General features: G+C 45.1%; 6 protein-coding genes, 1 long non-coding RNA gene and 1 pseudogene across 11 annotated transcripts in view; 5 read left to right on the top strand and 3 right to left on the bottom strand.

The window, feature by feature from the left end:
* Positions 1-6,874: 6,874 nt before the first annotated feature.
* On the bottom strand, positions 6,875-9,097 carry LOC134092131 (PAK4-inhibitor INKA2-like; annotated as a pseudogene).
* A 24,292-nt stretch (positions 9,098-33,389) lies between these two features.
* On the bottom strand, positions 33,390-36,623 carry LOC134092515 (uncharacterized). The gene is made up of 12 exons (XM_062545414.1): positions 36,415-36,623; positions 36,131-36,321; positions 35,913-36,026; positions 35,619-35,672; positions 35,440-35,505; positions 34,847-34,905; positions 34,693-34,743; positions 34,478-34,522; positions 34,276-34,398; positions 34,158-34,196; positions 33,895-33,954; positions 33,390-33,672 (listed from the first exon to the last, which is right to left on the bottom strand). Exons 6-12 carry the CDS (start codon positions 34,877-34,879, stop codon positions 33,403-33,405), a joined length of 621 nt encoding a protein of 206 aa, XP_062401398.1. The 5' UTR covers positions 34,880-34,905; positions 35,440-35,505; positions 35,619-35,672; positions 35,913-36,026; positions 36,131-36,321; positions 36,415-36,623; the 3' UTR covers positions 33,390-33,402.
* Positions 36,624-37,176: 553 nt separating this feature from the next.
* LOC134092514 (uncharacterized) lies at positions 37,177-44,474 on the bottom strand. The gene is made up of 4 exons (XR_009940241.1): positions 43,574-44,474; positions 38,002-38,203; positions 37,817-37,888; positions 37,177-37,598 (listed from the first exon to the last, which is right to left on the bottom strand). It is a non-coding gene; the product is annotated as an uncharacterized LOC134092514 (long non-coding RNA).
* Positions 43,155-47,382, top strand: LOC134092513 (uncharacterized). 3 transcript variants are annotated; one of them, XM_062545412.1, is made up of 8 exons: positions 43,155-43,386; positions 43,563-44,495; positions 44,605-44,900; positions 45,151-45,260; positions 45,496-45,639; positions 45,912-46,043; positions 46,203-46,472; positions 46,606-47,382. In XM_062545412.1, exons 1-8 carry the CDS (start codon positions 43,232-43,234, stop codon positions 46,819-46,821), a joined length of 2,256 nt encoding a protein of 751 aa, XP_062401396.1. In that variant the 5' UTR covers positions 43,155-43,231; the 3' UTR covers positions 46,822-47,382. The 3 variants fall into 3 exon arrangements, with proteins under 3 accessions (XP_062401396.1, XP_062401395.1, XP_062401394.1); XM_062545411.1 differs by having other exon boundaries at positions 43,156-43,386; positions 44,605-44,909; XM_062545410.1 differs by having other exon boundaries at positions 43,157-43,386; positions 44,605-44,921.
* A 2,229-nt stretch (positions 47,383-49,611) lies between these two features.
* On the top strand, positions 49,612-51,433 carry LOC134092546 (uncharacterized). The gene is made up of 3 exons (XM_062545466.1): positions 49,612-49,836; positions 50,013-50,945; positions 51,055-51,433. The coding sequence occupies exons 1-3, from the start codon at positions 49,682-49,684 to the stop codon at positions 51,431-51,433; spliced, it is 1,467 nt and encodes a 488-aa protein (XP_062401450.1). The 5' UTR covers positions 49,612-49,681.
* Positions 51,434-51,470: 37 nt separating this feature from the next.
* On the top strand, positions 51,471-53,831 carry LOC134092130 (ubiquitin thioesterase otulin-like). Its single transcript, XM_062544927.1, has 6 exons — positions 51,471-51,477; positions 51,601-51,710; positions 51,946-52,089; positions 52,362-52,493; positions 52,653-52,922; positions 53,056-53,831. The coding sequence occupies exons 1-6, from the start codon at positions 51,471-51,473 to the stop codon at positions 53,269-53,271; spliced, it is 879 nt and encodes a 292-aa protein (XP_062400911.1). The 3' UTR covers positions 53,272-53,831.
* A 2,247-nt stretch (positions 53,832-56,078) lies between these two features.
* On the top strand, positions 56,079-60,282 carry LOC134092511 (uncharacterized). 3 transcript variants are annotated; one of them, XM_062545409.1, is made up of 8 exons: positions 56,079-56,286; positions 56,463-57,395; positions 57,505-57,800; positions 58,051-58,160; positions 58,396-58,539; positions 58,812-58,943; positions 59,103-59,372; positions 59,506-60,282. In XM_062545409.1, exons 1-8 carry the CDS (start codon positions 56,132-56,134, stop codon positions 59,719-59,721), a joined length of 2,256 nt encoding a protein of 751 aa, XP_062401393.1. In that variant the 5' UTR covers positions 56,079-56,131; the 3' UTR covers positions 59,722-60,282. The 3 variants fall into 3 exon arrangements, with proteins under 3 accessions (XP_062401393.1, XP_062401392.1, XP_062401391.1); XM_062545408.1 differs by having other exon boundaries at positions 57,505-57,809; XM_062545407.1 differs by having other exon boundaries at positions 56,080-56,286; positions 57,505-57,821.
* Positions 60,283-63,660: 3,378 nt separating this feature from the next.
* Positions 63,661-70,067, top strand: part of dnajc16l (DnaJ (Hsp40) homolog, subfamily C, member 16 like) — a 25,644-nt gene continuing 19,237 nt past the window's right edge. Inside the window, exons 1-5 of the mRNA XM_062545405.1 lie at positions 63,661-63,804; positions 64,818-65,017; positions 65,151-65,217; positions 65,504-65,828; positions 68,853-69,037. Coding sequence (XP_062401389.1) covers positions 64,833-65,017; positions 65,151-65,217; positions 65,504-65,828; positions 68,853-69,037 — 762 coding nt within the window. The 5' untranslated portion in view covers positions 63,661-63,804; positions 64,818-64,832. The remainder of the gene's footprint in view (positions 63,805-64,817; positions 65,018-65,150; positions 65,218-65,503; positions 65,829-68,852; positions 69,038-70,067) is intronic.

The raw sequence follows: 70,067 nt of genomic DNA, 5'->3' as shown, positions 1-70,067 counted from the left end.
GTTTTGGCTGACTCTTTCCAGTTCTGTGTAACATCACCGACTATTTTAGTGATATACAGTACAGTATCGTACCGTATCAGCTTATTTTCATAACCCTGGTTGCATGTATGTGTATGTACTGTATGTATGCACAGTTAAGCCTAAATTATTCATCCCCGTGCCAAATGTTGATTTATAGTGCCTTTTGTAATTGAGCGGTATATACTGTATATATATATGTGTGTGTGTGTGTGTGTGTGTGTGTGTATGTGTGTGTGTGTACATGCTATGTAAACCAGAGGGGCTGTAAGAGCCTAATGTCTTGGCTTCCCAGAGATGGGAGTCTGGCCATGTGTTAAAGAGCAGCTCTGGCTGTTGAGTAATCACAGGGTGTGAGCTCATCTGAGAGCAGCGTATGTTAATCAGGATTAATGAGAGTTTGGCCACTTCTGATTAAATAAATAAACAGCTCTAGGGGGGCACAGAAAGAAATAGAGATAAGCAAAGGAGAGAGCTTCACAGTTCTCTCCGAAATATCTTGTACGTATATGTCTCTCTCCATATGCTTTGGCATTATTGTGCAATGTTATGATCAGCTTCAAATCAATGTTAATGTTAAAGAGAGACCAAGACATAGAGAGAGAGAGAGAGGTAAAGAAATAGAGAGAGAGATAAAGATAGAGGGAAAGGGGGAGAATGGGGAAAGGGAGGAGGATGAGGATGAGGGGTGATTTTGGGTGAGAAGTGCTGGTTTAGAGCACAGAGACTCCCTGCTGAGATAAGACTCTTAATGTTGGGCTCAATTATCCCACAATAAGGCGTGAGGGAGGGGGGTGAAGGTCTGGCGGAGCGGGAGTTGTCCTTTGTTACAAGAACAGCCACGGCTGACTTCACTGCTGGCCATTACCAGGGAATAGAGGTCACTAGAAAGACAATAACTTTCCTTCTGCCTTTTGTTCATAATTATTACTATATCTACCTGATTGTATTGTAATTAAGTACAATAGGGATGTTCTATTAAGTACAGTACCTTGTTGTAGCTATTTTACAGTAACAGTCCTGTATACTGTTTACAATTTACGGCAACTACAGTATTAGCCAGGAATTTCCTGTAAAATGACAACCTTTTATTCATAATTATTTTTACTTTACTTCTGTAAACTGATGCTTGCCCTCTCTCATTCCTCTCTCTTATGGCAGACCTAACAATGCATCAGCAAACCAGCTACATGAAAAGGAAGGCTGCAAGCACACACACACATACAGAGCATACACACACACACACACACACACACACACACACACACATGTATACAGAACACCCGTGTACTGTGTGGTCAGCTGATTTTATGTACTGATTTTCTAATGTCCAAATGGCCTTACTACACACCGCCGCCGACTTGAGCTTCCAAGAAGCTCTGGACGCCCTGCCAAGGACGCCGTGGGAAGCTCTGGACGCCCTGCCAAGGACGCCGTGGGAAGCTTTGGACACTTTGGCCACTCTGACGTGCGTGGCAGCATTCTATGTTCGCTCTTGTTCGTTGCTGGTCGTTTGCCGCTAAACCGTGTCATAGCTCATTACCATAAAGTTGAGCCAATTTCAACTTTCTGCTTGACGCTCAAGTCGCTCAAGACGCCCAAAACCCGACGCCGACGGATTTGCCGCTGCTTGCTGACTTCCTGAATCTTTGGAAGCTCAAGTCGGCGGCAGTGTGAATGTACAGTTGCCTCTCATAGTTCTTATGAACAAAATGTGGGAGCAAAACAACTAAACTGAACATACACATTCTCCCTAAACAAACTGCTTGGGAAATCATTGTGAACAATGACATACTTATCTAAGATCTATTATCTTTAATACATTTTGAAGAGACAACTGGCATTCAACTGACAGGGTCTTTTTTTCTGCCGTGGATAATATGACTGATTTTCAGACTGATCGTTTTTCTAGGCTATAGGGCTAGTTTTTTCAGCTGTTCAAAACCAATCAATTACACAAATAGAAATGTTGAGCCAGAAACTAGTCATCACAGTAAGAGGCATCATCTGCACATTCCCAATTTTTTCCCTCCAACACCTGTTCCTCCCCTGACCCAACAATCCTGTTGCCTGACAAACACTCACACACACACACACAGAGAGAAAGAGAGAGGGAGAGAGAGAGAGAGAGAGAGACAGAGACAGAGAGAGAGAGAGAGAGAGAGAGAGAGAGAGGGAGAGGGAGAGGGAGAGAGAGAGATGAGTGGAACTGAATAGTGTCTTAATTTATAGTCAAGAAAAAGTTAAATCCAAATTTTCAGACTTGAATTGAGCTGAGTTCAATGTGTGTGTGTGTGTGTGTGTGTGTGTGTGTGTGTGTGTGTGTGTGTGTGTGTGTGTGTGTGTGTGTGTGTTTGCAGCATTCCAACTGAAAGAAATAAAGCACTGACTTACTATCAGAGGTTAACCATTTCGTGTTTAGCCATGCACTGTCTTTTCACTGTATGTGTGTGTGTGTGTGTGTGTGTGTGTGTGTGTGTGTGTGTGTGTGTGTGTGTGTGTGTGTGTACCTCTTGGTCTGCAGACTCTGTGGTGCAGAGGTTCATGAGAGCTGTCTGTGTTCGCTAAGCCCATCTTTCTCTGCTGTGGAAGAGGAATTATCCCACAAGAAGCATTTTACAATAGCAGCTGCCAGCTGCCAAATCCTGCCTGAATATCCCCCGCAAACCAGTGAACCTCCCAGCCCCGGGAGAGTGAGCGAGGTCGCTAGCGCCCGTGCTAATCTACCCCAGTGCTCCATGAGAGTTTTGTTTTGCTGTACGTGCCATATCAAATGAAGTATGCGCTCCCTGTGCCAGCAAGTCTGTGTCACGTTTCATTTAGGAAACTTTCACTTTGAGCCACAGTCACTGAACCATTCTAACCTCTTTCTTTTCTCTCTCTCTCTCTTTCTCCCTCTCACTCATTCTCTCTCTTAACTCCCTCTCACATTCTCTCTTCCGCTGTTCTCAGTCCTCTGTTCTCGTGTTCTCTCCATCACTGAGGGCTGATAAATATAAAATGTGAAACGTGAGCACATTCGCGGAGTGTAGTTCTTGGTTCGTGTCGCAGCAGCTGAGGCTCTGCTGATGAAGTGAGAGTGTGGGATCAAGAACCAAACCAGAGCACTCCTGTTCACTCACACAGAACACCCTCAAAACGCTCTCACATACAGGCGCAAGCAGGCACGCACGCACTCGCACGCACACACACACACACATACACACACACACACACACATACACACACACATACACACACACACTCCGACTGAGTTATATAGAATTTTAATGTTTTCCTAGCCTGCGAGGCTGAGCAGACGAGCTTGATGGAGTGGGAAGTTTGTGGGTTGGAGCCAGTCAAAGCCAAGGACTGGGCTGAGTGTCCTAGATCTGGCCTGAGAGAGTGACAGCTGCCTGAATGAGAAATCTCTCTCTCTCTCTCTCTCTCTCTCTCTGTATGTGTGTGTGTGTGTGGTCTTATTCCCGGGGGAATCTTTGTACAGAGGGGGTCTGTGAGGTAGACAACAGCTGCAGCTCACCCCAATTCTCTCTCTCTCTCTCTCTCTCTCTCTCTCTCTCTCTCTCTCTCTCTCTCTCTCTCTCTCTCTCACTCACAAACACACACACACACACACACACACACACACACACTGATGCCCATCCAGTATTGCACCTGGGTGTAGTCAGTTCTAACCCCGAGCAGTGTGTACTCCCTGTCTGCTGTCACTGAGCTGTGAGCAGGAGGTGGCCATTTGGGCAAGAAAACACACACATCCAGGAGGATTGCGTAATCTTTCAACACACTGTCCCTAGCTCCATAAATAATGCCATTATGATCTGTTTATGCACTTTATGCTTCAGTTTTTCACTCATAATTACTGTATTATGGATTTACAATGTCCATAAATGCAGTGATTATCCTGACTCTTACCAGTGTTAATGCATGTATTTATGTTAGATTTTGTTTTATTTAAGTCCAATTACAGTGAGGGGATTTGAGATGGGCAGAGATAAATGGAAATCCGATCCTGTATTTAGACTTAAGGTTTGAAGTAAACACACTGACCAGTACGATGATACGCGTGACAGATGAATGAAGGCTTTACTGTAAACACACTGTCTGGTGATATGAGAGGAGACAGATGACCATAACTGTCATCAGTTGACCCAAATCCTTCCTTCTGCAATCCCCCTCCGAAACCCTGTAACTGACTAGAAGTAGGTGGATGTGTGTATATGTGTGAGTATATGTGCATGTGCGTGTGTGTGTGTGTGTGTGTGTGTGTGTGTGTGTGTGTGTGTGTGTGTGTGCATGCTCTGAGAGACAGAGAGGTACTGTAGGATCAGAAATGAGAGAGGGACAGAGTGTGTGTTTTGTGTGTGTGTGTGTGTGTGTGTGTGTGTGTGTGTGTGTGTGTGTGTGTGTGTGTGTGTGTGTGTGTGTAAATAATAGTTATGTTAAACTGCAGGCTCTGTAATGCCATCTCATCTTTGGAAATCTTTCAGCCCACCAGCAAGTTGCACTGTGTGAGAGCTCCCTGTCAACAAACCAGAACACGTTCTTTCATGTCTTCTCTTTCATCTCCTCTTGTTCTCTCTCCTCTCTTTCTCTCATCCTCCTTGTGCTCCATGAGTGCTGTTTCGGGTGCTCATGAATCACAGACTCCCTTACAGTTATATATGAAAGTTTCCTGCGAAAACCCCCCCCCCCCAGCTCTTTCTTTCTCTCACTTTTCCTTTCTCTCTTTCTCTCTCTCCCTCCCTCTCTCCTTGAGAGTGTGTTTTGGGGTATTTGTAAATCACTTAGCCCATCAGTGTTGCGTGTATATGTGTGTGTTTATTTATTTATGTAGCCATCTGATTCCTCCTCTTCCTCCTCCTCCTCTTCCTCCGACGATGTGGCTGACCTAAAGCATTTGCCAGGTCTCTTGTGAAATCTGCCCTCAGTGACCTGTCCGGTTCATGGAGACGCCCCAGGGCGAGGGAGATGGAACGGGAGGGAGGCGAAGTCGGGCGTGACACACTGCACCCATATCGCCTTCTCAGATTAGGCAAGGCGAGTCGAGCGCCAAGCGCTTTTAATGCCCCTCGCAGCTCGAAAACAAGCGAAAGGGCCAACAAATGCTGCCAGAGGCGGGGATGGCGTCCTGGCGTGGGGAAACAGATCGGCTGATGAAGCTGGGCTGTGCCCTTATCTGAGACAAAATGAGAATGTGGTGATGCAGAAGGGTGTTTGGCTGGAAGGGCAGATTTGTATTTTTGCTTGGTAGTAATTGGTGTGAATGTGTGGTGGATGAAGAAAATGCAACCGCAAACAGACACAAATTGAAAAACAGACACCCAAAAGCAGTCGATTTGTTTGAAACATGTTCATTTAAAAGTGTAAATATATACTCGCAGGAGACACTTTTACACCCACAGTATAGGCGTGTTGTGGACGCCAGTGCTAAAAGTCATGGCAATAAGACAAGAACAACAGACACATCAAAATAAAATATCGCTTTTTTCCCCCCTCTTCATTATTTACAGTCGTAATGATGCCCTCTCAGAGAGCTCTCTCAGAATAACAGTCTGTAGGTTTGGCTGGTCTAACTCCCCTCTAAAATAGACAATGGGATAAGTAGGATGAAAAGACTCAAACCATGCGGTTGAAAAATAGCTGATGTGACCCAAATCTTCACCATCTTGGCGTACCGGAAAGCAAGTTTAGCTGACATGGAGCTGTATTATATTTTGATAGTGTGGTCTTGGATACAAGTCTCCCTGATTGATAGTTATTCATGTGACAGACATAATTATAACTTGAGAATGGAAAGCCACCATATGTTCCTCAACATCGTGGCCCAAATGCTCTTTCCTGTGTAATAAATCAGTTTGCTTCAGTTGACATCAAATCCGCATGGAAGGACAGAGGATCACAACAGGGATTATTGGTTTGTAAGAGGCTGACCTCACCAAACATTTTACTTTTGGTGCAAAACAAAAAACCATATCATATTTCTGAACACATGATTACAGGCCAACTAAACTGAAGTATGGACATGATGACATGATTTTGTGTTGCAACATTGAGCAGGCTCTGCTCTTCTGCATGCTGTCTGGCTGAAACACACACACACACACACACACACACACACATACACACACACACACATACACACACACACACACACACACACACACACAGGACTGCTCTTTCACAAAATATGCTCAAGGTGAAGCCATCAGATAGGATGGACGCAATGATCCCGCTGACCGCACCTTTTGATTGACACTTGCGACACTACCACTGCTCTTGGCTGCTGTCAAGATGGATCGACCCATCATTCCCTCATACGCGGTGAAAAAGGAGTATTGACCGGCTGACACATTGTCGTGACCATGGTTTCTGAATGGGATTGGTCTGAGTGCTGTGGTCCAGCTACAGACTGCAGAAGGCCAGAGTGCAGAGCTAGATGCCCAGCAGGGCCGTGTACTGTACTGTAAGTGGGATGCTGCTCTGTGGGTTTACATGCTGTTGGCTCTCTGGACATATGAAATGGCGAGTGTCATGCATTTGTGTTTTAATCCCTAAAGCCAGCGGTTTACGCTTCTGAACCCTGATACACACACAAACACACACACACACACATACTGTACACTCACAAACACGACAGCTTACACACACACATGCAAAAACATGCCTGTGTGCTCTGCCATACACACATAATGTACCATGTTCCCCAAACGCACACACACCCTTTCAAACAGGCGTCAGTCAGAGAGCTTTAAGATGATTAAATCAGCCTCGGCTGCTCTCTGATCATCTCCTGTGTGCACCAGTCTAACACTTACATAAGTGTAGCCATCCAGATGGCACCATCTCTCTCTCCCACTCTCCTCCTCTGTGGCACACACAAAGCAGCAGACTTTGTGCGCAGGAACTGCCAGGCCAACTGAAATGAACTGCAGCCTGCTCTGTCTGGCGCTGCGCTTTCCTAACAATGAGGGATAACATGTGGGTACAAACAGAGGAGTTCTCTCTTTCTCTCTCTCTCTCTCTCTCTCTCACACACACACACACACACACATACACACACAACACACTCACACAGAGTCTGTCTGCCTGTTACTATTATAACTGTCCTTTTTTTGGTGAGCAGGTGGCTGGACTAGTACAGGAAGAATTTGAAAAGCTAATAGAGCTGCATTACGCAAGACCAAAACGAAATGTGCTTTCATGAAATGCAACAAAAAAAAAAACCTGACACAGGGGTTTATCAGGAATTTGAATGTGGATGACAAGATTACTGTACTAAGAGCACCATTCACATATAAAAAGGTCTGGAGCATTGACACTTTCACTGAGAGTACGATGAGTATAGTGCAACCACTGGGATTCATCTATAAGACCTACTGGAGGCAGATTGTCAGCAATGCATTTACCAAAGGTGCTGTAAGCGACATTAGCCTTCACTGGCTAATTTTTGGAAGACTTTAGCCACATTAGTCCCTACTGCCAGTGTGCTATGAGCACTCAAAACAAATGGCAGCAGGGATGCCTGTCTCTATGGAAGTTTCCGGATTGGTTAATTCACCATGTGTATCTTTAGGCTCAGATTACGGGGCCTCAGATACAGTAGATGTTTCATGGTAGCTGTCCATTCGCAGAGACAGTTTAGCTGTAGTATTCCAAACAGTTATCGCTAACAGCAGCTTTGAGTCAGGTCCAATAATCAACCATGAATTCTGGAGTCCAGAGGTTTTTTTGTTTCTTTGTTTCTTTTTTTAAAAAAAACTCCTCCTGCTCTCATTCATTAGGAAGGTTCCAGAAGTCTGCGCGGCCGTGCTCCACTATGCTACACCCACACGGCCGTGTTGTGGTCAAACAGAGGCTGGAGCCTCTCCACGGCCTCGGGCTGCCTGCGGTCCAGGTAGACCCTGGGGTAAGGAGCCTGAGACTGGAGCGGCTTGTCCAGGCACTCGGCCTGTCTCCTGTCTATGAAGATCCCTGAGTGCGGGGGCTCCCGGAGGCCCTGCTCCTCTGCGGCGGGGGCGGCCGGTCGGCCCTTGCCCTGCGGCGAGGAGGCCCAGAAGGGCAGGTAGAAGCTGGCCTTGGGCTTGGCCGCCTTGCGCGGCCGCTTGAGGAGCTCGGCGTCGGGCGCGTCGGCCGCGGGCAGCGTCCAGCCGGGCTTCTCCTTGAGCAGCTTGTCGCGGTCGGGCCGCACGCTGCGCAGGAACTTCTTGAAGATGTTGGTGGTGAGCGAGAAGCGCCGGCAGATATCCTGCGAGCGGCTCAGGCGCAGAGGGTGGGCCGGCGAGTCTGGCCTCTCCCCTCCTCCTCCTCCTCCTCCTCCTCCTCCTCGCCGCTCCTCCTCGAACAAGTCCTCCACGCCGGCCTCCTCCCGCTCCAGCTCGGGCAGGTCCAGCCAGTTGCCCACGAGGTCGGCGAAGACGTTGTCGCCGAGCACCAGCGGCTGGCGGTTGCGCGAGCGGCTCATCAGCGACGACGTCCAGTCGCCGGACTCGTCCATGCTGTCCTGCGAGTACTCGCTGTCCAGGGACGGGCCTTCGCGGGACAGGCTGTAGAGGATGCCCGGCAGGTCCAGCGAGGGCCGCGAGTGCCGCGGGGTGTGCTTCAGCGGCTGGCGCTGGTGTTGGTACTGTGGCAGGGGGCACTCGGAGGGCAGGTAGCCCAAGCGTGGGCCGCAGTAGTCCACCTGCGGGGCAGTGTAGCCGGACACCCGCCACGCGGGGAGCCCCTCGCTCTCCAGGCTGGAGGAGGACGGCGAGGTCCCCAGGCTGCTGCGATGGCCGGCCCGCCACGGATGCTCCTGCGGAGGGGGGCGCAGCGCGGGAGGGCTGGGGTCCTCCTGGAGGTCCTGGTGGCGCGGCTGAGGCTGAGGTTCGGGTGCGAGCGGGGCGGCAGATGTTTCGGTGGTGACGGTGGCGGCGGCGGCGGCGGGGGTCGGTCTGGCCGCGGGTCTGCCGGAGATCTCCAGGCGCTCGAGGGCGGTCTGCACCTGGAGGAGTTTGAGCTCCTGTAGCGCCCCCATCATGGAGTTCATCTGCGCATGGAGGCCATCGCCAGCCTCACGCATGGACAACTACATGGACAAAAAGGGACAGACAGAGAGAGAGAGGGAGGGAGAGGGAGAGATGGAGAGCGAGAGAGAGAGAGAGAGAGCGAGGGAGGGAGAAAGAGAAGGAACAGATTGGAGAAAAGAGAGAAAGATCAATAGAGAATCATGATAGAGTAGTAGGAACAAAAAGAGAGAGAGAGAGGAAATAAACAAGGTGAAAGAGAAGACAAAGAGGTGGACAGACAAAAAAAGGAAGGGAAGGAAAAGAAAACAAGCAGGTTAGTTTCCATGGCAAATACGCCCTGCACACAACAACACAGGACTCCTCCTGACTTTTTTCCCCCCTAACTCTCCATCTTCCTGTTAGTGTGTCTGTATCCTGCGCAGGCCGCAGATTTATGAGTGTTTCCTCTCTGCCCTCCCCCACGGCTGACCTGAGTGACAGTTATGAGGTGGATCTGCCTGGCGGGCACGAGAGAAACGAGCATGTGGCCGTTAGTCGTCACATTTTAACGAGCGACAGACGCTGTCACTAAACACACACACATACACACACACACACACACACACACACACACACACACAGCACTAAGCTCCTCTGGGGACACCGGGGTGTGTCTGCATTGTTGCCCTCTGTTCGGATTTCTCTGTTTGCATCACGTGACCTGGTTATGAGTGACAGCCCTTCCATATGGGCCGGGTCCCACCGAGACCAAAGGAGAGAGAGAGCCAAAGAAGGAGAGGAGAGAGAGAGAGTGTGTGTGTGTGTGTGGGGGGGGGGGGGTTAGAAGGAAGGAGTGTAATAGAGACAAGAAAGGGGGTATTAGAGAAGAAAGAAGACAGAGAGGATGGAGAGAAGAAAGACAGGGAGACAGAGGAAGAAAAAGGGGGACAGGCAAAAGGAAGACAGATATCATGACAAGTTGACAGAGACAGAGAGAAGGAGAGAGAAAGGGAAAGAGTGAGACAGAGACCATGAAGGAAGGAGGAGAGGGAAAGTGGGAGGACAAGAGAGATGGTGCGGACAGATGGAGTGTCCTGATGTGGCAGTTTAGCCTGCAGGGCCCCAATCGCCTGCAGCAGTGGAGCAACCACCAGGATCATGCCCAGACATGAACTACAGCAACACACACACACACACACACACACACACACACACACACACACACGCACACACACACATACTGTACACACACTCAAACAATAACAGATACAACTGTTCCACAAAACTGGTTGGCCATGACCAACAACTAAAAACCTAAATGACAGTGTGACAGCCAACCCAACCTAACTAGCCAGCACTCACAACAAACAACTCTGAGACAACAAATGTGTCACATTGTGACACCCATACACATCTATAAAACAAAAAAACAGGCTACAGTCTATTCAGTCAAATTGCTAAACGAGGCAAGTAGTAATCTCATTTGTATAAAATACAGTACAACTTAAAACACAATAAATATCGCATGACACACTTCATTTACAACATATACAGAAAAGGACTGACAGTTTATCTGAACTCTGGATAGGTGTTGTCTTTGTATTAGAATTCAGCAGTAGCTTGATCTCTGCTACAACTACAAAATGAATTAAGTATAAGATAACACTATTCAACAGAGATGGATGTCAACAGCCCAGACCTACTGTAGAAGACTATCATCTTACCTTATTACAACTCACACAGAGGGGGTCCTCCTCTCTCTATCTTCTTCTCTTTCCTTCTTTCCCTCTCTCTCTCTCTCTCTTTCACTCTTTCTTCTGTCTGCTCAGTGTCAGTCCTCTCACCTTTCAAAAGTTCACTGAGCCAGTCCTGTACTTGAACACTTCTCAGCTGATTGGTCAGCAGCCCGCTCCTCAGCGCAGCCTGGCACCTGATAGGCCGACATCTAGACACTAATCCCTAACAGGGGGCGGGACCAGTCGAGCATGACTGATTAACAAAGAGCGGGTGAGAGTAATAACAGCAGGAGGGATGGACGGGGTGTGGGTGGGTGTGTGTGTCTGTCTATGTGTGTGTGTGTGTGTGTGTGTGTGTGTGTGTGTGTGTGTGTGTGTGTGTGAGGGATGCCATATGTTTGGACGGCTGAGTTTGTACCCAATTCTGGATTGAATTTTGAGAATAGTATGGGGGAGGGGAGTTATGTGTGTACATGACACTGTGTTATTGTGTGTGTGTGTGTGTGTGTGTGTGTGTGAGTGTGTGTGTGTGTGTGTAAGGGGGGGGGGGGGCTATGTGTACATGTGAGTGTGGGTTTTTTTTGGGGGGGGGGTGGTATGCGTGTGTTTGGGGGACACTGGTCTACTGGCAGAGAGTAGTGAGTATCGGATGAGGACTCTCACATGACAGAGACCTGACCATCAGACACCATGGGGACACCACAGATTGAACCAGCTGCACCAAGCCTAGTCCAAAATGGTTGACAGGACATATGGTGTACCAATATATACAGTATATGTATTCTGTAATCTGGATGCTCTGGTACTGGTAGTGATTTAGTCATTTGCTGCAGTGCATTATCTTCCCATCAGGATATCCCATCAGCATAAAGAAATAATTCTTTAAATCATTCTTGCTGTCTGCTCTCACAATGAAGAAAAATATGATCTGAACTTTTAGCCTGCCTGATAACTCCCCCCAGCCACCCCCCCCCCCACCAGACAGAAATCTGAGAAAGTGATCGTAAATCTTTTATCCCTTTTACCACAGACACTGAACTCTGGGGGCAGGGGACTCTGGATGTGAGTTAAATACAGTATGCTATCACACACACACACACACACACACACACACACACACACACACGCATGAACAAAAGGGGAGTCACCACCAGTCATCTCATTATCATTCCACGGGCCTATCTAAGCATATGCTGGGGACAAAAGTGCTTTGTGTCAGCGTCTCCGCCGGCTCTCCTCTAGGTGGAATAATTACAGCCATCAGGTCCCGGGCCCCAGCTCCTCCGCTCGGCTCCTCATCGCACATATGCTCGCCTTCATTAAGCTTAATTAGACATCTTTAGGAGCCCGGCGACCAGGGGGTAATTACTGTTTACCTCCGAGGTTCAGGCGTCCCAAAGGCACAGGCACATGTTAGGCTCAGAAGTGCTCGCTCTTGATCTGCTCGGCTCGGCTCTGCGCCTGCACAAATGACTGGTGTGTGATTCTCTCACGATCGCGATGATTGCAGCTAAATTATTCATAACAGCCCTTCACAGAGAGAATCACACATACACACAGATGCACATACACACAGAGGAGAGAGAGAGAGAGAGAGAAAGTAATAGAGACGCACACCCGCATGCAGTTAAAAAAAACACACACACACACACACACACACAGGAAGTAAAGCCCTGGGCAGGAGGCTCATTTCCTGACCTTCAGATGTCCTGCCTAAGATCCTGTTTTTCTGTTTGTTTTCAAAACACACAAATAAACAACTCAAGGCTCAAAGAGAAAATCTTTCTCCATCACTGGCTCCCAGGTCAAAGAGTCAGAGTTTCCAACCAACCAATTGCAATGGCTTTTTGACCTGGTGAGTCAACACACATACACACCGTCAAACCATAGACACAGTCACACACACACTGTACCAAAACAGCCATCGGCAAGATGGTGCCCCTGTCCCAAATAAGTCATCTCATCCTTCCTTGCATCTGAGTGTGTGTATTTGTTTGCACATTTGTTTGTGTGTGTGCGCGTGTGTGTGTGTGTGTGTGTGTGTGTGTGTCTGCTGCGTTGTTCTAGGCAGTGTTTTGTATGTTGCGCATTCTGGAGTGTTGCGTGTTTTTGTTTCGTCCAGCTACATAGCTATTGGTAATGTGTGTGTGTGTGTGTGTGTGTGTGTGTGTGTGTGTGTGTGTGTGTGTGTGCGTGCGTGTGTGTGCGTGCGTGCGTGTGTGTACAGTCCTCCCCCTTCCCTAATTAGGCCCTCTCCCAGTGGCTCTCCGTGGCCTGTCAGACTCAGTTCTGCCCACTGGGTAGGAACAGCCTTTAGAGCCTTCAGAGCCCCACATATCACTAAAACACAAAGACCAGAGAGAGGGGAGGACAGGAGAGGAGGAGAGAGGAGAAGAGCAGAGGAAAGAGGAGAGAAGAGAAGAGCAGAGGAGAAAAGAGAAGAGGAGAGGAAAGGAATGGAATGGAAAGGCGAGGAAAGGAGAGCAGAGGAGAGGAGCAGAGGATACAAGAGAAGAGAAGAGAAGAAGAGAGGAGAGGGGAGGGGAGGAGAGGAGAGGAGAGGAGAGGGGAGGAGAGGAGAGGAGAGGAGAGGAGAGGAGAGGAGAGGAGAGGAGAGGAGAGGAGAGGAGAGGAGAGGAGAGGAGAGGAGAGGAGATGAGAGGGGAGGAGAGCTAAGGCCAGAGCAGACAGCCTCCAGATATCCCAACACACAGAGCAGAGGGGAGAGCAGACCCGGGCTTGTGGTTCCAGTGCGTCAGTCACAGCAGCCATGGCTCAAGAGTCGAACCCCACTGAGAGACACTGATCCTGGGCTAGACGTGGGCCAGACCAGAGCCGCATCAGGGCCAGACCAGGACCAGACTCATTCATGACCCGAGGGATTATTTCAACAAACTACACTCTCTCCCCTGACTCCCCCGTTGTGCTCCATACGAGCGGGTGATCCTGGAGGAGATCTAGGCCAGATCAAGACTCAGTCAGGTTCAGGTCACCCTACACATACAGAGCCCCAGATAGCATTTCAATGCTGACTCCAGACCAGAGACGGCCCTGTAATTCCAGCATGCCAGTGTCCCATTACACTGATGACTACCCTCCATAAGTCACAATACAAATACTGAAACGCTGAAGAAAGCCCCTGACCACAGATCAGATCCGTGCCAATCAGGTCAAGGCCGGGACAGAGACATGATCTTTTCCGAGCCTTGCGTCATTTCCGTTTGAAGACACAGACAGGGCTGACATCACTCTGACAGTAATTTCAGAGCTTTAATCAAAGCCACCCACCACCAGTCACTTCTCAAGGAGAGGAAAAGAGACACTGGCACCCCAGAATGGCCAAATCCGTTTAGTGTCTCGCATATGCTTTCATAACGGAGACAAAGACAGAGCTAAATTTGCACCTGTAATTCCAGAGCTTTAGTCACAGTGGTGCTTCTGAAATCCCATCACAGAGGAGATAAGAGCAGCTGCTTCTCTGGCGGATCTGCGTAGGCTATGGGCTCTATCATCGCTCCACATATCATTTCAACACAGAGGCAGGCAGCGATGACTAGATATGGCTCTGTGATTCCAAAGCTTCAGTCACGACTCAAACACCCCTCACCCCCACCCCCGCCCGTGAATGGCTGCGTTAGGAACGCACGCATGCCAGATCTGGGCCACAAGTGTATCTGTGGCGGGGGCTAAACAGCAACGGTTTAATCCCCCAGCAGTGCTCATATAAACCCACAGAAAGATGGAATCTGCGCAGACCAGGGGAGTGGAGGATTGATAACGTGAAGAACAGACAGGGGGAGGAGAGTTGGGAAGAGAGAGGAGTGGAGAGGAGGAGATGAGAAGGAGGAGAGGAGGGCAGAGGACATGGGGGAGAGAGGGGAGAGAGGAGAGAGAAGGGGAGAGGGGATTAGTCCAGAGAGGACTGGAGGAGAGATAACCTGGAGAACAGATCTAATGGTGTATGAGGGGAGGAGAGAGAATTCAGAGAAGAGAGAGAGAGTACAGGAGAGTCAGAGAGATAGGGAAAGATAGGCAGAGACGGGGGAACGGAGAGAGGAGGGAGAGAATGGATGGAGGAAGAGGGTTAGAGAGATCAGAGAGAATGGAAAGAGGAAGAGGGGGAAGAGAGATGGACAAAGAATGGAGGGAAGAAAAGGGGGAAGAGAGATGAGAGAGAATGGAAGGAGGAAGCGAGGACAGAGAGATGAAGAGAGAGTGGAGGGGCTTGTGGGGGGCAGAGAGGATGGAAAGAGGAACACGGAGGGTGATGGTGAACCATGACTGGACCAGGGGGTTGAAACAGAGCATGGCGAGGAAATGACAGCAAACGCACCGAAGCAGAGCGCAGAGGGGATTGGCTCACTGACAAACACACACACACACACACACACACACACACACACACACACACACACACACACACACACTAACACACTGGCACAGCAACAATACCAGACAGAACAAGGCCACAGAGAGCGAAGACCACAGCTAAATGTTAAGACATTAAGCACTTCCATCACTTGAGCAACACCAACATGTATAGTAATAACACCACCATTGAAACAATGGCCGACCTAAAACCCTTTGAGCCATGTCCCTATACTAAAACAATGCCTAACTTTTAATTATGTCACCATTACTGTAAAACAATGCCAATGTGTAAGTGATACCGCCATTAAGAACAATGGCACTACTAACACAATGCCACAGACAAATCAATAGCAGAGTTTATAAGCTGGACTGAGTCAGCTCTAACGGACTCTTGAAGACTAGAAGTGTAGCTCTGCTACAGGACGGCTCAGATTTACCTAAGCTGTGCGCTGTGATGATGTTAGTGGTCACACGAGATGAGGGAAGCCATTCAACTCATCTGGCTGTATAAACATGGGTTAATAGTTTGCATGAATGGTGTGCATTATTTTAGTGGGTGTGAAAGGATAAATACATTTACTTAATAAGAGATGTTTATGTAAGTGTTTGGTTGTGTGTGTGTGTGTGTGTGTGTGTGTGTGTGTGTGTGTGTGTGTGTGTTTGTGCATGTCACACCTGCATATATCTTATATGAATGCCTGTTTGTTGACAGAAAAACAAACAGGCAACTGAGTGAATTAATTAAAGAAAACAAAACAAACACCAGCACCCTTCTCTTTCCAAACTAGGCAGTAGAAGTGTATGTGTGTGCATGTGTGATGATGAGGAGAAAACTAGCTGAATTAATTAATTGACCATGCACGCACGCACACGCACACACACATACACACACACACACACACACACACACACACACACACACACACACACACACACACACACACACACACACACACACACACACACACACACACACACACACACACAATAAAAACAAGAGTTGATCTGTGAGATCTGAGCCAAACAAGAGTGCTTTAGAGTAAGGCATAGAGCGCACACACACATCCTTGAATGCCAGTAACCTCCTTTCCCTGTTACATACACACACACACACACACACACACACACACACACACACACATAAAAACATTTACTAAAGGCCAGTGTGAGCACTGTGCCAAACGGGAGAGAGTCTAGAGACCAGAGGAGGCAAAATGCACACATACACACACACATATACAAAAATAAAATAAACACATCAGACAAGACTGTCTCACAGCCTTGGAAAGTGGGTGCAGTGTTGAATTGCTGCCAGGCAGGTTAATGGGTTAGTGCACAAGGAACCAGGATATGAGCGGGGTCGACCTTATCAGCCCACACAGCCAGCATGCTTATTTCATGCAACCGCTACCAAGACGTCAATGTTACACTGTGCTGTGTGTGCTATGTACTGTATATGTGTGTGTGTGTGTGTGTGTGTGTGTGTGTGTGATAGTAGATGTGTTGGGTATGCACCTCAGCTCTGTGTGTGTGAGAGGGATACGTGTGTGTGTGTGTGTGTGTGTGTGTGTGTGTGTGTGTGTGTTTGCTTTTGTGTGTGCTTCTGTTTTGAGTGTTATAATTTGTCGATAGCATGCCTGATGCTCCAATTTCATCCCCTGGCAACATGAACTAAGCATTGGCTCTTTGTACTGAGAATTAGATAATGGACACGGGAAGCTCGGCACCGGACATTGGTGCTAGGGACTGGACATTGGGCTCCGGTGCTGGACACCATACATCAGGCGTTGGGCACTGGTGCTGGGCATTGGGGAGCACTGTAGGCACTGGGCATGAGGGAGATGGCAGAGGGAACAGGGTGGTGTTCTAATGGGCTGTTTCCTGCCAGGTCCCAGTAGGCTGTTGATAGCACAAAACCAGCTTCAGGCAATCAGTGGCTTAACACTCCTACAGAAAAGAGAGGGCTATATGGCTCTACCTCTACCTCTCATTCAGCCGATAGGAATGTCTCCGCAGAGTCCTTTTAGCCATTAGCTTTACAGAGGCTTACTATTTCAGGGGCATCCTGAAAAAACAGCATGTGTGAGCATCAGTATCGGGATATGAAATAGCTTCCATACCAACATCTTTTCAGCTCTTTGGATTTGCAGGATTTGCACCTTTTTTCCAGTTACAGTGTACGATGGGCTGTGTGTGTGTGTGTGTGTGTGTGTGTGTGTGTGTGTGTGTGTGTGTGTGTGTGTGTGTGTGTGTGTGTGTGTGTGTCTGTAGGGCATCTTACACTAATGTCCTTATTCTCCTGGCTCCCAACATGGATGGTCAGAGTGGGCACCTAACTGTTTTCAGTCACGTTGATGGATGGTGCACCACAGTGATAAACGCCTTCTGGCAGTCTCCAAGCAAGGCCTGATTCATCATGGCTAGGGGATTACATGCGAGGAGGCTTCCACTGAAAGAGATCTTATACCTCCACGTTCAGGCGACACTGTGCCCAATCTGTTATCATCTCCTGGAGCTGTATACGTGTGACTGCTTCTAACAAGGAACACACCCCATGTTGAATTCTAATACAAAGCTGACTCGGGTTCAGTGCAGTGTTTTTTTTCCTACTTTGAGGAAGAAAAAAAAACAACATGGAAAACAAAAAAAAGATCTATTCCTGGAGAAAAGACTTTGACTAAAAGCCTCGACCTCTGTGCACTCATGAATTATGTATGAAGATAAAGTTCCAGCGATGGCAAACTGGAATGGAAACAAGGGAAAGCAGCAAGGCGGCCGACCTTATCGCAGCGGCCAGGGTTTATGATGGTCATTTCCCTCTCTAGCCTCCTCTGAGATGCAGGAGGTCATTAGAGCCATCAGATAGCCCACACTGGACAGGGCAGACAGCAGACACACAGCCCTGGGCTGTTCCGCCAGGTTGCACTCAATGATTTGGTGATTTGACTGCCCTACCATAGGCAAGGGCAAGTTTAGAAAAATATGGCAACTCTCATCTACAATATATATATATATATATATATATATATATATTAGAAACACGGTATAACATTAATGAGGACATCATACACACTCACACACTGCACATACAACCCACACAAATATATAATATATGCATCAATGCATCACCCTGACATACCCCCCCCCACCCCTAAAAAAACACCAAAAAGAACAAGACACATACATACAGAAGTCGTCCACACCACACCCCTGAGGCTCCACTAAATGATGTTGTGACTTGCATTCCTTGCGTCTGAAGAGAGCTGATTCAGAGAGCCCAGGCCAAGTCCTATATCTATGGGTCTTTATGCAAACAGGCACACAAGGAAGGCCTTTACATCTGTGTTCTACAAACAACTCAGTATACCATCCTTACACATTCAACACACCACACAGCTAACATATAACCACACCACCCAACATATCACACACACACACTTGCACACGCACACACAGGCACGAACACACACACACACACACACACACACACACACACACACACACACATACACACACACACACACACACACACGCATGCACACACACACACACACACACACACACAGCTGGCAGCAACGTCTGGGCTTTATTTCAGCAGAGGGGAAGGAAAGAGTCAGAATAGAATCAAGGCGAGAGCAGCTGAAAGGAGAGAGGGAATGACATTTCTCAACACTGCTCCAGTCCACTGTAAAACAACACTGGAGCACATCACACACGACCATACACACACACACACACACACACACACACACACACACACACACACACACACACACACACACACCACAAACACATAACACATACCACTGACTCACACTGCACATATCTCGCCATATTTGTCATCCTCACATGTAGTACATCTCACCACATCACACACGCACGCACGCACGCACGCACACACACACACACACACACACACACACACACACACACACACACACACCAAACACACTCTTTAACCACTGCCAGCCCTGCCTGTAGGCACATAAAGACACAGGATATGGAATAAGAGTGATATCCTGGGTGGCATGGCATGCATATTTTTTTTTTTTTTTTTTTTTTTTTTTTTTTTTGGCATGGCATGCATATCAAAGTGGCGGCTTGTTCAAAGTGATGTCATCACACAGGTGTGTCTCAGTCACAGAGCCCAAGGGTATCGCACCTGTAAATATATCTGATGACGCTAAGGAATGCATGGGAACACTTCCATTGCTGTTTAACCCAAAACTCAAAATACAAAAATCCATCACTGAAATGCTCTCTGTATGAGAGGCCTTTCACAGAACTCTTTGATTTCTCAATTACATCGTTAACCCAAACCAAAGAAATGTGTCCACTGAATCTGTCTGGAATGATAACATTACATAGCCCAGTGAAAATTAAGTTTTTAACCTTGTTAACATGCCTGTATGATGTCTGTTATGTTTTACAAGACATATCATGTAGAAGGAATTCTGCTTTGGATCTATGTTTCAACCAATCACAGCCCAGTTCTGCCAATTTAAGTGGTAATTCATCAGTGCGTCATAAGGGTACATAACCAGTTGAGTCAGTCTTTATCCTTTAAAATACCTGCAGTTACACCATCTATGCTATTTTGTGATACTCCAATAAACTTAGCATTTACAGTTCAACCACTAGCATTTTTCCGTAAGAGTACAGTAAAAGCAAAACTTGAGGAGAAAACAGTCTTACACCAAACTTTGCATAGCTGTACATTTGGATATGTGAGTTCTGGCAGACATTCTTGTGCATCGGCTTGAAGCCCGTGCTCAGTCATTAGTATATCTTGTGGCTTCAGCTGTGGTCAGCAAGGATAAAAATGGCTGTAAGGTCAAGGGTCACGGGTCGGGTTGACCTCTCTTTCCACCACACACATGCTGACCCCTCTGACCCGACAAGTGTTTGTGTTCTAACGTGACACATTTTTCAATTAGAGCCATGGGAGCCTGTGGTGGTGGGCCACAGAGGAGGGCCAGGCCACAGCAGGTGAATGAAAGCGCATCGTACGCACCTAACTGGACACTCCACACTGGAGTCCGGGAACTCCAAGAAGACACTCCCGAGAACAGCTCAAATTGATTTTGGTCGATTTGGTTTAAGATAGACTTTGGACCCGATTAGGACCAGATCAGGGTGGGATTGGAGCCAAGTTAGGACTGTCTAAAGACGGACTGACTATGGAACAGACTTGACACTGGCTTAGGCTCCTTTTAACTGATGTGCACTGTTTATGAACATCCCTGATATTACAACACCTGGGAAAATAGAATTGGAGAATATCCCCCCTGGTCTTGAACAGAAAAGGGTCATGAGTTTGCAGTGCCAGGGCAGAAGGCATTACAAAAAGAAAATATCTGTTGTACCTGTTGTGTCTGTTGTGCCAGACACCAATTAAATATTAAAGCCACTCTGTCTTTGTTTTCTTTCCTTTTTTATGTATTCCAAGTAAAATATCTTTACTCCCTTAATAACTTCTTAATATAAACTCTTGCACTGTACATTGGGTTCCCTACATGACACTTTGCTGGGGCCTAACACGACTTCTGTGTGCGCCAGCCAATGCTTCTCCTCCATGCATGGATGGATCTCATTCCCAGAGTGGATTGAATTGTCATGGAATGATTGAACATCAATAAAGACAGCCTGATTCATATCCTCCTCTTTCCTCTTTTTAAAGCATATAATCACCAGCATGGTTGGGGAGTAAAATATCTGTTCTGCACTATTCTATTTCTGTGAGCTGAGCTCATCCACACAGCCAGTCATTTGTGCCTTGGCCCATCTCTGGCAGGGCACAGCTCTTATGTTCTCAAGATGCTACCCTGGCATAGAGCTTGGCATCATGATAGAGTAGGGTAGAATGACTAAACGAATACCTATCCTGCTCTTTAAAAATGTCTGTATAACTGAAAATCCAGCAGTTCTCTAGGGTTTAGAGCGTAGGTTATGTGTATTTACACCCAATAACCTCTGTTAGTAATTCAAATACATGTTCAGCACTGTTCTATTTCTGTGGTCCTGCCTGTCCCCAGCTTCAGCTGCATGGTCAGTCATGTGTGCCCTCGTCCAGTCCTGGCAGCAGTGTCCAGTTCTGTGTTCCTGAGACGCTCCCCCTGGTGCGGAGAGGTTGGCACCGTTGTAGAGTGTCAGACAGACATGTGGCACCTTTGGCAAAGGAGATCACCTACAGATGCCACACGCCAACAGCTTGTGCTCCATGGGGAGTGGGGGGGAGAGACAGAGAGAAAGAGAGAGAGAGGGAAAGACATAGAGAGACAGAGAGAGAGAGAGCTTTTCTCGCCTTTCTAACCATAATCTGCATCCTCTGCGACGGGTGCATGGGGGTGGGGTTGAGGAGGGTAGGGATGGGGGGGGGAAGCCCTGAAGATCCTGGGAACTCAGGCACAGAGACCCAGGGACATGGGATTTACACTACAGAGGTGAAGATGATTGTTCAGGGGGAAACACAACCAAACTGGCAGCAGCACCGGCGCCTGTGATCCACTCAAGTGACTGCGTGCTTGTGTCAGCGCTGGGGAGCTCTGCTCCGCTCCGCTCTGTGTTGTTAGCCTTTAAAAGGGTGGGTTTTGAACATTCTAACCCAAGATTCCATTCCGCAACAATTCAACGTTCTAAAATTCTATGTAGAATTCAATGAACCCAGACATTCTTTAGAATGTTCATTTTCCAACATTCCAAACACACCGGTGTGAAGGTACACTCTTAAGGGTTAGTGAACAGCAGCAGGGGCCGGCCGAACACAGCGTGCCCCTCTGTCGCCACATCTGGGCAGCCAAAGAGCCGCCGTCTCTCGCTGGAGCCCAGTGGAGCATCTTCTCTTCTTTTTCTCTTCCTCTCTTTCTACGTATCCTTTGTCTTTCACTTTTTCTCTTTCTCTCTGTTTTTTTTTGGACACCCCCCACCACTCTCTGTCCCTCTCTCTCTCTCTCTTCCTCTCCTCCCTCGTTTTCTGAGTTGAGTTGAGCACTGCTGTGGGCTCGTGGCTTTGATATCTGCTCCTTTTGAAGAAGGTTCCAGAGAGTGTCTGCACTGGTTAATGCTCCGCTGAAGGAAAACTCTTTATGCGGCTGCCAAGAGGATCTGTGGTGCATGCTAGCGCTAGAGCTGCCCACTTCTCTGGCTTTCAGCGTGCCAGGCGCCCGGGGAGCGCTGCTCTTTCTCAGCTTCACCTTATCAAACCAGACAGACGCGCACAGCACACACACACACACACACACACACACACAAACACACACACATGCACGCAAACAGCGTATGCACAGGCTTCACTCCTCTTCAAGCCATCCCCACAGAGGTGTATGAGACACACAAATGTGCACACAAACACACACACACACACACACACACACACGTGCTGCACGCCAGTGTGGAGAAACAGAGTCTCTCCCTCATTTTATCACCTCAGTGTGCACTGACAGGAAGATGTGTTACAGTGAGATGGAATCAGCAGAGAACAGATGATGTCTCTGTTTGAAGTATTCCTCCTCCACTCACCAGAACATGAACATCAGACAAACATCACTGACAAAAAACTCACATACAGTAACACACCAACTACGACACATAACGGCCAGGTGAAATCTGCACGGTGTGTGAAGGTCCCAGGTTGGCTGAAGCTGTGGCTGAGCCGCAAGCATACTGTACTGTGCTCAACCTCACCGTACTGTAGACCTCTACAGAGGTCCTCTGGGTTCATTCCTTCCTTCAAAGGCTTCCAGAGGAATGTGCCTGAGTCAGACCAGAGCTGAGAACGACCCAGTTACACACTGGGGAAAATACCTTTGGAAAGAGAGGGAGGGAGAGAGAGAGGACCAGTTGAAGAGAGAACCAGAAGAAAAGAGGAGGAAACAGACGAGTAAGGCAAATAGATGGGAGAGATGGATAGATAGAGAGAAAGAGAGAGAGAAAAGAAGTAAAAGGATGGTGAAAGAATGACAGAGAACTACACAGAAAGAGAGAGGGAATCTGAGCTGGTACCAAACAACCAAACCAAACAACACCAGCTCTGGCGTCCACTGACAGGACAGAGAGCTCACATGTATTTTTCAAAACAATGTCTTTGTGCTTCAGCGCCGACGGACTCCCACTACCCTATAGCGCCACAGACGATATCAGCTAATTATTTCAAAAAATATTTCACACAAATAAATTCTGTCATAACCCGCCATGGTTACGATGTTGTTTTTAATTAAGCAAGTCTAATTCCACAAGCTACACGTTGAATGTTTTTCAAAGTAAAATCGATATAGCCTCTATAGAAGAAATCTTAAGTACAACGACGTAAAAGCGATGTACAGCACTGATTTCGAACACTGTTCTCCCGTAATTTGAAAGGATTGCATGGATCGACAGGGTGACGCGAGGAGAGAGGCCATTGTGTGAACATGCCCCGCGCTCTCAGCTCGGATTCAACGCTCGGGATTTACGTCATTAAACCCCCACCAACATCTGTGACAGCTGCGCGTGTGGAGTGGAGAGAGACGTGCTTGTCCATTCCTCCGTCCGTGCGCTGGAATGTGCATTACCATGATATTTCATCGTGTTTCCGTTTGAATTATGAACAAAAACACTGCCAGCAACTATGCAACACTTTAAACTTTGCATGACTTAAATATGTAAGAAAAATGTATCAGACACAAGGCTACTAATGCAAAACACTGATCAATGTAGCCTATAGGATCTTGGGTAATTCTTATGGTGCTTCAATCGTGAAATGTCGGATAAAAATAGCAGCTATGTTGGAATATTATGAAGCCACGTGCTGACTCAAGTTTATAGTAGGCTTTTGTACAATGCTGCTGTATATAGGATAACAGTTTACCTACAATGCTCATCAATAAGCAATGCAATTGAGAAAGGGGGGTTTAACCTTAAGATAACAACAACATGCAGACATGAAGTCTTTGACAAAAACATAATTTGTAATTGTGGTATAATATATTGAACATACCAATTCTTGCTTCAGTCGCCTCAAGCAAGCATCCATATTCTTTCGCTCATTTTTGGAGAGATGCCGATCCATTTCTTAAAATAAGATGCTTCAAAACAAGTCCGGATGATTACTTCTCCATGTCTTGGTTCCTCAAGGGCTGCAGGTTTTTTTCTTTTTCAAATGTTCTCCATTAAATAATAAAACTCTCTCTTGTGTCTTGGCTAATGATCTAAAAAGAGTTGGACGAGCGTGGGTATTTCGTCAGGGTCTTTGTCGTGTGATACGAATCTAGTCGTTCATGCGTTCGGAGCAGGGATCCCTTTGCTGGACAAGAAGGTTTCTGAGCACTTGTGATACCAGAGCGACTGACAGAGCGGATCTTTGTCTCGTCGTCCGCTCTCTGCGATGCGCGTCAGCTGCGCTGGTTTTCATTGAGCGAAGAGCACACGTTCAGCAAATAACTCGGGCCAGTGGGCTGTCTCTAGTGTTTCCGTTTGGTTACAAGCAAGACCATTTCCGATCTGGGTGCATGCTGTGTTTACTGTAACAGATATTGATCCGGTCTCTGAATGCTTTATTGAACAAAAAAAATCTTGGGGAAGATTGCATGGATCGAGTGTGTGTCTGTCTGTGTTGTGCTCCTGCTGCTCAACTGGTAGAACAGGGTACCATTAAAACCATTGATATACGGCAATGATAATGGAGTATTTGAACTTTGAACTAATGACAGGTATATCGGGTAATTTTTCAATCACACAGGCTGATACACACAAATTAATGTAGCAACTGTTTATTATCTAGAGTCATTTGAACTGGATGAAAGTATCACAACGAGTTGAGAATCCAGTAAAAAGTCTGTGAAGTTTGGGGGAAGTAGCCTGTGTGTTTTGTGTCTGCGCTCTCCAAAGGAAGTGAGGGTGGAAATGATGCTATCTGTCAGAAAAGCCCTCTCTCGGGGGAGCTGACTGGTCCGCAATAGAAGGAAGCACCTGAGAACCAGAGCTTTGTTACCAGAACTGCACACAGCCTACAAGACCAGTCTGTTGTTCTGGGCCCCCTTCCTCATTGAAGCTCAGATTCAACGTGCTGCTGTTGCTTGACTTGTTTGTCTGTTTTTCCTGCAGAAAGTGGCAACAGGGAATAGCACAGGGATCAGGGGGCTGACAGAGGCTTCCGCTCCACAGTCAGATTGGACTTGGTCTCTCAGAACTTCGCTTAAGCAGTCGACCCAGTTTGGATTGTTGGCCTGCGCTGGAACATTTGGACCGGGGGAGGCCCGGGGGGGCGGGGGGGGAGAGAAGGGGTCGGACAGGAAGCCACAGAACTCTGCGCTGAGTCAGGAGAAAGACCCACAGACCCAGAAGCCTGTGGTCGCCATAATCACAGGCCTCCACCCTGGAGCCCAATGGCCTGCAATCCTGCCGCCGCATACCTCCCATTCTCATCGCAGCCCCCATGCCCACAGCCAGCACACATCAATAGCTGTGTGTGAATGGTCTCTTAGAGGTCACACACTGATTTCGAAAGAGATCTGCTCTCTGTACTATTTCAGTCTGTGTTTATGCCAAGTTACTGAAAACTATTCACACTATACTTACATGTCGATTCTGACCTTTAGAGTCTGTGCTCTAGGTAGGGCTCATCGAAATCAGCTTTACTGTTAAAGCATAGGCCAAACCATAACACAGAGAGATGAGCATTTTGCAGAAAACATGTAGGTTTTTATACAGAGATCCCACAGCAGTCACCTACAGTATAGAGGTAGGGGAATTACCACCAAGCATGCAAACAGATAGCCTTCCAGCACTGTAGAAATGGATATACTGTATGTATCGTAAGCAAATGCACCTTTCGTTAGCTTTCGTCTGAGGAAAACATTATTGAACATTTACGTTTGGCGTAGCGAGATATTTCATCAGCAGCCACTTCCGGGAACCCGGGCCTCTTTATGTAGACAGGGCTTGATCCCCACTTTGTGCCCACTGACATGAACTACGACGAGCTATAATGCTCCGCCTATGTATAATCTTTGGTTTGACCTAAATCCTTGCAAATAGCCAGAGTTTCAAAAGTCAGTCAGTTTTGACTGTCAAGTTGGCTATAGCAATCATTTCATAGAAGCAACAGTACAGTACTTTAGTCAGAGTACTAAGGAGAGAGGAGCTTTAAAAAAAAACACTGTGAAGTTTGAGAAACACACACTGACTAAGTTCTAAACATCAGTGAGTGTGACAAAAATGACAGCAGAAATACTCCGAAAAGCTCCACAGGTAAAACTGCATCAGTCTAGTCACAGATATGTTTTAATGCAGCAGTTGCATTACAAACCTTTATAACTGCAATTGCAGAATAACTATCTATGAATTAATTAGGGTTTATAGCATGCTTATATGCTATATAACTCCCTCTGAGCTTAGTCCTCTTTGAAAATGCTTGATTACAGTGCAGCACAGTTTCAAATAAAGTTCTCCTTGTACTAATTTACTTTCCATCAAGAATGTGTTCTTATCAAACTCTATATGTTTGCCCATTGTCCTGGTTCTTAAATGGCAAACAATGTGGCTCTTACCAGCCAAAGCATTATTCCAGCCAATCAACACGTTGCATCTGGAGCACTGAGAGTGGCGTTGAAATGTGATTGCTAAATTGAGCTCAAATCATTGAGCTCAAATCTCAACTACCTTAAACAAAATGTTGCCTTTAAAGCTGTCTCTCGCTTCTTCCTAAGGCTGTGATCTTGAGACAGGGGGATCTAATGAGAGGAGTCTGCTCTCTGCACAGAGATCTGGAGGAGAAAGACACACTCCCTGTGTGTGAGGGACAAAGAGCTCTCCAACATATGACACTGCAAAACACAAGACAAACGCACAGAACAGCACAGCATTGGGACATAGCACAGGGACACAGCACAGTACAGCACAGTTTTGGGACACAGCACAGAACAGCACAGCATTGGGACACAGCACAGCAGAGGGACACAGCACAGTACAGCACGGCATTGGGACACAGCACAGTACAGCACGGCATTGGGACACAGCACAGTACAGCACGGCATTGGGACACAGCACGGCATTGGGACACAGCACAGCACAGCATTGAGACACAGCACAGTACAGCACAGCACAGGGACACAGCACAGTACAGCACAGTTTTGGGACACATCACAGAACAGCACAGCATTGAGACACAGCACAGTACAGCACAGCACAGGGACACAGCACAGTACAGCACAGTTTTGGGACACATCACAGAACAGCACAGCATTGAGACACAGCACGGCATTGGGACACAGCACAGTACAGCACGGCATTGGGACACAGCACAGTACAGCACGGCATTGGGACACAGCACGGCATTGGGACACAGCACAGCACAGCATTGGGACACAGCACAGTACAGCACAGCACAGGGACACAGCACGGTACAGCACAGTTTTGGAACACAGCACAGAACAGCACAGCATTGGGACACAGCACAGCATTGGGACACAGCACAGTACAGCACAGCATTGGGACACAGCACGGCATTGGGACACAGCACAGCACAGGGACACAGCACAGCACAACATTGGGACGCAGTACAGCACAGCATTGGGAGACAGCACAGCACAGCATTGTGACACAGCACAGCACAACATTGGGACACAGCACAGCATTGGAACACAGTACTGCACAGCACAACATTGGGACACAGCGCAGTGAGTACTGCGCTGCGCTGTGCGCCTCCAAGATCCAGGATGGGACGGACAGGAAGTCCCCGAGCCCCGCTGGCGCGCTGACCTGCTTCCATGTAAATGAGCGCTATTATCATCTCCGAGCGTCTGCCCGCGCCACATGCTGGGCCATCCCAAACGGCGGCGGGCGGGGCGGGCGGACGGGCAGGCCGGCGGGCCGGGGATGTGGCACTGTTTCAGACGCCAAGCGCTGGAGGAGGATGATGGAGACATGAATAAATCATCTGAGAGCCAACGCAGCACAGCAGAGCGCGGCACAACTCAGAGCAGCGCACTGCGCTTTTGGGGGAAAGGAACGGGGGAAGAGAGGAGTGGGGAAAGAGAGGAAAGGATGGGGGAAGAGGAGAAGAAAGAAGTGAGGATAAAGGGGGAGAGAATTGGGGGAAGAGAGGAGTGGAGTGGGACAGAGGCGTAGAGGGAAGCTGGGAAGTTTGGAAGTTGCCTGCCACTCGCTGCGTTTTCATTCCGTTGCTGTTTCTGATGCTTGAGTATTCCTGGAGTGGTGTTGAAGGTTTCTGCTGATTCCAGCAGCAGTGTTTAGAAGGAGACTTTATGGACCACTGAAGCTAAGAGAGGGGAACCAAGTTGGTTTAAAATTTCATGAGTTTGTTTTACATATTGCTGAAAGACTCTTTTTTCAGTGTCAGATCCCATGTAACTAATGCATGTTTCCTTATTGGAAACTTTCCTTAGCAATGAAGAATTCCACACTGCTGGCTTGGACCAGTTAAATCATCATTGGCGGGTTAAGCACTGTGGAGTAGTTTTGACAGAATCAGACTCAGAATCAGTTGGTCTTAGAGAAAAAGTGTGTACGTGCGTGTGTGTGTGAGAGAGTGAGTGAGTGAGTGAGTGAGTGAGTGAGTGAGTGAGTGAGTGAGTGAGAGAGAGAGAGAGAGAGAGAGAGAGAGAGAGAGAGAGGAGAGGAGAGAGCAGGAAGTCTCAGAGTGGTTGCATTGCAATCCCATTCAGATCCTGCAGCTGCCCAGATACTTCCCCTCCTAACTCCAACTGTCACCATGACGACTGAACCATCGTCTGCGGAAGCGTCTGCAGACCACACAGCTCTGGGCACATGCCGTGGCAACCTGCCATGACAACTGTCCCCCATCCATCACCTTTCCCTGCACCCTAGGGCTGTATGGGCATGGGGGCCGAGTAGACCATGAGTAGAGGGCCAAGACTGTGGACCGACTGAGAGCCCTACAGGCCTTGATGCTCAGGTATGGGAATGTTTCCATCATGTTCAATCAGTTCTTACAGGACTTAGACTCTCAGTAGGCAATAATTCACATTGTAAGTCAAATACGTGTATTTTGATTTGTGGTTGTGTTTATGTGTAATTTCAAAACTGTGAGAAAATAAACAAGATGTTGGGTAGGAGGACTAGATATTTACTCATCAGTGTGTCAGGCATCATCTCACATACACAGGTGAAAGGTCAAGATAAGGGTTCCAGTCAGTCAGTCCTCCTTCATGACCTCTGCCATGGAATCAAGGGCAGGGCAGTAACCTTGGCCTATCCTACTGGGTCTCAGCCAGGACTCCACTGGAATACCAGGAGAAGTATTTTCACCCATCATTCTCTGAGCAGTGTCGGACTTTAAGTTTAATTTTTACCAGGCACATATGAGGGTTTGAGTTCATTTACAAGACTGGTGCCGAATGAAGGGAAAATGCTCAGTCAGTCAGTTAGTCTCTGCTGTAGCCTCTGGGGGAATCTGAGTGGGCTGGGATGGGGTGGGGGACAGGGCTGCCTTCAGGTTCACCCCCTGCTGCTGACGCGGAGACGGAGACGGAGAGGGGGAGCAAGGGCTGGGGGGCAGCAAATGGGGGTAATTAGTCAAGTAGAACAGGGGAAATACCCCACACCATGTGCGCGCACACACACACACACACACACACACACACACACACACACACACACACACAAGAACCACAAACCCTCAGGAGCAAAGGAAAGCACACCTGGCAAGGCTGCCGTAAACATAGCTCAGTTCCACAGTCACAGGCAGTTGGATTCTGGATAGATTGTTATATCCAGGGCAATTTGCTACCGTATCAAATAACCTGTGCCTCTAACAATCTCTGCTCCACCAGGGAGAACGAGAGAGAGAGAGAGAGAGAATGAGAGAGAGAGGTTTCATAGCTAAAACAATGACTCCATATCAGGATAGTTATGTGAAAGAGGACATGGGGCTAGAGGTACTCTGGACACACACACACATGCACGCACACCCACACCACATGCAGACGCCTGATATTTACTATGATATATTGTAATGGTCACTATGGGCCTGTGTGTGCACAGTATGGTAATAATGTTTTCCACATTAAAACGAATGTGTTGAAAATAACACAACCATGTCCAGATAGGGACAACACAATTTGTGTTGCTTCTAACACATTCCTTTTGTTTTACTGTCTAGACTATTACAATAAATGTGTTGACAATAACACATCTCTATGTCCAGATAGGGACAACACAGTTTGTGATGTTTATAACACATTCATTTTTGTGCAGGTAAGATGGTTTGGAGGGATATTGCGGTGTGTGTGTGTGTGTGTGTGTGTGTGTGTGTGCGTGCGTGCGCATGATGCTTTCACAGGACTATGGAGGAAGAGTTCAATGGAAGTGCTCTGGGAGCCAGAACGACATTCCGCTGCACAGGATCTCACCTCTTGTTCTGCGCGGTGTCTGGCTCTATACTTGCATCAAGAGGAAAAGAGCTGAAGATCAATTCCAGTCAATACAGGGCAATCCTCGGGGGGATAATACTATTCAGTACGGATTCATTACCATGACTTAAACAGTATGCCTCAAGGGCAGAATCTATTGCAAATCTATGAGCTTAGTGAAAAACTGGCCATGTATGGTGAACTAAACATTACATTCTCTGGCTGCACAAGCGTACATAAATTATTAGACCTATAAGGTAATAAGTTCCCTATTTTTTAATGTAAATTTTATACGGTTGGTCTTGGTTAACAATGATATAAATGCATGATTTATTATCCCACTACAGTGGATGACAGCCAAACATATCCCTATACATCAAACTGTCACTTCAAGGCTGTAATTCTGGCTGTAACTGAGAACAAGGATACACACCTATTTGGTGCATTCATTAAGAAGGGATAGCTAGTATTTAAGGCATTTTTTATGATATTGAATGAATTAAATCATTGTTATAATGTATTATTGGAAGCAATAGGTCGCCATTTATTGTAGTACATGCTTTTTGTTCATCAGTGGACTGGGGGTGCCTCTCATTTGGTCTTTTATACACCCTCCCTTCCTTGTTCCTCACTGATCTGGATAATAATGATGGAGCGGCAAGAATTGGATAGGCTATCCAGTGTTAGTTAGAGATCAGTGGGAACAAGCCTCGAGAACCGATCATCGAGGATCGAGGAGAGAGTTTGAGAGCCACCCTATGTTTTGAACCAGTGATGCTATGCAATATTTTGTTCTACACTGACATCATGTGGTGAAATTGTGTATTCTCAGCAGTGGGTATTTCCTATGACTGAAGAATTGAAAATTCAGAGAACAAAATATTTACTTTATTCTGTGTGCCATGGTTGACTTTAAACACACAAACAAAACAACAACAACAACAACAAGTGGCAAGCAAATAAACAACTGAATTTAAACCACTCAGTGTAATTCAAGACTTGCACTGGTGATAAGGAAGCAAAATGTGTGTGTGTGTGCGTGTTTTGGTTTTACAACAGCACCCCCACCTGGTGTTGTCATGTGAGAAATGCAACAAAAATAGATAAATTTGGTTAGTATGTTTGTATATTTACAGTTATTAAAATGACTCTAATCCAATTATTTATAGTATTTGATTGCACACTGAATGAGTTTTCACAAAGCCATAAAACAAAATGATAAATCTTAAGTATTCTTTTCATTGGGCCTGTAGAATTACACACTCATTTCATATACTCCGATAACAAAACATGACAACAGTAGCCTAGTTGTTGGTATCCGCTGGTAGAGAACCCACAGATGTTACTTAACAAAACTGATGTTTTAGACAAGGCTATGCCAGAAAAAGTCTGTGTCCCACAAGAATACAGCTCATATGTGACCCTGCATAGCAAAATCAGTTGCTTGTCGCACAACACTTTTTTGAGAAAATCCACAATAAACAAACTTCCGGGTTAAAATGTTGTATTTCACTTTTTCGCATAATTTGACATTATACAGTCTACAGTTTCATATGGTGAACTGATTTCACGGAAAAACATACGTTTTGACTGTTCAACCAGGTGAAGATTCAACAAATTAGCAGTCATTCCCATTGTCCACGCTGCTTAAAAAGTTGATTTTTCCTCTTCTGGCATATCGTGACGGGAGAACCATGTCAACTTTGGATGTGGTTATCTTAGAGATAGTTTCTGTAATACCTCCGAATATGCATATCGTTGGAAAGCTTAGTTTATGGCTGTTCATGTGAGCACAATAACTTAATTTTGTAGATTTTACCAAAGCAATTAGGCAATTGTTTGAAGCAAAGCCCAGTGTTAACTTTTCCTGCTTGTCTCTGTAGGCGATTTCAGGGGAGACTTGCTGCTCCAGGGCCGAGGTACTTAAGCGGACTCGGGTTAACTCCCTCTTTCCTTCACAACAGCAGCTGGTGAATAACTGCACAGTGGTTTCGATCACAGATTTATTTCGTGTACACTTCTTTATAACCATATACATTTGCTCCGGCCGTTGTGAACTGCCTCTGTCTCATCCACCCAAAAACACACACACACACACACACACACACACACACACACACACACACACACACACACATACACACACGCTCTCTCCCTCGATTACCTCTCCCACTTTGCATACGAACCTGCGGCTTAAAGGGCCAGTCCCTAATTTTACAACACCTGTAAGGGGGTCTGGGGACATCCTCCCCCAGCAGTTTTCACATACAAATAAAGCATTCTGGTGCATTCTAACAAAAATAATAAAGACACAACAGAACATTTCCTTTTAACTTTAGTTTTAACTTCATGTATTTGCCTTGTAGAATTCAGCAAGATTTAAAGTGCAAATAAAACAATAGCAATTGGAAATTGTACACAAGTTAACATTCTCTGTCTGTATGTGTGTCTGTGTGTGTGCACGCTGAGGGCATGATGCCTCCATAGGTTTGCAGAGAACTATATACATTATGCACACTGAGGGCATGATGCCTCCATAGGTTTGCAGAGAACTATATACGTACATTATGCACACTGAAAGCATGATGCCACCATAGGTTTGCAGAGAACTATATACATTATGCACACTGAGGGCATGATGCCACCATAGGTTTGCAGAGAACTAAATACATACATTATGCACACTGAGGGCATGATGCCACCATAGGTTTGCAGAGAACTATATACATTATGTACACTGAAAGTGGTGGGGGGTGGTGTGGGGTTGTGAGGGCCGCTGGAGGGGGGGGGAGGGGGAGGGGGTTGGGGGAGAGGCGCTGTGCCCCAGCGTCCATACCTCGGGGGGGGGGGGAGTGGGGGGGAGAGGCGCTGTGCCCCAGCGTCCATACCTCGGGATGGGGGGGGGGGGGGGGGGGGGGTGGTTTATTTTATTTTTTTAAATTCTGTCAGCGGCCTTATATCATGCTGGTCCCGCACATGAACCATGAACAGTTCATGGTCCTCAAAGTTTGCAAAATGAAAGGTGAAAAGGTCCATCCATTCGGTGTCCATCTGAACAAACTTTTTCGACATCACCTCCTCCCGCTCCTCCGCCTCCATGGCCAACACTCGTGGCAGCCTGTATCTTCCCGCTGGAATTATGCCGGTGTTTTTTTGCAGCCAGTCAGCTGCCCTGCTTGCTTCTTCGAAGAGCTGAGCAACATAATGCATAAAACAGTGTTAAGAGTCATTGCATGAGAAAACCAGGCAGAGGTCGGAAGATGGGGGTCGGCCAAATCGGCTCATACTTTGTATATGTGATAAGTATGTGGGTGGGTGTGTGGTGGTGGTGTGTGTGCTTGTGGTGGTGGGGGGTTTGCTGTGTTGCAGCGGTCTCTTAATGTGTGTTAGCCCGATATATATATAACCCCTTACCCATTTAGTGTCCTGATAATCTTCGTTCAAGACTTGGAGCTCCCTCAAATGCTCTTCTCTCTAAAAATGAGACAAACATTATTCATACTGTATGAGTCCCAAAGACACTTGAGTAGAGAGACAACGTAGATCTACTGTGTGTGTAAGAGAGTATGAATGTGAGGCATGTTGACGACTGTATGCATCTGTCAGTGTAAATGCTATGCGGGAGTTAATGTTCACTAACTGCAGGACTTGTACGGGGGGGGTAATATTATTATTACCTCCGCCCAAGAGGTTGTGTCCTCATCTGAATCTTCTCTCTAAAAATGAGACAAACATTGTTCATAAGAGGCCCAAAGACAGTTGAGTGGAGAGACAACGTAGAATTACTGTAAACACCTGTTCAACGGAGGCAGGACTGACAGGCGTGGACAAAAGCTCAAATTGTGGGTCATCACTGACACTGGCCATGCTGTTGATGATGACCAGGCACCACCACCTCCTTAACAAAGGGATGTCATTCTAATGAACGGAGAAAAAAGAGCTTTGCATTATGGCCTAAATGTATATTGAAATACCAGCCAGAGGCTTATGTCATTACCTGCGTGAAGTCAAAAGCCCAGCCAAATGTCTTGTAAAGTGCATACTGTGAAATGGAGAAATCAATTTAGAAATGAGAATTGGTACATTTGACATACTGTGAAACACGCGCACGCACCCGCGCACACACACACACACACACACACACACACACACACACACACACACACACACACACACACACACACACACACAGTCTGTACATAAATAACTGACCATAAGCACGAAGATGCCAGGGTCGTGTGGCTCAGTCTGGCCTGGAACATTCTGCATATTGAGAAATAGCATTCTCTTATAATATATAATAACGTCTTTGTCCACAAAGCCTGAATAAAAGGTCTATATAGACGGTTACTGCAGTGTACCATACCTTGTTTTTTATTACGTAATTTCCAGTGGCCATTAGCAACCAGACGGGTTGCTATTGAGCTGTGGATGTAAGGTAGAACAACATTTGGGTGTTTGCACAAATAAGAGAGCACCTATACTGGTAAAAAAAAAAGGGGGGGGGGAGACTTTTGCGGGAATGGTGTACAAAGTGAGAGACACATCAAGTGTATATAGTGTAAACTGCCGCAAAGTCATGACATCTCAGCATGTCTTTAACACATTTTTTCCTTTTTTTCATGATTCATTTGACACTTGGACACCATTCACAGAGGCCATAGACAACAACCAAATGATCAATGGTCGCACAGTAGTTTTCGGCAAATGCAGGATTGCCAATTCATGCAGAACTGATATTTAACGTGTCAATTTTGTTGAAACCTTTAATCTCAGATGACTAGTGGATAATATACTCTGCTTTACATTGTAAAATAATTTAGTTGCTGTCTTTGCTTTTGACAAAAAAAGAAAAATCCAACAAAGAACATGAGAACAGACCTTCAGAACGTGAAGGTTTAACTTGTGAAACACAATTGGGAACATTGAACAGTGTGTGTGTGTGTGTTCATAACTTACACATATGGACCAGTGGCTTTGTTTCCATACTGGAAAAACCAGTAGGTCCTTTGATGCAGTATCGCCCTGTTGTTGTACAAGCAAATATGAACAATAACCCACTTTCCACTTTTTCAATTTAATGACAATGTATTATATTTTTTCACTGTTAGTTATAGTAACGCTGCCAATTGACTTACAGGTACGCTGAGAGATTCATCTGAATATGCAATGGCTGCATATACATCCTTCCCCTACGAAGTCAAAGGTGATTAGACTCTCAAGAAAAAGGATTGTGATAATACAGTACCCTTCATAATGTTCAATTTAATAGTCATCCACACACATTCCACCTCCCCATGTTGCAAACCAGTTGCAAGCACATGTTGACTATCTAAAGAAAGAAAATATTATGCAAGTATGACTAGGGGCAATTAAACAAAATACTACAATGTTATACACAATACATAAGAATGGAGTCATACTGTACTTACAGTTGCTTCAACTGGGCGGCCCAGCCATAACGACTGCAACTCCTGCCGCAACACCTTGTTTTCTCCAATATGCCCAATACACTCAGACTGAGTCTGAGGTAGTAGATCATCAACCTTCGAAGTATATAAACCTCGACATTATAAAAAAGTCATCATTCATATTGGTGAATAATAATCACACAGAGAATAATTAAAAACTATTTAGAGAGAACATGCACCTGTAATTCAGTCAGATCTTCTGGAAAAAGGTGTGTCAAGTGTGTCAGCCCACCACAGTCTAGCCCACACACTGACACATCTGCAGGTGGATCTGCTGCTGCGGATGGAGCTGCTGGTGGTGGTGGTGGAGCTGCCCTGGCATATAGGTGGTCCACCAGTACAGCATCACGGCTGCCCTTTGAGCTGTGGTCTAAACAATAGGAAAGTAAATACTAATTGTCATTATCAAGTGTTATAGTTAATATTTCAATTGGTATGCCACCAAGTACAATTATTACAATACCTTCTGGCCGAAAGTAGGACCTCAGCCGTGACACATTCATCTTTCTGATTTTCCCAGAGATATTGACACTTGCCACACCCTTCTCTGTCAACGATTGCACGGTGAATGGCCCTTGATGCCGATCCTCCAGACAATTCCCCTTCCTTATCTTTTTGGGGGGCTCCTCAATCAGGACCTCATCCCCTGCCTTCACCGAACCCTGGTGCAAACCTGTTCATTGAGGGCCTTGACCCCAGCCACCTTCAGCTCCATCTCCTCATCTGGGTCTGCCAACTCTAGGGAGGTGGCATCTGTCTCGCAGGCATTCAATGCCTCAGGTAGACGGGGGTGCCTATTGTACATGAGGAAGTACGGGCTGTACTTGGTGGATCTCTGACAAAAGGTTTTGTTAGATTGCATTGAGCCACCAAATATAACTCTTTAAACATGCATATGTTATCTAATCTTTTGAATAATAACCTGCTTTGCAGTGTTGATGCCATAAACTATGGCCTGCAGGTGGACGTCCCAGTTGTCCTGGTGCTCGTTTACATATTTTGTGAGAGTCCTCTTCACATTTTGATTAGTTCTCTCGTCCTTCAACATTCAAAGAATTACATGCTCGTAGGTGTACATTGGCTAAAGTTTAACTTGAATGGGCTTTATGAATGGGCCTGCTGCAGGCGAGAGGACTGAAAATCCTAGGATTTTCTTTTATTGTTTTTACAAAGCGCCATCGATACACAATGTTTTACTTACTTGGCCATTTGACTGGGGGTGGTAAGCACTCGTGATGGCATGCTTGATATTTAGCGCTGCAAATATGTGTGCATTCATGTGTACATAATTCAGACACATATGGTTAGTTTCAATACTTATTGGTCTTGTTGACAAATGACCGTTTAAAACAGTGTGAATTTTGATTGTCATATGACCTGTAGTAGTGAAGGGTGAGGATAATCACACATACCTCGTTGACAAATGCACGACCCCTGTCTGTTATAATTTTTCGGACCATACCGAAAGTGTACAGCTTTGGCACAAGTGCTTCAGTGCACCTCAACACTGGAGCCAGACTTCAGAGGCTCGGTGATGACCCACTTTGTAAAAAGGTCTGTCACTGTGAGGACATACTGATTTTCTTTCTCAGTTGTTGTCAGTGGACCAATAAGGTCCATTCCGACAACCTCCCATGGCTCTGTCACCTACAAGGATACAAGGATGTGTATTTGTCACATGCAATAATGTGAAGAATGCAGTGAAATTGTCAGTTCCTTTGCCTGTTGTGCATATTGGGGTGGGGGGGTCGTCAGGGAAGGGCAGGATAAGTGCAAAAAGCATTTTAGTGCATTTCAGTGGAGTAATAATGGTGTACTGTATGTAGGGGTTGGAGGGTGGTGGGCAGTGTAACCTGTTGCTCAACCTTAATAGGGTGAAGGGCAGGGGCCACGGTCTTCAAGGGGTCATTTTTTTGGCATCTGTGACAGCTTTTGACCTGATGGATAGGCTACATTATTATTAACTGGAGTCAAACAAAGACACTAATAGCCTATAATTCATTGCCTGATTACATTCCATGAGAGTTTACAAAAAAAAAAAAAAAAGTACCCAATCTGCCACATCTGCCTTGATACCGCCCCAGTAGTATCCCGCAACAACCCTGTCGATGGTTGCCCTCACACCCCCGTGGTTCCCAGTGCCAGGGTTGTTGTGGCACTCCTCTAGGACAGCCCGCCTCTGCTCCTCAGAAAGTAGGCTACAACCAGCCTCCTGTACTGATCACTGGGGCCAGTGTAAAATAACTGACTTTCTGTGACAAACAAGCACATGATTGTTAATGATTTTGCTGCTTTGTTTGATATCATGATATCAGCACTTATGTGTACATGTGTCTTTTCACAATTTTTCTTGCAATTACCACATGTTACCCAGACCGCAAAAAATGTATTTTGGACCAGATTTGGGCCAAGTCTTCATCGTACTCACAAAGACAAACGAAGAAGATGGAGTTATGATTTCCATAGACAGTAAAAGATATGGACAGAGCTATCACGTAGACGGCAGCAGAGACCGAGGAAGCAAATTTCAACGTTTTTTTTAGGTCTTCTTATTCCGTCATAGGTCTCCTGCGCAGGCTCAGATGTCGTACATGTGACGTAGGCACGTAGTCTGACCGAGTCTGACCTATGGCGACGCGTTACTCTCGCTGGACGCATGCGCCTTTAACACTTTAGCATTGACTTTCGAAAAACGTTAATTACTCAGCCGATAAGACAGTTACGAGATTATTATGTCAATTTCACAATGTAGTATGTACCCCGACAATAGAAAATGTTCATATAAAGGCTTAAAACGCTTCAGCTCTAACGTAATTTGATGTCAAAGTGGCGCTTACGCCCCATATGATTCAATGGAATGGCCAGCTAGCCACGGTCTTCTCGTTAGCATGGCGGCCGCCATACTGTCTACACTCTCAGAACGTTCGCTGCCCCCTTGATGATTTCTCAGTTCCGAATGGCGGCCATATTGGAATTTTCTTTACTGTCGCTAGCTTCACACTACTTGATTTCTCATGTTGCAGTAAGCTAAACGATTTCATCTCTTATCTGACTTGTTGTTCTTGCACGTGACTGTGTAACCGTCAGACTGATAAAGAAGTTGGTAAATGTCTTTACGTTTGGAAACGTAATCAAGCAAACTCACCAAGCAATGTCAGTACTCAAACCACAAGTAGCAGGCTTAGGACTAGATAAGTAAAACATCTCTTCTCTATATCTCTACTATTTTCATTTTAAAAACTGTATTTAAAGCGTAATTCTAGCCAACACCTGTTTCTAAAATTTATTTATAGAGTCTGTACATGTGGTCCCTAGCTTAGTTTGCCCGAAAATTAAGTGAAAATATCCTTAGAAGTGTTTACTTTAGGCGCTAGTAGCATGTAACAGCATCTGAATTAATGAACTGGTATGGTGCATTTATACCTGACGATCTCTTTCGAGTAATTTAAATAAAAAACGGACCTCATGGTTAGTATTTATAGAGTCTGTACATGTGGTCCCTAGCTTGGTTTGTCTGAAAATTAAGTGGAAATATCCTTTAGTAGTGTTTGTACTCTAGGCGCTAGTTAGCGTAACAGCATCTGAATGAATGAACTGGCCACTACTGTATGATGCATTTATACCTGACGATCTCTTTCAAGTCATTTAAATTAAAAATGGATATCATGGTTAGTATTTGTAGATGTCTGTACATGTGGTCCCTTGCTTGGTTTGTCTGAAAATTAAGTGGAAATATCCTTTAGAAGTGTTTGTACTTTAGGCGCTAGTTAGCATGTGCCAGGTGTCATACTAGTACAGATAGGTAAGATGGATTTCGATGAAATTGTCAGGGAAGGTCACTACCAAAGTCGTTTTTAGGCTATGTGCTAATGATAGCCTATTATATGACAGATTTCAAATAATGAGTTTAAAGCAGTAGCTACAATGAAATATAGCCTATGAGGCCTGTTTAGGCTATTAGTTACAGGTCGACTCAGTAAGCAGAAGACTATAGACCATAGAAGACAGACAGTCAAAACCCCGAGACCACTGAGGCAGATCAGACTCCAGAGGTGGGACAAAGTCATTGTTTGGCAAGTCACAAGTTAGTCTCAATTCATTGCCCTCAAGTCCCGAGTCAAGTCCCGAGTCAAGACAGGCAAGTCCCGAGTCAAGTCCAAGTCAAAGGCCAACAAGTCTCAAGTCAAGTCCAAAGTCCTACTGTCTGACATTCGAGTCCTTTCGAGTCTTTTTAAAAATCGAGTGAAACAGGTATTTTGTCAATTGAATTTGTGTGTGCTGGAGAGATTGAGATGCAAATCTGTCCAGCAGAAATGTCAAATGGTATCTCTAGCACATTCTCAATGAAATATAGGCCCTATGTGTTAAAATATGTGTTCAATTTGTTAAGAAACCACTGATAGGCCTACACAAGCTGAAATAGTTTTATAACATGTGACCATGTTTATTACATTACGAAAATGTAGGCAAAACCGTATTGCCATAAGGGGGATACAGATGACTCACAGCAGTGGCAATCTAGTCTCTGCTCAAACCTCCAGTCCACACACACAGAAAATGGTGTGTCTTGTGTCTATTTCACAAACTTGACATATTTTGTTAACAATTTATAGTATTTTAGAATCTGCATAATTACTTATAGCTAAAAATATTCAGTAATTTGAATACTTCATATTGATTACACTTGTCTTTAATGATATTACAGGGTGGTGTGTAGGTCTAATTGAGTGCCTGTCACTTTAAGAAGTACGTTAACGTAATTAGGTTTCATTCGGTTAGAAAAATAGTCACACATAGTTCAAGGATATACGTTTTCATTAAATAAAATGAATGTTCAAAAAACTGACAAGGTAAAGAAAATATTTCTGATGTCATAGTAAAATATCTAGCAATATAACTTCTATGATTTAGGTAGGTTACCGTGGCATGGCATTGTTGTCCCGTTCACTTTTTCCTTGGTCATGTTTAATTGGGTGGGTGCTTAACTTACTCTACCATGACATGGAGTTTGATATGTATCCAATGAGTAACAACCAGTGCTCAAAATAAAACGTTATGGTAGCCTATTCTCCTCCTGATAATGTTAGTGGAATGGATTTAATGTGAATGTAGCCTACATAAAAAGACGCAGTGGCTATATGATAGTACAGCTCACGTTTGAGGTGAAAATGTTCCACCTTTTAAAAGCCTAATCCTAATCGTGGTTAAATCCATCAATTAGACAACAGAATCAGTAGGGTAGGCTACCAGTTTGTTTTCATAGTAGCCTACCAGGCATATGTCGATGAAGCTGGGAGGAATTTAACAAGTTCTACACAGTCATTCGTTTCTTGTTGGTCACGTAATTTTTGTAGGCAGACGAATTAACGAAATAATCTTAGGTATCATTTTGCTGGAGCATTCACGTCCGTTGTCTGGCCCTGCGTGTTGTCTAGCTTGTTCCGCGTGGTTGGCCGCTGTCGAATCAAAACAATCTAGGCTACAGTAAGTGATTTGATTGGATTTTGTGCCGAATACGCGCATTGTCTCACGCACAGCCGCACACACATAAATAAAGTCCGTGTCTACATTTTATCTTTTTGTCTTTCGTTTTTTTTATGGGAAGTAGCAAGTCTTTACAAGTCAATAGGCGCAAGTCCAAGTGAAAGTCCGAGTCATTGATGTTAAAGGAGTCATAGAACGCATTTTTTGACCATTACAAATTGATCTTTGAGCCTAAATAATGTCATATGTAAATTTGTGGGGCTGAAAACGCCCCAGGAGCACTGCTAGATCGCCTAATACAAGGTCATAAATAAGCCTTGCAATGAAACAGTTTGTTTTTCCCGCCCACTCAGCAAGTTCATGAATATTCAAATGAGATGCGCGCTGATTGGTCTATTGGCCGATATGTCCTGAAAGTTGATTGGCTCAATCCACCGGTCTGAAGCTAGAGCAAAGTGAAACTACGTTTACTGCTGGTAAATAAAGCCAAAGTCTTTGATAAAGCTATCAACAATGGATTTAAATAAGGAATACAGCCGTACATGTTTAAACCGAGTCAGAAGAAGGTTCTGACGAAGATGAAGTGCAGCAGATTCCCCAACAGAATGAATGTGTTAGATTGGTAAGTTTTATCAGTACATTTCTTAGTAGGCTATAGTAACCCTCCAAAGTTAGCTGTAATAACGCTAGCATTACAACGTCTCTGCCATAGACCACATATCTAGATATTAGCATCGTAAGAGCAGTTTAACAAGAATTATTAATCGAAGGTATGCAAATGAGAGGGGGTGTATCTAAAGGGGGATGGGCGCCTATTACGTGTTATCTGAGCTCTGTTCAGATTGGAGCATTTCAACACGGCTGTTTCTATTTCCCAATTTGCATACGAAAGCAGGCGGGGGACGCGGTAAAGTCTTTGGTGTTGTCCTTTGGACACTGCTCGCAGCCTAAATTCAACAGGAACAAGGTGAATGTGGTTTTGAATTCTAGGACTCCTTTAAAGTCCAAGTCGAGTTGCAAGTCTTTTTATATTTTGTCAAGTCGAGTCTAAAGTCATCAAATTCATGACTCGAGTCTGACTCGAGTCCAAGTCACATGACTCGAGTCCACACCTCTGTCAGACTCTGACGTAAACGTTTGACATCAACGTCATAGATGGTCAACATTCTATCGCCTTTATGACGTGCCCCTATGAACCTAAAGTTACTGGAATATTCATCCAAACATTACCATTTCCTCTGAACCCCGATACAAGTGTAACACTGTTTAGCGTCTACCCGTTGGATAGAGAAACTACTGCAATATCTTCGCAAGCTCAAATGGTGAATAAGTAACTTAGGCTAAGGCAAAGAATTTGTTTATTTGTGTGTATGAATCGTGGGTGTCTAACTAGTTTCTCTCAGTTTGAGGGAGAAAAAGGCTGCAGTAAAGCTGCATTACAATAATGCAGGCCTATCATTAATGTATTATCCTAAAAAAATCCAAGACTGTCTCATTTTGAATTTTCTGTCAACAGTTCATTTTCGATGTTCATGCAGTTAGGTTAAAGTGGAGGGTTAGTAATCTTTGGTCATTCTCAACCACCTTGCATCGGTGTATTTGTTTCAGTCAATTTTTGGAGGAAAACAGCTGAGAGATCAAATTTAGTTGATAAACTTACTGTATATTGCTGTAGGAGCTCATTATGAACTAATTTTTAATCTCTCCCATTTACACAGGTTCACATTATGGAAGCCGTTAAGAGCTTCGTTCCCTGCCTGAGCAACTGAGCTGAGACCCCAGCCAGGTCCCAGGACATGGGGAACACGGTGAGCTGTTGCTGCCGTGCAAATCCTGGGGACCGCCAGGAGGAGGAGCAGCGGTCACGACATGAGGGCAGTCAGAGCCAACAGACCTCTGTCGAAGTATTGGAGGGTGGCTCAGTGACACCACGCACTACTAGTGCAGATAGGTAAGACAGAGAACAATTGTACGCCTGTGATGTTCTACTTGTATGGCCATCAGTCAGCACAGTGCTCTACTTAAAAGGCATAGATGAGGATAAAAATCAAGGATCAGCTGTTCATACCTGCAGTTGTATCCAAAACCTATTTTTCTATATTTATCAAACTATATCCTACTTTGCAGCTTTGACTCACCATTGTTCACCAATGAGGAGGGCACTAGCCAGTCAAGACTAGACCTGCCACTAGAGATCTTGCAACAGCTGAAGCCTAGTGCATCCACACTTGCCACCAACATCCATGTGGAGGCAGCTTCTGCTGTGTACAAGAGTAAACTCCGATATCAAGAGGAGTTAGCTGCTGCAGGGCTGGTGTCGGAAGTTTTGACCACGAGTAAACTCCTATATCAACAGGAGGTAGCTGCTGCAGGGCTGGTGTCGGAAGTTTTGACAGAGAGCAAACTCCGATATCAACAGGAGGTAGCTGCTGCAGGGCTGGTGTCGGAAGTTTTGACCGAGAGCAAACTCCGATATCAACAGGAGTTAGCTGCAGCAGGGCTGGTGTCGGAAGTTTTGACAGAGAGCAAACTCCGATATCAACAGGAGTTAGCTGCTGCAGGGCTGGTGTCGGAAGTTTTGACCGAGAGCAAACTCCGATATCAACAGGAGTTAGCTGCTGCAGGGCTGGTGTCGGAAGTTTTGACCGAGAGTAAACTCCGATATCAACAGGAGGTAGCTGCTTCAGGGCTGGTGTCGGAAGTTTTGACCGAGAGCAAACTCCGATATCAACAGGAGGTAGCTGCTGCAGGGCTGGTGTCAGCCCAACTGGATAAGAATGTGCAGTCAAAGGGTGCTCCCTTTGCAAAGCTGTACACAGGTTTTCATTTCATGGAGAGGCCGGAGTCCTTGGGTTGCTCTCTCAAGGTCCGTAAGATGCCGCTGCTGATGACGCCAATTAAGGAGACACTTTCTGAGCTTCATCAGCTTGTTGCAAGCCTAAATGGTTCTGCACATGATTCAGCCAAGGACATGAAGCTCAGAGAGGAGCTTTGCCATGGTGAAAGAATGAACATCCTCTCCTCATTTAAAACCGATGAAGCTGGATTGGCTGAGATTAGGTAAGTGGCACCTACTGATATCATTTCAGACAATAATCAGTTTACCTTGGTAAGTTTTAGTGAGATGCATCTCCTTATTAACACTCATCTTTCATCTGTTTGTGTACAGAGACTCTGCCCCCCACGTGGTGTTTGGCCTGAGCGCGGCATCTTCGCTGGGCAACCTGGTGGAGCCAAAAGACACCTCAGTGAGATCCCCGATTTCCAAGCAGGACAAGCTACGCTTGGAGGCGAAGAGTTTACCCCCTACACAGGTCATCAAATGGCTTGTGTTAATGGAGAGGCCATTGTCCCTGGGCCCCATCACCTTACCAGCTGTAAAGCTGGAGAACCGGCTGGTTCAGAATCCGTCGACTGAGGTGGTGGTGAATGACGCTCCAAAGGGGCAGTCAACCTCTCCCTACAGTGAGGAGGGTCTGTATAATGGTGAGGTGGTGATTGAGAATGTGTTGGAGATGCAAGATCTCATGGAAAGGACCAGCAAATGATCTTAAATACAAGGATACAAGGATGTTTATTTGTCACATGTACTGTATATGATTACTGATGTAAAGAATGCACTGAAATTGTCAATTGTGAATGATTGCTGTACTGATATATTTTCTTGACATTTACATTTGTCAGTAAAAGTCTCTTGTCACTCCTCTCAATACAGTTCCAGATCAGGACCAGGACCAATACAGCTTTGGGCCGCCCGTGGACATTTCTGTTTACAGTGAGAGTGAATGGAAAGGGCAGACCATCAAGAGCATCGTCATCAGAAAAGTTCGTTTTTACGCTTGCATTTTCACTGTTCACAAGTTTAATGAGAGAGGTCTGCGGGGACAGATTCTTCAGTCCTGCTCTCGCAATTTTTTGCCATTTTTTGTCCCGCTCCTGCCTGCATCTGTTCCATATGCAGGAGGGGTCTGCACAGGACTCCCGGGGGCAGTGCAGACCTCTACCATGAAGCTTATTATTAATCCTCATTCACTGTTTCTCTGTGTGGGCTATTCTCCAGGGCTACGCTGTGCTCTCCCAGTGCTTTGGATTCCTCCGGCGGGTCAAAGCAGACAACTACTGTGCCCTGCGAGCCTCCCTCTACCAGGCGCTGATGCACACTAACAAACTTCCTTACTGGCTGCAGCAGAAGAGCATCTTATTGGTATGCCCATCTTCTCTACCCTAGGCTGCACATTGTTGGGAGAGTTACCATGGTCTCATCCAGAATGGACTGCAGTGTCTCCCAAGAAATTTAACTATGTTTTTCTTTGTTTTGAAAAGCGGTGGGATCTATTCATTTTCAAGTGGAGAAAATTATGAGAAAATGTGATTCACTGTTAACCACAATCATTTGTTTCTATCATAGTAGAGCAAGGTTTAATCAGGACCTTCAATGTTTCAAACATTTCACTTTTGTGACACCCATTGTCCTAGATCCCTGAACAGCTTGAGTCTCGGTATGGTCTGATTAAAGGCTGGCTGTTCCCTGACACATGCAAGCATACAGGTGGGATCGACAAGTCTGTGGGTCTGCTGAAATGCTATCTGCGCCTCCTCCAGAATTGGGTACAAATATTATTTGTATACTGTTGCAGTGGTTAGATATTGTGTTACCTGTAGCAATATTTTAATCTTGGTTAACATTTTATTTTTCCATATCAGTCAGTATTGCAAGGCACACATTCGGTTTGCTGAGATTCTGTATTAATGTTCACGTCTCTACAGTGGCATGCGGCGGCAGCCTCCCCTGGGGTCGAAGGTCGCAGGAGTGTGTGTGAGCAGCTGTTTCAGGGCGGAGAAGACGAGTTCGGTGTCATAGAGGCACTCAAGCTACTCATGCTAGCCCATGCCGTGGACTTGCATGCAGCCAAACAGAGGGGCGACAACGTGCCAATCTTCTGCTGGTTGCTATTCGCCCGCGATACCTCCTCGTCCCCACGCTCATACCTTGCCAACCACCTGAGTCAGGTTGGCTTCAGTAGAGGCATGGAGCAGGTGAGAGGGGTCAGGGAGACTGTTGTTGTTGTTGTTGTTGCTGTCCCATTGATTGGCAGATTGAATATTCTATCAAAGGTTTCTTTTGTAACATGGTTTACTAATGTCTGAATTCTTCAATTCTCCATTATAGGTAGACATGTTTCTCCTGAGTTGCGCAATGCGCTTGACCATCAAGGTCTACCGCCTGCACATGGCTGAAACAGAGGAGTTCATCTCATTTTACCCAGATGACAGCATTCAGGACGGGCACTGTGTCTGCCTGGCAACCGAGGACGACCGCCATTATAACGTGGCATTTGGCAACCCTGTCTATGCCGAAGAGGACCTCTCTGAAGAATATGACTGATTGGCCAACCAGCTATTCTGCTGCTGCTTGATTGTTGACTCAAGTGATCAACGTCCAATCATGGCCAATTCAGGATACAATTTCTCACATTTCAAACTTACCCTACTAAATAAATTATCTCAGCATCATATTTATGACTGTATTGTGAATTCTTTGTCTGTAAGATTTCCTTTGGAAGATGTAGACAAGGTATAGCTCATTGTTGACTATGCACAGCAATGATAACTGTAATGAAGGGATTTTAAAGACTTCAGTGGATCCCCACATGTCTCATACCCTTTTGTAAACATCAGCTGAGCGGCAAAGCAAATACAGCAAATACAAAACAAGTGCCAGCCCTATCAATGTGAAAGTATGCTGTTATATCTGAATGTAAATGTTTTATAATGTATTGGTATACTAAAATACACTGACAACACATAGACCTAAATACTTTACTATGAGTATACAATTCAATGGTTTCTACAACCCCTTTTCCCCCAAAAAATGAGCTGGTGTGCAAAGAAGAAATTAATTTGATTATTTGCAAATGAAGTAGAACCATATTTAATTCAAATAAAAAGTAAAGCTGTGGGTAACCCTTAAGTCATAAATAGTGTTTTTTTTACTACAAATCCCAGTCATCCCAGACATGACCGGTAACATGAACTATTGTTCATTGTATTGTTTGTATTGTTAGCATGCTGTGTGACATGGATGTCAAATCAAGGTGAATGGACATAGAATGGAGTGAATTCACCCATCACATGACATAATGAAAGACCTAGGGCAGGATATTGTGATTCGGTCCATCCTTGTGTGTGTGTGTGTGTGTGTTCAAATGTTAGAGGGTAAAAAAGTTTTTTCAAAGTAGAGAATATCACTGCACACTGGTCAGGCCTAATATAAAGCGAAATGTTCGCATTGTTCACTCCTAATAACCATTTAATACTAGACTAGTGCATGATAAAGATTCTAATATTAGAATATTAGAGTGCAGTGATAAAAAAAATATTATGCTACTGCACTTCATCAGCACCTAGGATCTACAAGTGGCTAGCGCACATAGATCTTCATATCTGTTTCTATACATGCTTGATGCTTATGATGGATGTCTTGGGTAGGTAGGTCATGATTCCTGTCCAGCACCACTTCGCCTGCGGTACTGTAGGTAGATGTGGTAGGCCTGTAGCCTACAGTAATCATTATGCATAGCCTACTCAAAGTTGCTCAACGTCGTTCTAACACCTCATAATTGGTCAACATTCGGATAGCTTTATGATTAATTAACTCGGAGAGCCTTTATGCCTGCAACTCTAATAACGTGTTCATTAAAACATTAAGACTGTGAAGTGCTGATAAGCATCTAAGCATTGGAGAGACTTGTCGTTAATTTCCGGAGACAATCTTCATATCGTGAACAGGTAGGCTAGGCGAAATGCCTCTCAATTGACACGATCTCATCCAACAGCTTGCTGCCTGCTGTGTTGGCTATAGGCCTGCAGTTGTGAGGAGAAACGACGTAGCAGATGCCTTGTTCGTTATTTGATTTGATTATAAGACAAACGTCAAGAGTCAAGACTACTGCTTAATTAGGCTACCTCAGCCAGGAGGTTATGTTTTCATCGGGGTTTGTTTGTTGGTTTAGTTTGTCTGTTTGTTGGCAAGATAACTCAAAGAGTTATGGATTTCGATGAAATTGTCAGGGAAGGTCTGAAATGACCCAAGGGAGAAACGACTAAATTTGGGAGTGATCCGTATTCTGGATGCAGTAGAGTGGGCGGTTACAGTATGTTAGGTTTGCGCTCTGAGTGCTTTTCTAGGCTACACTGTGGCCTAGGCTCCACTCTAATGGGACAAGACGTGTCTTTCGGATGGAACTGCCCCTCACATCATTTCTCCACTGCTATGTAGCAGTTAGACAGAGGAGGAGAAAATGATTAAGCAAAATGGTCTTTTTACAAATGTTATGTCAGCAAAAAAAAATTGCTTTTACGAGTTGCACCAAATCAGTCAGATGTTGAGGCTGAAGCAAATTATGAAAATAATATTGGTAGCCCCGTCTATTTTTAAATAACAAGGCTAAACACAGAAGACAGACAGTCAAAACCCCGAGACCCCTGAGGCAGACCAGACTCTGACGTAGCCTAAACGTTTGACATCAACGTCATAGATGGTCAACGTTCTATCGCCTTTATGACGTGCCCCTATGAACCTAAAGTTACTGGAATATTTATCCAAACATTACCATTTCCTCTGAACCCCGATACGAGTGTAACACTGTTAAGCGTCTACCCGTCAGATAGAGAAACTAGGCTACTGCAATATCTTCACAATCTTCAAATGGTGAATAAGTAACTTAGGCTAAGGCAAATGTGTTTATTTGTGTGTATGAATCGTGGGTGTCTAACTAGTTTCTCTCAGTTTGAGTGAGAAAAAGGCTGCAGTATGGTTATGGTTATGGTTATGGTTATGGTTATGGTTATTTAGCAGACGCCTTTATCCAAAGTACAAGGCTGCATTACAATAAGGCAGGCCTATCATTAATGTATTATCCTAAAAAAATCCAAGACTGTCTCATTTTGAATTTTCTGTCAACAGTTCATTTTCGATGTTCATGCAGTTAGGTTAAAGTGGAGGGTTAGTAATCTTTGGTCATTCTCAACCACCTTGCATCGGTGTATTTGTTTCAGTCAATTTTTGGAGGAAAACAGCTGAGAGATCAAATTTAGTTGATAAACTTACTGTATATTGCTGTAGGAGCTCATTATGAACTAATTTTTAATCTCTCCCATTTACACAGGTTCACATTATGGAAGCCGTTAAGAGCTTCGTTCCCTGCCTGAGCAACTGAGCTGAGACCCCAGCCAGGTCCCAGGACATGGGGAACACGGTGAGCTGTTGCTGCCGTGCAAATCCTGGGGACCGCCAGGAGGAGGAGCAGCGGTCACGACATGAGGGCAGTCAGAGCCAACAGACCTCTGTCGAAGTATTGGAGGGTGGCTCAGTGACACCACGCACTACTAGTGCAGATAGGTAAGACAGAGAACAATTGTACGCCTGTGATGTTCTACTTGTATGGCCATCAGTCAGCACAGTGCTCTACTTAAAAGGCATAGATGAGGATAAAAATCAAGGATCAGCTGTTCATACCTGCAGTTGTATCCAAAACCTATTTTTCTATATTTATCAAACTATATCCTACTTTGCAGCTTTGACTCACCATTGTTCACCAATGAGGAGGGCACTAGCCAGTCAAGACTAGACCTGCCACTAGAGATCTTGCAACAGCTGAAGCCTAGTGCATCCACACTTGCCACCAACATCCATGTGGAGGCAGCTTCTGCTGTGTACAAGAGTAAACTCCGATATCAAGAGGAGTTAGCTGCTGCAGGGCTGGTGTCGGAAGTTTTGACCACGAGTAAACTCCTATATCAACAGGAGGTAGCTGCTGCAGGGCTGGTGTCGGAAGTTTTGACAGAGAGCAAACTCCGATATCAACAGGAGGTAGCTGCTGCAGGGCTGGTGTCGGAAGTTTTGACCGAGAGCAAACTCCGATATCAACAGGAGTTAGCTGCAGCAGGGCTGGTGTCGGAAGTTTTGACAGAGAGCAAACTCCGATATCAACAGGAGTTAGCTGCTGCAGGGCTGGTGTCGGAAGTTTTGACCGAGAGCAAACTCCGATATCAACAGGAGTTAGCTGCTGCAGGGCTGGTGTCGGAAGTTTTGACCGAGAGTAAACTCCGATATCAACAGGAGGTAGCTGCTTCAGGGCTGGTGTCGGAAGTTTTGACCGAGAGCAAACTCCGATATCAACAGGAGGTAGCTGCTGCAGGGCTGGTGTCAGCCCAACTGGATAAGAATGTGCAGTCAAAGGGTGCTCCCTTTGCAAAGCTGTACACAGGTTTTCATTTCATGGAGAGGCCGGAGTCCTTGGGTTGCTCTCTCAAGGTCCGTAAGATGCCGCTGCTGATGACGCCAATTAAGGAGACACTTTCTGAGCTTCATCAGCTTGTTGCAAGCCTAAATGGTTCTGCACATGATTCAGCCAAGGACATGAAGCTCAGAGAGGAGCTTTGCCATGGTGAAAGAATGAACATCCTCTCCTCATTTAAAACCGATGAAGCTGGATTGGCTGAGATTAGGTAAGTGGCACCTACTGATATCATTTCAGACAATAATCAGTTTACCTTGGTAAGTTTTAGTGAGATGCATCTCCTTATTAACACTCATCTTTCATCTGTTTGTGTACAGAGACTCTGCCCCCCACGTGGTGTTTGGCCTGAGCGCGGCATCTTCGCTGGGCAACCTGGTGGAGCCAAAAGACACCTCAGTGAGATCCCCGATTTCCAAGCAGGACAAGCTACGCTTGGAGGCGAAGAGTTTACCCCCTACACAGGTCATCAAATGGCTTGTGTTAATGGAGAGGCCATTGTCCCTGGGCCCCATCACCTTACCAGCTGTAAAGCTGGAGAACCGGCTGGTTCAGAATCCGTCGACTGAGGTGGTGGTGAATGACGCTCCAAAGGGGCAGTCAACCTCTCCCTACAGTGAGGAGGGTCTGTATAATGGTGAGGTGGTGATTGAGAATGTGTTGGAGATGCAAGATCTCATGGAAAGGACCAGCAAATGATCTTAAATACAAGGATACAAGGATGTTTATTTGTCACATGTACTGTATATGATTACTGATGTAAAGAATGCACTGAAATTGTCAATTGTGAATGATTGCTGTACTGATATATTTTCTTGACATTTACATTTGTCAGTAAAAGTCTCTTGTCACTCCTCTCAATACAGTTCCAGAGCAGGACCAGGACCAATACAGCTTTGGGCCGCCCGTGGACATTTCTGTTTACAGTGAGAGTGAATGGAAAGGGCAGACCATCAAGAGCATCGTCATCAGAAAAGTTCGTTTTTACGCTTGCATTTTCACTGTTCACAAGTTTAATGAGAGAGGTCTGCGGGGACAGATTCTTCAGTCCTGCTCTCGCAATTTTTTGCCATTTTTTGTCCCGCTCCTGCCTGCATCTGTTCCATATGCAGGAGGGGTCTGCACAGGACTCCCGGGGGCAGTGCAGACCTCTACCATGAAGCTTATTATTAATCCTCATTCACTGTTTCTCTGTGTGGGCTATTCTCCAGGGCTACGCTGTGCTCTCCCAGTGCTTTGGATTCCTCCGGCGGGTCAAAGCAGACAACTACTGTGCCCTGCGAGCCTCCCTCTACCAGGCGCTGATGCACACTAACAAACTTCCTTACTGGCTGCAGCAGAAGAGCATCTTATTGGTATGCCCATCTTCTCTACCCTAGGCTGCACATTGTTGGGAGAGTTACCATGGTCTCATCCAGAATGGACTGCAGTGTCTCCCAAGAAATTTAACTATGTTTTTCTTTGTTTTGAAAAGCGGTGGGATCTATTCATTTTCAAGTGGAGAAAATTATGAGAAAATGTGATTCACTGTTAACCACAATCATTTGTTTCTATCATAGTAGAGCAAGGTTTAATCAGGACCTTCAATGTTTCAAACATTTCACTTTTGTGACACCCATTGTCCTAGATCCCTGAACAGCTTGAGTCTCGGTATGGTCTGATTAAAGGCTGGCTGTTCCCTGACACATGCAAGCATACAGGTGGGATCGACAAGTCTGTGGGTCTGCTGAAATGCTATCTGCGCCTCCTCCAGAATTGGGTACAAATATTATTTGTATACTGTTGCAGTGGTTAGATATTGTGTTACCTGTAGCAATATTTTAATCTTGGTTAACATTTTATTTTTCCATATCAGTCAGTATTGCAAGGCACACATTCGGTTTGCTGAGATTCTGTATTAATGTTCACGTCTCTACAGTGGCATGCGGCGGCAGCCTCCCCTGGGGTCGAAGGTCGCAGGAGTGTGTGTGAGCAGCTGTTTCAGGGCGGAGAAGACGAGTTCGGTGTCATAGAGGCACTCAAGCTACTCATGCTAGCCCATGCCGTGGACTTGCATGCAGCCAAACAGAGGGGCGACAACGTGCCAATCTTCTGCTGGTTGCTATTCGCCCGCGATACCTCCTCGTCCCCACGCTCATACCTTGCCAACCACCTGAGTCAGGTTGGCTTCAGTAGAGGCATGGAGCAGGTGAGAGGGGTCAGGGAGACTGTTGTTGTTGTTGTTGTTGCTGTCCCATTGATTGGCAGATTGAATATTCTATCAAAGGTTTCTTTTGTAACATGGTTTACTAATGTCTGAATTCTTCAATTCTCCATTATAGGTAGACATGTTTCTCCTGAGTTGCGCAATGCGCTTGACCATCAAGGTCTACCGCCTGCACATGGCTGAAACAGAGGAGTTCATCTCATTTTACCCAGATGACAGCATTCAGGACGGGCACTGTGTCTGCCTGGCAACCGAGGACGACCGCCATTATAACGTGGCATTTGGCAACCCTGTCTATGCCGAAGAGGACCTCTCTGAAGAATATGACTGATTGGCCAACCAGCTATTCTGCTGCTGCTTGATTGTTGACTCAAGTGATCAACGTCCAATCATGGCCAATTCAGGATACAATTTCTCACATTTCAAACTTACCCTACTAAATAAATTATCTCAGCATCATATTTATGACTGTATTGTGAATTCTTTGTCTGTAAGATTTCCTTTGGAAGATGTAGACAAGGTATAGCTCATTGTTGACTATGCACAGCAATGATAACTGTAATGAAGGGATTTTAAAGACTTCAGTGGATCCCCACATGTCTCATACCCTTTTGTAAACATCAGCTGAGCGGCAAAGCAAATACAGCAAATACAAAACAAGTGCCAGCCCTATCAATGTGAAAGTATGCTGTTATATCTGAATGTAAATGTTTTATAATGTATTGGTATACTAAAATACACTGACAACACATAGACCTAAATACTTTACTATGAGTATACAATTCAATGGTTTCTACAACCCCTTTTCCCCCAAAAAATGAGCTGGTGTGCAAAGAAGAAATTAATTTGATTATTTGCAAATGAAGTAGAACCATATTTAATTCAAATAAAAAGTAAAGCTGTGGGTAACCCTTAAGTCATAAATAGTGTTTTTTTTACTACAAATCCCAGTCATCCCAGACATGACCGGTAACATGAACTATTGTTCATTGTATTGTTTGTATTGTTAGCATGCTGTGTGACATGGATGTCAAATCAAGGTGAATGGACATAGAATGGAGTGAATTCACCCATCACATGACATAATGAAAGACCTAGGGCAGGATATTGTGATTCGGTCCATCCTTGTGTGTGTGTGTGTGTGTGTTCAAATGTTAGAGAGTAAAAAAGTTTTTTCAAAGTAGAGAATATCACTGCACACTGGTCAGGCCTAATATAAAGCGAAATGTTCGCATTGTTCACTCCTAATAACCATTTAATACTAGACTAGTGCATGATAAAGATTCTAATATTAGAATATTAGAGTGCAGTGATAAAAAAAATATTATGCTACTGCACTTCATCAGCACCTAGGATCTACAAGTGGCTAGCGCACATAGATCTTCATATCTGTTTCTATACATGCTTGATGCTTATGATGGATGTCTTGGGTAGGTAGGTCATGATTCCTGTCCAGCACCACTTCGCCTGCGGTACTGTAGGTAGATGTGGTAGGCCTGTAGCCTACAGTAATCATTATGCATAGCCTACTCAAAGTTGCTCAACGTCGTTCTAACACCTCATAATTGGTCAACATTCGGATAGCTTTATGATTAATTAACTCGGAGAGCCTTTATGCCTGCAACTCTAATAACGTGTTCATTAAAACATTAAGACTGTGAAGTGCTGATAAGCATCTAAGCATTGGAGAGACTTGTCGTTAATTTCCGGAGACAATCTTCATATCGTGAACAGGTAGGCTAGGCGAAATGCCTCTCAATTGACACGATCTCATCCAACAGCTTGCTGCCTGCTGTGTTGGCTATAGGCCTGCAGTTGTGAGGAGAAACGACGTAGCAGATGCCTTGTTCGTTATTTGATTTGATTATAAGACAAACGTCAAGAGTCAAGACTACTGCTTAATTAGGCTACCTCAGCCAGGAGGTTATGTTTTCATCGGGGTTTGTTTGTTGGTTTAGTTTGTCTGTTTGTTGGCAAGATAACTCAAAGAGTTATGGATTTCGATGAAATTGTCAGGGAAGGTCTGAAATGACCCAAGGGAGAAACGACTAAATTTGGGAGTGATCCGTATTCTGGATGCAGTAGAGTGGGCGGTTACAGTATGTTAGGTTTGCGCTCTGAGTGCTTTTCTAGGCTACACTGTGGCCTAGGCTCCACTCTAATGGGACAAGACGTGTCTTTCGGATGGAACTGCCCCTCACATCATTTCTCCACTGCTATGTAGCAGTTAGACAGAGGAGGAGAAAATGATTAAGCAAAATGGTCTTTTTACAAATGTTATGTCAGCAAAAAAAAATTGCTTTTACGAGTTGCACCAAATCAGTCAGATGTTGAGGCTGAAGCAAATTATGAAAATAATATTGGTAGCCCCGTCTATTTTTAAATAACAAGGCTAAACACAGAAGACAGACAGTCAAAACCCCGAGACCCCTGAGGCAGACCAGACTCTGACGTAGCCTAAACGTTTGACATCAACGTCATAGATGGTCAACGTTCTATCGCCTTTATGACGTGCCCCTATGAACCTAAAGTTACTGGAATATTTATCCAAACATTACCATTTCCTCTGAACCCCGATACGAGTGTAACACTGTTAAGCGTCTACCCGTCAGATAGAGAAACTAGGCTACTGCAATATCTTCACAATCTTCAAATGGTGAATAAGTAACTTAGGCTAAGGCAAATGTGTTTATTTGTGTGTATGAATCGTGGGTGTCTAACTAGTTTCTCTCAGTTTGAGTGAGAAAAAGGCTGCAGTATGGTTATGGTTATGGTTATGGTTATGGTTATGGTTATTTAGCAGACGCCTTTATCCAAAGTACAAGGCTGCATTACAATAAGGCAGGCCTATCATTAATGTATTATCCTAAAAAAATCCAAGACTGTCTCATTTTGAATTTTCTGTCAACAGTTCATTTTCGATGTTCATGCAGTTAGGTTAAAGTGGAGGGTTAGTAATCTTTGGTCATTCTCAACCACCTTGCATCGGTGTATTTGTTTCAGTCAATTTTTGGAGGAAAACAGCTGAGAGATCAAATTTAGTTGATAAACTTACTGTATATTGCTGTAGGAGCTCATTATGAACTAATTTTTAATCTCTCCCATTTACACAGGTTCACATTATGGAAGCCGTTAAGAGCTTCGTTCCCTGCCTGAGCAACTGAGCTGAGACCCCAGCCAGGTCCCAGGACATGGGGAACACGGTGAGCTGTTGCTGCCGTGCAAATCCTGGGGACCGCCAGGAGGAGGAGCAGCGGTCACGACATGAGGGCAGTCAGAGCCAACAGACCTCTGTCGAAGTATTGGAGGGTGGCTCAGTGACACCACGCACTACTAGTGCAGATAGGTAAGACAGAGAACAATTGTACGCCTGTGATGTTCTACTTGTATGGCCATCAGTCAGCACAGTGCTCTACTTAAAAGGCATAGATGAGGATAAAAATCAAGGATCAGCTGTTCATACCTGCAGTTGTATCCAAAACCTATTTTTCTATATTTATCAAACTATATCCTACTTTGCAGCTTTGACTCACCATTGTTCACCAATGAGGAGGGCACTAGCCAGTCAAGACTAGACCTGCCACTAGAGATCTTGCAACAGCTGAAGCCTAGTGCATCCACACTTGCCACCAACATCCATGTGGAGGCAGCTTCTGCTGTGTACAAGAGTAAACTCCGATATCAAGAGGAGTTAGCTGCTGCAGGGCTGGTGTCGGAAGTTTTGACCACGAGTAAACTCCTATATCAACAGGAGGTAGCTGCTGCAGGGCTGGTGTCGGAAGTTTTGACAGAGAGCAAACTCCGATATCAACAGGAGGTAGCTGCTGCAGGGCTGGTGTCGGAAGTTTTGACCGAGAGCAAACTCCGATATCAACAGGAGTTAGCTGCAGCAGGGCTGGTGTCGGAAGTTTTGACAGAGAGCAAACTCCGATATCAACAGGAGTTAGCTGCTGCAGGGCTGGTGTCGGAAGTTTTGACCGAGAGCAAACTCCGATATCAACAGGAGTTAGCTGCTGCAGGGCTGGTGTCGGAAGTTTTGACCGAGAGTAAACTCCGATATCAACAGGAGGTAGCTGCTTCAGGGCTGGTGTCGGAAGTTTTGACCGAGAGCAAACTCCGATATCAACAGGAGGTAGCTGCTGCAGGGCTGGTGTCAGCCCAACTGGATAAGAATGTGCAGTCAAAGGGTGCTCCCTTTGCAAAGCTGTACACAGGTTTTCATTTCATGGAGAGGCCGGAGTCCTTGGGTTGCTCTCTCAAGGTCCGTAAGATGCCGCTGCTGATGACGCCAATTAAGGAGACACTTTCTGAGCTTCATCAGCTTGTTGCAAGCCTAAATGGTTCTGCACATGATTCAGCCAAGGACATGAAGCTCAGAGAGGAGCTTTGCCATGGTGAAAGAATGAACATCCTCTCCTCATTTAAAACCGATGAAGCTGGATTGGCTGAGATTAGGTAAGTGGCACCTACTGATATCATTTCAGACAATAATCAGTTTACCTTGGTAAGTTTTAGTGAGATGCATCTCCTTATTAACACTCATCTTTCATCTGTTTGTGTACAGAGACTCTGCCCCCCACGTGGTGTTTGGCCTGAGCGCGGCATCTTCGCTGGGCAACCTGGTGGAGCCAAAAGACACCTCAGTGAGATCCCCGATTTCCAAGCAGGACAAGCTACGCTTGGAGGCGAAGAGTTTACCCCCTACACAGGTCATCAAATGGCTTGTGTTAATGGAGAGGCCATTGTCCCTGGGCCCCATCACCTTACCAGCTGTAAAGCTGGAGAACCGGCTGGTTCAGAATCCGTCGACTGAGGTGGTGGTGAATGACGCTCCAAAGGGGCAGTCAACCTCTCCCTACAGTGAGGAGGGTCTGTATAATGGTGAGGTGGTGATTGAGAATGTGTTGGAGATGCAAGATCTCATGGAAAGGACCAGCAAATGATCTTAAATACAAGGATACAAGGATGTTTATTTGTCACATGTACTGTATATGATTACTGATGTAAAGAATGCACTGAAATTGTCAATTGTGAATGATTGCTGTACTGATATATTTTCTTGACATTTACATTTGTCAGTAAAAGTCTCTTGTCACTCCTCTCAATACAGTTCCAGATCAGGACCAGGACCAATACAGCTTTGGGCCGCCCGTGGACATTTCTGTTTACAGTGAGAGTGAATGGAAAGGGCAGACCATCAAGAGCATCGTCATCAGAAAAGTTCGTTTTTACGCTTGCATTTTCACTGTTCACAAGTTTAATGAGAGAGGTCTGCGGGGACAGATTCTTCAGTCCTGCTCTCGCAATTTTTTGCCATTTTTTGTCCCGCTCCTGCCTGCATCTGTTCCATATGCAGGAGGGGTCTGCACAGGACTCCCGGGGGCAGTGCAGACCTCTACCATGAAGCTTATTATTAATCCTCATTCACTGTTTCTCTGTGTGGGCTATTCTCCAGGGCTACGCTGTGCTCTCCCAGTGCTTTGGATTCCTCCGGCGGGTCAAAGCAGACAACTACTGTGCCCTGCGAGCCTCCCTCTACCAGGCGCTGATGCACACTAACAAACTTCCTTACTGGCTGCAGCAGAAGAGCATCTTATTGGTATGCCCATCTTCTCTACCCTAGGCTGCACATTGTTGGGAGAGTTACCATGGTCTCATCCAGAATGGACTGCAGTGTCTCCCAAGAAATTTAACTATGTTTTTCTTTGTTTTGAAAAGCGGTGGGATCTATTCATTTTCAAGTGGAGAAAATTATGAGAAAATGTGATTCACTGTTAACCACAATCATTTGTTTCTATCATAGTAGAGCAAGGTTTAATCAGGACCTTCAATGTTTCAAACATTTCACTTTTGTGACACCCATTGTCCTAGATCCCTGAACAGCTTGAGTCTCGGTATGGTCTGATTAAAGGCTGGCTGTTCCCTGACACATGCAAGCATACAGGTGGGATCGACAAGTCTGTGGGTCTGCTGAAATGCTATCTGCGCCTCCTCCAGAATTGGGTACAAATATTATTTGTATACTGTTGCAGTGGTTAGATATTGTGTTACCTGTAGCAATATTTTAATCTTGGTTAACATTTTATTTTTCCATATCAGTCAGTATTGCAAGGCACACATTCGGTTTGCTGAGATTCTGTATTAATGTTCACGTCTCTACAGTGGCATGCGGCGGCAGCCTCCCCTGGGGTCGAAGGTCGCAGGAGTGTGTGTGAGCAGCTGTTTCAGGGCGGAGAAGACGAGTTCGGTGTCATAGAGGCACTCAAGCTACTCATGCTAGCCCATGCCGTGGACTTGCATGCAGCCAAACAGAGGGGCGACAACGTGCCAATCTTCTGCTGGTTGCTATTCGCCCGCGATACCTCCTCGTCCCCACGCTCATACCTTGCCAACCACCTGAGTCAGGTTGGCTTCAGTAGAGGCATGGAGCAGGTGAGAGGGGTCAGGGAGACTGTTGTTGTTGTTGTTGTTGCTGTCCCATTGATTGGCAGATTGAATATTCTATCAAAGGTTTCTTTTGTAACATGGTTTACTAATGTCTGAATTCTTCAATTCTCCATTATAGGTAGACATGTTTCTCCTGAGTTGCGCAATGCGCTTGACCATCAAGGTCTACCGCCTGCACATGGCTGAAACAGAGGAGTTCATCTCATTTTACCCAGATGACAGCATTCAGGACGGGCACTGTGTCTGCCTGGCAACCGAGGACGACCGCCATTATAACGTGGCATTTGGCAACCCTGTCTATGCCGAAGAGGACCTCTCTGAAGAATATGACTGATTGGCCAACCAGCTATTCTGCTGCTGCTTGATTGTTGACTCAAGTGATCAACGTCCAATCATGGCCAATTCAGGATACAATTTCTCACATTTCAAACTTACCCTACTAAATAAATTATCTCAGCATCATATTTATGACTGTATTGTGAATTCTTTGTCTGTAAGATTTCCTTTGGAAGATGTAGACAAGGTATAGCTCATTGTTGACTATGCACAGCAATGATAACTGTAATGAAGGGATTTTAAAGACTTCAGTGGATCCCCACATGTCTCATACCCTTTTGTAAACATCAGCTGAGCGGCAAAGCAAATACAGCAAATACAAAACAAGTGCCAGCCCTATCAATGTGAAAGTATGCTGTTATATCTGAATGTAAATGTTTTATAATGTATTGGTATACTAAAATACACTGACAACACATAGACCTAAATACTTTACTATGAGTATACAATTCAATGGTTTCTACAACCCCTTTTCCCCCAAAAAATGAGCTGGTGTGCAAAGAAGAAATTAATTTGATTATTTGCAAATGAAGTAGAACCATATTTAATTCAAATAAAAAGTAAAGCTGTGGGTAACCCTTAAGTCATAAATAGTGTTTTTTTTTACTACAAATCCCAGTCATCCCAGACATGACCAGTAACATGAACTATTGTTCATTGTATTGTTTGTATTGTTAGCATGCTGTGTGACATGGATGTCAAATCAAGGTGAATGGACATAGAATGGAGTGAATTCACCCATCACATGACATAATGAAAGACCTAGGGCAGGATATTGTGATTCGGTCCATCCTTGTGTGTGTGTGTGTGTGTGTGTGTGTTCAAATGTTAGAGAGTAAAAAAGTTTTTTCAAAGTAGAGAATATCACTGCACACTGGTCAGGCCTAATATAAAGCGAAATGTTCGCATTGTTCACTCCTAATAACCATTTAATACTAGACTAGTGCATGATAAAGATTCTAATATTAGAATATTAGAGTGCAGTGATAAAAAAAATATTATGCTACTGCACTTCATCAGCACCTAGGATCTACAAGTGGCTAGCGCACATAGATCTTCATATCTGTTTCTATACATGCTTGATGCTTATGATGGATGTCTTGGGTAGGTAGGTCATGATTCCTGTCCAGCACCACTTCGCCTGCGGTACTGTAGGTAGATGTGGTAGGCCTGTAGCCTACAGTAATCATTATGCATAGCCTAGGGGAGAGCTGGGTCAATTGAAACGCGGGACGAAAGTAACACAGCGATTTCCTCGAAAACCATGCACATCTGAAATGTCATATGTCGTCAGTATGTTCAATACACAAGACTTACCAACCACGGAAAATCTCGTGTCATGACGTCATCGAATTCCAACGTTATCCCCGCAAACCTATTTTTGACACCGGCAAGTAAAATCTTACGTGCGGTAATTTTTTTGTGATCACAACTCGTGTTTATTGTTTCATGCAATGATCACATGACCATACGAGAGATGAATCATTACTTAAACATGTCTGAAAGTGTTAAATGTCAGCATTTTGAGGTTTAGAAGCAAAATATGTTTAAGTGTCAGTTAGCACTGTCGGGACGATTGAAACAGTTGTTTCAATCGTCCTGCACTATCAATGCAAAAAAAAAAAAAAAATTTCAAAATAAAACAGGAAGATCAATTGTGAATACCTCAACAGGGCTTACAATGGGAAATAAGTAAATTAGATGGAAATGTAGTCATCAGCATGGTATAAAATGAAGAAATGTGAGTTTAATCAAAATGTGTATCTCGACATTGACGCACATGGAAAAATATTTTTTTTGACCTACTTATATTTTTAAAAATCAGGTGAAATTTTAACCATGACAAGTACAGAAGTATGTTGTTAGGTATGTTTCATAAAAACTAGAGTAAAGTGAATGGTTTCTGTTTACAATATGCTGTTTCATTCGTCCCGCACATGTGTTTCAATTGACCCGACTGGGCGGGTCAATTGAAACAAACGACAACTTAAGTTCAAAGTTAAAAAACAACACGATCACTCAAGGTGTAAATGAAATTACACTGGTTACTAAGAGAAGACATATGTGAGTTCTTGATCATAGGACAAAATTATTTGTATCCCCTTCACCTGTTTTGAAAAAGACGTTTAACTGAAAAGTGTTTCAATTGACCCTGCTCTCCCTGCCATTTGATGGCCTGTGCAGGGGGTAAACTCTTCGCCTCCAAGTGTAGCTTATCCTGCTTGGAAATCAGGGATCTCACTGAGGTCCCCAGTTCCATCCGAAAGACACGTCTTGTCCCATTAGAGTGGAGCCTAGGCCACAGTGTAGCCTAGAAAAGCACTCAGAGCGCAAACCTAACATACTGTAACCGCCCACTCTACTGCATCCAGAATACGGATCACTCCCAAATTTAGTCGTTTCTCCCTTGGGTCATTTCAGACCTTCCCTGACAATTTCATCGAAATCCATAACTCTTTGAGTTATCTTGCCAACAAACAGACAAACTAAACCAACAAACAAACCCCGATGAAAACATAACCTCCTGGGTAATGCAGAGATTGTAAAGACTTCTGTGGATCCCCACGTGTCTCATACCCTTTTGTAAACATCAGCTGAGCCGCAAAGCAAATACAGCAAATGCAAAGCAAGTACCAGCTCTATCAACGTGAAAGGTGTACTGTTGTATGAATATAACAGTTTTACAATGTATGTATACTAAAATACAATGACAACACATAGACCTAAATGCCTAACTATAAGTATAAAATCCAATGGTTTATACAACCCCTTTTCCCAAAGAGTTGAGATGCTGTGTAAAATGTAAACAAAAAATGTTGTTATAGTCTCTATACTCTTGTAAGGTTATTGCTACTACACTGCACATATCTGTACATGTTGTTATAGTCTGCTTTTGTAAGGTTACTGCTACTACACTGATGTTGCTCATACTACTGTATAGCCATTTATATTCTGCTCTTGTAGGTTACTGCTAATACACTGCACATATTTATATTAATGTAAACCACCTGTTAACCAACTGTATACTACTCTCTACACGGCACTGTCCTGTCTCCACCACCTATCTATACTTTGTATCATATTGATTGCACTTTTCTGCTTTTTTGCACTTCTGTTTAGATGCAAACAGCATTTTGTTGTCTTTGTACTTGTACTCTGCATAACAACAACATAATAATTCAACATGTTAATGGTTGAACTTGAATTATTTTTGGAAATCACAGACTATTCATCCTCTGTGCAAAAGAGGAGAGGAACTATTCAACTATCGCTTTGGACAAAAGTGTCTGCTGAGCACTGTAACTATAGTCCAACATACAATTTGTTATAGTGCTCAGTTGAAAACACAGCACCATGAGAGTGTGGGGGCTTTAGTGCCGATCATAATAATGTTTATCATTGATGAATGATGTATTAGTCAGGGCCAGGGGTCCTCTGTTCTCCTTAACTGTAAGTTGTTTAATTGTTGAACTGTGTGTGCAGGTCTGTGGTGAAGTGCTGCCCTCTGCTGGGAGTAAGTTGTACACTGCATAACAAGTAGCTGCTAGAAGCAATATCTAGAAGAGTCAGTAGCCTATCTAGTGCAATGTACACAAATCCTCATAGCAACAACATAATATTATTTTAATGATAATTTAATGATTGAATGGTCTCCAGTCCAGCCATTTGCTTTTCTTCATAACAGTAGCCTAACTACAGTACAATAACTGTTAGGCCTAACTTATTCACATTATATTTATTTTAGGCCTACTTGTCTACTAAAAAGTATGACGCTCATCCTTTGTTCTTAATGTACCAGCTACCCATGGCACTCACACAGCTTTGACAGATTTCGTTCATCATTCTGTCTTTTGGACTTTTATTATGATGGTAAAGGCGTGGAGGAAGAGGTGAGGAAGTGGGTGGTTACCATGGTGGTGACCCGACCGTGGAAGAAGAGGGGTATGGCGAAGTTGCTGCTGGCTTGTCACCGGCTGTTAGCTTGGTGCTGCTGCTGACTGAAAAATACTCTAATTGGGCCGTTGGCAGGGATTTACAATGGCTTTGGGAAAATTGTGATAGTGCCAATATTCTGTTGGAGGTATTGTCACCAAATGTCAAATGCCGTAGTTTTTGCATATTATGCTATTCTGATGTTCATTGCGTTGCAAGTGGTCTTCGGCATTGCAGGTTGATTGAATGTTACTAACGTTAGCTTGTACGGTTTGGCTAGAGAGCTAACTAGCTGAATTGTGGTAGCATGACAGCTGCTAGTCTTACGTTCAAAGTGCTCTATGTATTTCCTTCTCTAGAAAATGTGGTTGATTTCAGAATTCAGCAGTTATTGTCGCAGTACATTATCATCTGTTGAGGAGGCGAAGTAGACTTCCTCAACCAGCTTTTTGGGAGTCGTGCCAATGAGCTGACATTTGGACAGCATCACCTAGGTAGCCAAAAATAAAGCTAGCTTAGCTTAGCAATGAAATAATTCAAAGAGGCAGGCAAGCAGGCTTCGCAGACGTTTGAATATTCGATCGCTTGATGTAAAAAGGGTTTAGATTTAATTTCAATCGTTGGAGTATATTTCTGAAATTGGTGTTACCGGTAACTCATCTAATGTAACCAATTGACGGGTCATTGGCACCAAATGAACGTGGGTTATCCATGGATTCGGATGGGCAATGTTTTCGGCCTTCAGCCTTTACTCTGCAGTCTTATTAGGCTTATTTGGCATATATTGTTAATGAGTTTGCGAGTGACAATGGAAACAACATTTTTAGACGATTATGGGACAGAGATAGTATGAGCTGAAGACAGCTCGACCACCTGTCACACTTAAGCTCAAATGGAGAAGATTTGTCAAATGCTGATGGCTTTGATAATTCTGTTCTATTGTGTATATTTAAATTAATGCATGAAACTATAGGAATTATTCAGCTATAATATGAATCTTCAGTAAAAAGGATTTAATTAAATAGCTAATACATTTTGCTGTGATTAAAGTCCTAATGAGGAAATAATGCACAAGTACACACTCTCTGTATATCCTTTGTAAATGGCCTTGTGAATGTCTTTGTAAATGGGTATGTTGTCTGTGTTTCTCTATTTTCTCAGCTAACCTGATTGGCTATGCCGAAGATGGGCGGACACTGGCGGCTGACCTGGGTGTGTCTGGTCCTGTGGTTGACCATGGTTGTCCTGCTGCTGGAAACGTCGGCCACAGCCGAGTTCGACCCTTACAAAGTTCTGAGTGTTAGCAGGAAGGCCAGCCAGGCAGAGATTAAGAAAGCATACAAGCAGATGGCGAAGGAATGGTGAGCTTGTGTCAAACATTACTGTCTGTGGTGGTTTTATTTTCATACACTTGTGCTTCGCTGTCTTTAGATACAATTAGAATGTGGCCACTGAGACTGACATGACGTGTTCGTTTTCGTGTTCGTTTTAAAGGCACCCTGACAAGAACAAAAACCCCGGGGCTGAAGATATGTTCATCAAGATCACAAAATCCTATGAGGTATGTTGGTATTGGAATAATAATCTGAAGTGACTGTTATGGCTTAGATGAGGTGCGTTCAAAATAGGCGAACGCAAACAATTTGCTATTTGGAGCTGGTAGTGAGCTGAACAAGTGGTTACCGTTACAATGGAATGTTCACTCCAAATCATTTAGTCATTCAGACTGTTCAGAAGAAACATATTTGCCACAAATGTTCATCACTGATTCCAAATTTGAACGCACCTAAGGTGTAATCGGTGATTATTGTAGTTAAGATGGTTTTTATCTTCACCTTCTCCCCCAGATCCTGTCCAACGAGGAGAGGCGGTCGAACTTTGACCGCTTTGGACAGATGGATGAGAACCAGCAGCATCACAGCCAGCCCGCTCATGGTTTCCACGGTTTCCACAATAGCTTCTACTTCGACGACTCCTTCTTCCACTTCTCGCGCTCTGGCCGCGACTTCGCCGACAGCAAGTACATGCTCCACTTTGCGCAGTACAACAACGAGGTGGTGCCAGACAGCTTCAAGAGGCCCTACCTGATCAAGATCACGTCCGAGTGGTGCTTCACCTGCATCCACATCGAGCCCGTGTGGAAGGAGACGGTGCAGGAGCTGGAGCCTCTGGGTAAGGCTGGGCGATTGCATAGAGCAACTGAATGTGTCGATCCTCTGAGTAGGACTGCAGCTATCGGTTTCATCAATTAGTCGAGTAATTGGATAAATTGAATAATTGGTTCAGCAGTTTGAGCTCAACTCCTCCTATGGCCGTGGCGGAGTGTCCTTGAGCAAGACGCTTAACCCCACTGCTCCCAATGAACAGGTTGGCGCCTTGCATGGCAGCCTCCGCCATCTGTGTGTGAATGGGTGTATGTGAGGCATGACAGTGTAAAGCGCCTTCTTTGAGTGCTCTGAGGAGTTGAAAAGCGCTATAAAAATACAGTCCAACTGCCATATTAAGTGCAATTTATTGATACGCACAACAAATGTCATGCTGTGAACTAGCCCTACTCACTTCAAAGACTGAATGTGTCAAGCTTCTCAGTGGAGTTTGAGTGGAATGGTGTGTGTGTGTGTGTGTGTGTACGCAGAAAGGCTGAATGCGGCATCTAACTTCCGAGTGGAGTTTGATTAGGATTACATAACACATCAGACTGAATGCATTGAGCTTCTGAGTGAAACAGGGTTGTATAGTGTGCATAAAGACTGAATGTGTTTGGATCTGGATAGGTGGTTTGGATAGGTGTGCCTAAAGACTGTCTATTTCAGTTTGCATCTGAGTGAATGTTGGATAGGACTGTGTGTGTGCATAAAGACTGCTGCAAGAGCATCTGATTGCAATGGCGTCTGAATGCAGTGCCTGTAATGTGCATGCATATCGGACAGCTTCTGTGTGCAGTGTGGTTGCTGTGTGCATATGGTAAGAGAGAGGACTCTGCAGACTGTAGTACACATAAGCTTGCCAAACTGATAATGTTCCAGACTATAGAAAATGCTGCTATAAAATGTAAGGGCCTACATCAAAAGGACAAATATTTTGGGCGTAGCCATCTTCAGTGTTCTGTCTGTGTAGAGTGTGTCCATGTGTAGAACATATGAATACGGTTTGAGGGGATGCCTTGACTCTGTGCATGCATTATGGCCTCTAAATGAAGTTTCATAGCCTTTGTATACATGATGAGAGCTTTATAGCGTTGTATAAACACATGAGCTTGTAGTGATAGTTTCATATGAAGCAATTAAGTTTATTCCTAAGACTGTATGCCAACACGCACAGCTTCTTTATGGGGTTCGGACAAGTCTGGCTCATGTAGAGGCTTTACTTGCATTGCCTCTATAGCCTTTTGTCAGTCTTTGGGAGAAGTCCTGTCACAGAAGTGTCAAGGTAAGCACACCTCCGCACTGACCCTGGTTTCCTGGCATACAGTTCACCCAACTCTGCTAAATGCAATGCAGTGCAGTGCAGTGCATGGTCGATGGCTGTTGGCTACCGCTTGGCTATATTATCAAATTTTCTGTAGGAATGGAAGATGCAAATACAGGCAAAACAGGCTGGCAGTGATGCCAGGACATGCCAACAGGCAGAGTGATGCCACTACATGCCAACAGGCAGAGTGCTTCCACGACATGCAGGCCAGGCAGAGTGGTCAGCTGACTCACGTGAAAGAGAAGTGGACGGACATTACAGTTGTTGTGTGTGTGTGTGTTCTGTTTTCTACTGTCTGCTGTGTCTAAGATCTGTGTCTTTCCTTGTATCCACGATATTCCGCAGCCCAACAATGGGGGTCGCCATGACACCGAGACGGTTTTCTATTTCCGGCGAAGCTGCATTGTATCTGTTTTAACGTGACGGTTTACGGTGCTTAACATATCATAACGCATATAAAAGTAAACATTTCTATTTTATATCGGTTATATATGATGTAGTATATACATGCTGAGGGCAGAATTGTCAATATTTCGAAAGAAATCTAAGTTGAGGCATAATCTAGTTAGCTACGGAGAACGCACATGTTAACAGAATGAACGGAAGTTGAAAACAGGATCGTAACCATCGCAACGATACATATTTCCGGGTTAAGGAATGAGGTGGATAGTTAAAGTTACTGACATGTGGTCTGTATAACCTGGTGTATAATCCTAATAACTGACACATAATGTGGTTGCACATATATTCTGTATACGGCGCCTTGTACAGATTTAGATGTCGGAGATGTCGGTGGGTATTTCCCAATGGGCCGGCGCCGGGGCTGGGCACTGGGCAGGCGAGGGCAGGTTTGGGACGGCAGGCGTCTTCCCTTCTTTTGTGGAATTGGATCAGACAGCAGGGGAGCACCTCAGCGCTGTGGAATTAAAGGCTCATTATACCAATCCGGCTGCAGTTAATGACACCGCTGACTGATGCTGACTCTAAAGGAGGGTTCAGACCAAAGATTCACCACGAGCCCAGATGACACCGCTGACTGATGCTGACTCTAAAGTAGGGTTCAGACCAAAGATTCACCACGAGCCGAGATGTCATTATACCAATCCGGCTGCAGTTAATGACACCGCTGACTGATGCTGACTCTAAAGTAGGGTTCAGACCAAAGATTCACCACGAGCCCAGATGACACCGCTGACTGATGCTGACTCTAAAGTAGGGTTCAGACCAAAGATTCACGACGAGCCGAGATGCGACGTTCTAAAACCTTGCAACTGCGACTCAACATGTTGAATGGTTTGCGCGACGGCTTGCGACAGCTTGCAACTATGTGCAACATTTAATTCACACCGCGGCAACTCGGTCTCGTCGCTTCGGGAATCTTTGGTGTAAATTGGGCCGAACAGACTCCCTGCTTTTAGAGGCTGGCCTGCACAACACAAACCGTGTTGAGTAAAGCTGCTAATTCTTTCTTTTTTTTTTTTTTTTTTTAAGCATGTTTTGGGCTTTGGCCTTTATCCCAACTAGCCTGGGTGTTATATAAACAGGATATTCGTGTGTGCGTGCGTACTTGCGTACGTGCGTACGTGCGTGTGTGTGTGTTTACAAAAGTGTGTGTGTGTGTGTGTGTGTGCAAAGAGACACATAAGTGAAAGATGGGTAAATGGGTTCTCAGGTGGCACAGAAGTAATTGCTGCTGTGTGTGTGTGTTTGTGTGTACATTGACAGGTGTGGGGATAGGTTGGGTTGACATTGGTTACGAGCGTCGCCTGGCCAACCAGCTGGGTGCCCACCGCACGCCCTCCATCCTGGGCCTGATCAACGGCAAGGTCACCGTCTTCCACTACGCCGTCGTCCGCGAGCACCTGCGCCAGTTCGTGGAGAACCTGCTGCCGCAGAGACAAGTGGAGAAGGCAAGGACCACCATACAGCTCTCTCGCTCTCTCTCTCTCTCTCTCTCTCTCTCTCTCTCTCTTTCTCTCTCTCTCTCTCTCTCACACACACACACACACACACACTTCACAAGTTAGTTATATTATAGCACTTGTGCCTGTTTGTAGAGAACCTGCTGCCGCAGAGACAAGTGGAGAAGGCAAGGACCACCATACAGCTCTCTCTCTCTCTCACTCGCTCTCTCTCGTTCTCTCTCTCTCTCACACACACACACACACACACACACACACACACACACTTCACAAGTTAGATATATTACAGCACCTGCGCCAGTTCGTGGAGAACCTGCTGCCACAGAGACAAGTGGAGAAGGCAAGGACCACCATACAGCTCTCTCTCTCTCTCACTCGCTCTCTCTCTCTCTCTCTCTCTCTTTCTCTCTCTCTCTCACACACACACACACACACGCACACACACTTCACAAGTTAGTTATATTATAGCACTTGTGCCTGTTTGTAGAGAACCTGCTGCCGCAGAGACAAGTGGAAAAGGCAAGGACCACCATACAGCTCTCTCTCTCTCGCTCTCTCTCTCTCTCTCTCTCACACACACACACACACACACACACTTCACAAGTTAGATATATAATAGCACTTGTGCCTGTTCATAGAGAACCTGCTACCTCAGAGTATTGGCACAGCTGTACAGCTCTCTCTCTCTCTCTCTCTCTCTCTTTCTCTCTCTCTCTCTCACACACACACACACACACACACACACACTTCACAAGTTAGTTATATTATAGCACTTGTGCCTGTTTGTAGAGAACCTGCTGCCGCAGAGACAAGTGGAGAAGGCAAGGACCACCATACAGCTCTCTCTCTCTCTCTCACTCGCTCTCTCTCGTTCTCTCTCTCTCACACACACACACACACACACACACACTTCACAAGTTAGATATATTACAGCACCTGCGCCAGTTCGTGGAGAACCTGCTGCCGCAGAGACAAGTGGAGAAGGCAAGGACCACCATACAGCTCTCTCTCTCTCTCG

This window comes from Sardina pilchardus, chromosome 9 (genome assembly GCF_963854185.1).
Source record: "Sardina pilchardus chromosome 9, fSarPil1.1, whole genome shotgun sequence".
Taxonomy (NCBI): domain Eukaryota; kingdom Metazoa; phylum Chordata; class Actinopteri; order Clupeiformes; family Clupeidae; genus Sardina; species Sardina pilchardus.
The sequence above is the reverse complement of the archived record's forward strand: the minus strand, read 5'-3'. Positions and strand labels throughout refer to the sequence as shown.

Excerpts from the sequence above, each read along its gene's own strand:
- LOC134092515 (XM_062545414.1), bottom strand. The coding sequence starts at position 34,879 with ATGGCCACTGGAAATTACGTAATAAAAAACAAG. Across the intron at positions 34,523-34,692 it reads CTGGCATCTTCGTGCTTATG|TATGCACTTTACAAGACATT; the intron begins GTCAGTTATTTA and ends TCCATTTCACAG. Across the intron at positions 33,955-34,157 it reads ACACAACCTCTTGGGCGGAG|AGAGAAGAGCATTTGAGGGA; the intron begins GTAATAATAATA and ends TCTCATTTTTAG.
- LOC134092513 (XM_062545410.1), top strand. The coding sequence starts at position 43,232 with ATGGGGAACACGGTGAGCTGTTGCTGCCGTGCAAATCCTGGGGACCGC. Across the intron at positions 44,496-44,604 it reads GCTGGATTGGCTGAGATTAG|AGACTCTGCCCCCCACGTGG; the intron begins GTAAGTGGCACC and ends GTTTGTGTACAG. Across the intron at positions 46,044-46,202 it reads TGCGCCTCCTCCAGAATTGG|TGGCATGCGGCGGCAGCCTC; the intron begins GTACAAATATTA and ends ACGTCTCTACAG.
- LOC134092546 (XM_062545466.1), top strand. The coding sequence starts at position 49,682 with ATGGGGAACACGGTGAGCTGTTGCTGCCGTGCAAATCCTGGGGACCGC. Across the intron at positions 49,837-50,012 it reads CGCACTACTAGTGCAGATAG|CTTTGACTCACCATTGTTCA; the intron begins GTAAGACAGAGA and ends CCTACTTTGCAG. Across the intron at positions 50,946-51,054 it reads GCTGGATTGGCTGAGATTAG|AGACTCTGCCCCCCACGTGG; the intron begins GTAAGTGGCACC and ends GTTTGTGTACAG.
- LOC134092130 (XM_062544927.1), top strand. Across the intron at positions 52,090-52,361 it reads AGCAGAAGAGCATCTTATTG|ATCCCTGAACAGCTTGAGTC; the intron begins GTATGCCCATCT and ends CCATTGTCCTAG. Across the intron at positions 52,494-52,652 it reads TGCGCCTCCTCCAGAATTGG|TGGCATGCGGCGGCAGCCTC; the intron begins GTACAAATATTA and ends ACGTCTCTACAG.
- LOC134092511 (XM_062545407.1), top strand. The coding sequence starts at position 56,132 with ATGGGGAACACGGTGAGCTGTTGCTGCCGTGCAAATCCTGGGGACCGC. Across the intron at positions 58,540-58,811 it reads AGCAGAAGAGCATCTTATTG|ATCCCTGAACAGCTTGAGTC; the intron begins GTATGCCCATCT and ends CCATTGTCCTAG. Across the intron at positions 58,944-59,102 it reads TGCGCCTCCTCCAGAATTGG|TGGCATGCGGCGGCAGCCTC; the intron begins GTACAAATATTA and ends ACGTCTCTACAG.